The following is a 72,089-nucleotide window of genomic DNA, read 5'->3' on the forward strand; positions in this document are numbered from 1 at the left end:
GAAGGATTAGATTCTGGAAGCTCATGAAGGTTTAGATTCTGGGGCTTTGGTGGACTTTCTGGGGTTTATGTTTTGGTTTGTGATTATGAAGTTTCTCTTGTTTTGCTTTTTTCAAAATACACACAAATCAGTAACTTGATTTTCATAGTTCTCACAAAGGAAAAGAGTATGTTCATGCATATTGAGGCAGCATTTAAATTATCTTGGTATTTTCCACAAATTAGACTAAACAACATAAAAAGATACAATGAACACTGTAACAACACTTTCAAGGGATTTGTTTATTTTTGGTTTACAAACAAAGGCACCCAATATTTCTGTTTATGTCTTATAAAAGCTCACAGATTTAGCATTTGTTTCCAAACATCTGTTCCTATAGCAGAGAAAAACATTACAGGAAAATGTCATTTTTTTTTCCTGGTCCCCAATTTAAATACCAGTAACAGTTTGGTGATAATGTTGTTTCAGTCTGTTCCTCTTCCTATTAACCAGCTGATAACCCTCCTGTAACTTGCTAGTCAAAACACTGAGTCTGCCTTCGTGGACCAAAATATAGTTCCAGTATATTCCTGACCAACATCCTTTATGTGCAATCACTGGTGTGAAGAACTGCAGGAGGACAGGGCTCCCATATGGAAAAAATCCAATAGTTCCAGGTAGAATTTCACAGACTGACCACAGGAAGTGACAAAACCAGCAGAAAAAACGTGACATTGAATCTACTGTCAGTTCAATAGGATGACTGATGAATTGGTGCAAAATACCAATAGGGCACAGAACAGTCTCCAAAGAGGGAAAAAATGGATTTCTAAATTGGCAAATGCTTAGTGTAGAGGTTAAATAAGCTTAGGCTTAAAGTAATCCCTCTCTTTGTTATTTATCCAAAAGACTAAATTTCTAAGCAGTGTCTTGGACCAGAAGTAAAGGGTTCATTGGCTTCATAGTTCATCTCAGTGTTAACAAAACAAGGTTACAAGTATCATGTTATAATGTTCATATATTATGTTTATAGTTAGAAACAACCAAAATTGCTAAGTGGATTGTTTCACAGAATAACTTTCAGAGTATGATGAACTTATCTTTAGCAAACTTCAGCCACGTGCCAACATGGGACAAGGGGTGTCAGTGGACAGGAGGCCCCTCTGAATAAAGTCTAGAATTCAGGAATGCTTAAGCATCTTTTCAGGTCTAGTGAGATACTTGGGGAGGCAGCTAAAAATCTCATACACCTACTGTATCTGTTAAAGTGTAACATCTCCAAGCACAGAAGCCTTAATTGATTTCAGCCATAGTCAGAGGTCTCTCACACAAGGTGTGGTCCTAGACCATTTAGGCTTTTCATCACTAGCTTTATATATACACCAGGAATTTAAAAAAGGAATTACAGCTTAACTACTTACTACAGAATATTTAGCTTCAACAAGGAAGCCATTATCTTTTCAAAATGAGATATACACCTGCAGGAAAGGTGCTGTCTTTAAAGTAAGAGTTTTTAGAAGAATAGCAAAATAAGTTCTTTACAAATTTAATTCAATAGGACAAAAAACTACCAAGGGCAAGTAAAATGTAGTTCTTGTGTAATTAAGTCATTATTTGCCTTTCCAGGCAGATTCAAGAACAAATTCATCAGTACAAACTGATTTGAATGAACAAACACTGGGCAAGGGTGCTGGTCAGTGCATGAATTAGAGGAACACCACAGTGTTCTCAAATCTGTGCAACCAAAATTTAAAGGGATCTTCATGTATTGCCTTGGATTAAAGAAATAAGGATTCAATCTTTTCTTACAGCTTTCCATTTTTACAAATGTCTTCCCCACTGAAACAAAGTAACAGGCAGGAAAAAACCCAGATTTCTTCAGGTTTAAACCTAATAATTTAAGTTAAAAGATAGATGGAAGAACTGTTAACATCTCTTCATTTTGGAGCAAGGTGCATCTTACTCTGCTTGCCCAGTGAAATGAGGTTTTACTAGGACAGGGAGGAAAAGTGTGCTTGTGCATTGGTGTTGACCATGCATCAAATTTAACAGCTCAGAGATTTGGAAAAAAATATTAATTCTTGAAGTATTTGCTAACATTGCTTACAACCTAAAAACAAGTGTATCTCTTAATGAAAGTCTACAACTTGTCCCGCTACTATTACCAGCAATATAAATAGCAACCAAGCACAATAAATTCCTTTTCATTACATTTACCCTTTGAAGTCAGAAGTGCTGGCTCTGTGTTCTCAATTTAAAAAAAATCATTAAAAAGAAGACAGTCAATGACTTTATTTACCCCTCTCTAAGTAACACTTCCTTTTATCTGCTCAATGCAAGGATCAATTCTGCTTTCAGAGTAGCAAATTGTTCATGCTGACACAAATGCAAGTTGGGCACAGCCAGGTTCAAGCACAGAACCGAATCACAAAGTGCATTCTGAAGCCCAGATATACAAAAGGCCTTTCAGTAAATAAGGAAGGTTGGTTCATTTTTTAATTTCTTTTTTTCTTTTCAAGGAAAGGAGGCACGCTTGTTGATCCCTACTTTGAGGGGAAAGGAAGAAGTGGCAAAACCTAAAGACAAATTACAAACGTTCTCAATTATTTTATTTCAGGAGATCCAGAGTCATTTGTACACTTTTGCAACTTGCAAAACCCTTCGTAATTTAGAAGAATTTCAAATAAATAGGTCTACAGCAACTAGTATCTACTATGCCAATATTTATCTTGCTCAATGTGGAGTAAAACTTAAACAGAAAAAAAAATCATGTTAAGGCAGATTCCAATCAAACACGTTCCAAATTGCACAGTTATGTTGGTCAGTGGTCTAATATGTCTTCCCCAGGTCAGAGAGTTAAAGTTATCTAAATGCTTTTCTAAGCCAATTCAGTGTGGCACTTGCCCTTTTTATTTGCTCCTTTTCCAGGAAGATACACAGCTAACGTTACAAATACCATACCGCTTGTTTCTCACTTCAATTAAAAATGAAATTATGCTTCACGAAATGTGAGATGACTACATGTTACAGGGTTTGTGCAGTTAGACCACCATATGCATAGATGTCCTAATGCTAAATTCTCTTCCTCAGTATCTCATTGTGCTGGAGGCTCTGAAGTAGGAGAGGAACTTGTAACACAGACTAACCACAAAGTACCAGATGTTTCTTGCCATTTGTGACCTTGCGATGAAGATGCGCCAGATCAGGATCACGAGGATCGTGTTGAAGCCATAGCGAATGTTCCTTAACCTGGGGAGAAGCAAAAGCCATCACTAAGGGCCAACCTGCAAAGACTCTGAGGAAAAAAGAACACTCTAAAAATTAAACAAGTTGTATTCTACACCAGAAATTATCTGTTCATCTCAAGATACATTAGGAGTAATGACAGAAGTGAATAACAGAGAAGGCTTTTCACTGCTGAAAAGCAAAATGAAAAACCAAGGAGCAAAGCAACCCTGTTGCTCATCACATGTACTTCTGCTTTAGAGCTGCTTGATGGAAACCTCCTAAAGCCAACATCACAGTGGTAACACCTATAGAAGGCTGCCAGCCAAAAAATATTTAACACTCTCAACTTTCCTTTTCCTCACCATGTATTTAAAACTTCTTAAATACATAGAAGTAACTCTAACTGCCACTGATGACAATAACAAGAAAAAAAACCCAAAATGCCTCATTCCATCGTAAGAACTCATAAAATTTTCCAGATATTTCCACCCTCTTCACTGCAATTTCAAACTTCTTCCTTCTCAAGGAACTACATTTAAAGTACAGGATAAACTAAGTGACCTTTTAGAGCAACTGTGCTTTTTAGCAATCTTCTCGCATGTAGAGATGGAAACGTCAAGAAAAACAGCACCCAGAATTTGCTCAGATTTCTTAGAAACAGAGCAATCTCTTTGGCTCTGTAGATGATACAATTTATATTTTAAAGGCAGCTCTTTTTAGGGAAATCTTGCAAAAGCTTGAAATCTTTATCCTTTATCTTGTTTACAGGTAAGGCTGGGTTCCTTTACAAATCTTATTTGCAGAGAAAAACAGCTTAAATCTGTGTTACAAAAGCAATACTTCTCCACTTGAGGAACAAATCTACCCAGTGGTTCCCTAGAGAAAAATGTCCCCTGGGCTGCCAAATCTGGTTAATTCTAAGGCAGCAGACTGCAAGTTCAGATTAGAGTTAAGAACTAGATGGTAACAAAAGAGACCAAATTAATACCTCAGAGCAAATGTAAGTCAGAATCTAAACCTCTTGCTAAACAATCCACTTACAAACTTTAGAGCTGGGGGCAACCAGAGGCTGCTCTAATACAAGATTATTTCTTGAGTCATTTTCACGATGATCCTTTGCACAAAGAACAGCAGCTATGTGATCATTTCTATGCACTTTTTAATGGCATCTAAATAGAAATTTAATAAACCACCCAAACAAAACAACCCAGAAGGGACACTTGTTTAGCTATTTCCACAATTATCACAGATCCTATCTTTCAAAAGTCTACTTGTCATTTTAACATAGACCAAACCCCTCCACAGCTGCAAATCGTTGTCTTTGGAATGACAACAACCTGGAGTCACAAGTCACAACATGGATTGTTTCTCTTTGTGCTATCAGGCTTGCAGACATGATGTAGCATTGCAGAACAAGTTGATTTTTATTTCACTCTTGAAAAAGAGAAATCAAAGACTACAGCTGCCTTGATGAATCAGCCAAGAACAAAACAAGGGCAACTGTGCTAATAAAATTCCGGACGGTACCAATCCATCCAAATGGCAGGAATTAAGTCACAGAGAAAAGGCCAAAGGAGGTCATCCTAGAGCACCAACATCAAAGTGTCTGCTCTGAAGTGCAGTCTCTGCCTGTTTATTTACCTGCCTCAAAAGATCACATTCCCAGAACAACTATTGTTCTATTACACTTCCCAAAGAAGCCGTTCTAACCTGTGCAGCCATGTACCTTTGACCTTCCAAAAGATACTTGGGTAAAATCAAAAACCTGAATTACAGTATCCACACCGGTGATCCAAGACTGATACTGTAACTATAATTCTGGGAGCAACTCAGGAACAACAAATGCTTTAGAAAATGCTTCAGACCGCTGGACTGGAACAGAAGAATTGTGGAGAACCTAAACAGTTGCTATTAAGAACAATTAAGTCATGACATGGAAAAGCAAACCTATGCAGGGCATAGAGTATAAAAAATTATACTTATAAGAAAAAAAAAATTAAGATTATGCTTACTTATTTAAGTGTTTCCTAGCTGCAGGGAGGCCTGACATTTCTTCATTCAGCACGTATTTCTTCGTTCCCAGGCAGTAATTTTCCATATACTCTGCCCAGTGTAGTTGTCGAACATCAAAATTAAATGTCTGCATAAGAGAAAAGCTTTCACTGTTAGTTGCCTAAAAATTCACCCCTATATCATTTAAATGAAAATAAATGTCTTTATTCCAGATAAATCCAATTTGCCTTTGACACAAGAAGGTTATCCTATCCTTAATCCTAGAAAGAGTCCAGATTTAGGTTTCATTTCTGATTCAACCACCAGCTTGTGACACAATCCCTTGCAAATTTCAATCCCTTCATGCCTTATTTTCCCTCCTCAGCAGTAATACTCTTCTCTCCACTTCTCAGTTTTCCCATTTCAACTGTCTGTAAGGAATTCCATTTTAAAAATAGTTATTTCCTAGTATGTTATTTATTTTTAAGCAACAAAATTATTCTAATATGCTCTAAAATAAACACTGCTCTGTGCCAAGTTCACTGTTTGGTAAGCGCAGGGTGCTGTTAGCTGTGCTTAGAGTTGTACAGTTATACTTTAAATACTGTTATATTTTAAATATATTTAAATACAGTTATATTTTAAATATATTTTAAATACAGATTTAAATCTAAATGCCTTCTTTAGGAGAGAAGATCACTATGATGAATTTGATACACAAGTTTTTTACTGATGTATTGATTCCTTTGTCTCAAGATTCTACAGTAACAGTGTTTAAATCCTAACAAAATGCAGCAATTTGAAAATACTAACAGTTCAAATTGTCTGGCATTTTGGTTTTCAAGTTTTTCCTGAACTGAAGTTGCTAGGGGGAGGCAAGAGGACAGGAAGGGGTGGAAATACCATCCACACAAAAATCACCAAAAGTTATTTTATTTCCTACATTTAGGAATCTGGCAGCTTTTCTGGAATGTAACTACTGGAAAACACTTCAGTAGCAAAGACATCTCAAGAATGACAAAATTGTTCCAAATGCATAAGGGAATCTGAGCTTTTAGAACTGTAACTGGTAATTTTTATTCTGCTGAATACCAACCAACAAAGTCATAGCAGAAGGGAAGTTTAAATTCAATTGGAGCAGCTGAGCCATTGTTGGTGGAGGAGGTAGGGAAAATTTGGAGTAAAGTTAAACCTGGGAAGAAACAACTTTTCCTTCTTCCTCAACAAACTGTTATCCTTGTTTCACTTCTCCCTGCCCTTCTTCATCTCCTCTTGTCACTGATGTAGCTTTTCACACAGCCCTGGCACATCTGAAAGGATCTCCCAGGAACCTGCAGTGCTGAGCTCCTCCCAGGTCAGCTGCACATCACATCAGGTCCTTATTCTATCTTGAACAGCTGAGCTGCTGCCCCCCTCTCAGCCTCCATGGCCACAGCACACAGCCACTTGCCTTTTTGTCTTCAGGGGTGAGCTGGTTCATCAGCATGGTCATGTTCTCAGTGCTCCAGGTCCAAGAATTGCTGGTAAAGTACTCTAAAAACATCATGGACTTATGAAGACGTGTTATTGCCTTCATCATCCTGCAATCCGAGGCATGGAGTGGACACGTTACAGGGGTAGAGTAGTTAAACAAGTGAAATAGACAATAACATTTTTTACCCTCCAACCCCCTACCCCACCTCCAAAAATCCCATCTTGCCTAAAGCAAGATGTACCTAAAGCATATTATATTACATCAATAGGATATTTCTGCATAGTATTGAAGTGAACTTTGGCTGTCCAATCTCTGCATAAACCAGAAATTGTCACAGTCCTTTTTTCCCTAATCCTACTTCCCAGTGGAATTGTAAATTACCATTTTTTTCTTTTTTATTAGGGGGAACAATATGTTGTCTTCTGCTGGTAGCTCTTAGTTTGAGACAGGGAGATGGAACCCTTTTCCCTTCAGCACACTGGAATATTCAGCTGTACTCAAGAGTCTGACTTGACAGAAGTCTCAGAGGGCACAGAGCAGAATGTCTGTGCAGGACCTCCCCTTAAACAAGGGAGGAAGTTGCCCTGATCTTCCTGCACATTGTGCAAGACCACATCTCTGTAATGGAACAGAGGTTTTCATTATGGTTACCAAAAGATCAAGGCTTAAAACCACCAGCAGCAAAGGGCAGGAAAATATTTAAGGGCACAGACAGATCATAGCAGGTCATGTTCTATGCTGCTTCAAAATATGCAGAAATACCATCCATCATCCTTTATTATGCAGAGGAAGAAACTCTATAAAATCATCACTTGGAATACAGAGAAATTATGCTATAAGGATCAATTTGGGCAAGTTTCTCTTTGATCATACAATCCAAAGTGGGCCAAAAAAAAAAAAGTATGAGTCATCCAGCCTCTCAGACTCAAAGCTTCCACATTTGTGACAAGAAAATTGTTTCAAGTGTCTCAGTGCTAGAGATGGCCACTCAATTTTAATAAGTACTAACTACTACCACATAGCTTAATGCAATTAAATTCCTCCCTTGGGTGCTCAAGGTATTTCCATCTCACAGAAATGGAAAACTGCTTCCAGTTTGATCCTTATAGCAGGACACAGATCATTTCAAGCACAAAGGTAAGGGGGAGGCAAAGAAAGCAGAACCCACTACTAACAGGAAATTGTCTTCTGAAGGTAGATTTTGCCAAGAAAGATCACAGAAGCAGTAAAAACAAACTTATTTTTCTCTGAAAGCTGCAATGCATTGGAATGCATCTTGATGCACTCACACTTGTTGAAGGGATATAGTACATTGTCCCAGGAACTCTTCTAAAGAGAGTATCTTGCATTGCATTAGTGTCCCTTACTAGCAGCTGGCATCTCAGTATCTAAAATATTAAAATTTCCTCTTTTTCTTCTCACAGAATGGAGCAACACAAACTACAGAGACTACTGAAAAATGTAATCTCTAAAGCACAAAAATTACACCTTTTTTTTAAACCTCCTAGGAATATATTTACTAATTCAGAACTGACTTCAAATGTTAGACCAGCAGCTGATTTTATTACTAAGCACCTCTAGGAGCTTTCAAACACCTGCTTAGATTTTCACCAGTTGGGCAAGGTGACACCAGGGAGGACTGAGTTGAACTGGAGCTCCTCTGATGCAGAAATAATTGGAAATATAGACTCTGCATCCAAAACATATCCTGTACCACCAAGACTAAACTGAACCAAAAAAAAAGGGGATGTTATACCAAAAAATTAGGAAAATAACTCAAAACTTGGAAAGCAAAGATCTCACTGGTCAGATAAGCCAAAAAGACCTCAGAGCTAAAACGCCTGGATAAAATTAGTGCCAAACAGCATTTAAGCCTTTTTGCAGAGCTCTGTCCACTGACAGTCTGAAGATTATTTAACCTGACTTGCCCTTTTGAACCGTCCCAGTCTGTGTCCTTATGCTAAGCTGGACAAGCAGCTGAATTTTAGAGTGCTTTGACTGCTACAGTTTAAAAACCTCGTGCCTCTGCAAAATATTAACTGAGCAAATGAATATCTGATTAGAAAAGTGCATATTTTGAACTTGTTTCTGGACACTGACATTGGTTTTCATTCTTTTCTAAAAAAAAAAACCCAAACTAAATTGAAACTAATGCAAAGACTCTGCTGGGATTCTTTTTGCCTCTGCTCATGGATATGACATTAGAGCTTAGCTAAGCTGATTACAGAAAAAAAAAAGCTTAAAAGAGGGTTTTTTTCCCTCCCTCTCTCCAACTCAAATTGGATTTAGCAGCTGACCATAGAACCAGCTGATTCAACTCATCAAGGAAAAAATTGTTTTTCTTTGTAGGGTTAATTTCTTTCTCTACCAGCCCAAAGAATCCAGTTCTCCACATTATCTCAGCTGCTTGATAAATGACAAAGTTGGAAGAAGTGGACCAAGTTTCTCTGTGACACTTTGCTGGCTTGCACTAAATCAACAGGAAACTACACTTCTCTTTGAGGGGAAGAAAAAGCAGCCTGGTGACATTGAGAGATGTCAGTAATGAGTGTCCTTTAGTGGACACTGGTGTGGCTCTGGCAGACTAAGCTGTAATTTCAATGGCACCATACTCCTCCTGTGAATGGCAACACACACAACTCAAAACCCAGCACCAAGTCACACAATGGAACTTCATCCCTCAAGTTCTGAAGGTTAGTTATTCCAAAGACAGCCATTGGACACAAGTCATAAATACCAACACCAAATATAACCAGTCAGTACAAGACCAAGCATTGCCTCACACCTTCTTCATCAGCTGAAGACAGAAAAAAAACCAGCCCTGCTGACCATCTCACAGACCAGAGCAGCCAGTCTGGGTGACTTGCACCCAGATTCAAGGCAGAATTTTGCCTTCTAGGGCTTTTGCAGTCCTAACTGCCAAGACCAAGCACATTACAAGAGTTTGAGAAGCACATCACAGGAACTAAAAGTTTAAGCAAGTTAATTCAATTAACCATAAGTTAGGTGGGCTTGTTTCTATACCAGACAATTCAAAGTGACCTGGCTTAAGGCTGTAACTGCAATTTGAAGAAGTCTTCCACACAACCTATTGTCTCCAGGTTAAAACAGTCCTGTTGCCAAATACAGACTGATCCCTCAGTGGATCTACAGGCTGCCAGTCTGCAAGTCTCTGCAGAAGCATTACAGATAATTACTTTCTTTTAAAGACTCCTCTAAAAAACACAGAACAAGCTTTAAGATTGGTCTTTGTTCAGATTTTCACCTGGCTGTAAATTTTGAACTGTAAGACACACTACTGAATTCTCATCTTTCCAGCAGCTCTGTGGCTGCTTTAAGCACACAGTTTAAGCACTGTGAAGGTATAAAAATGTATTGATCTATTTAACATGATTTGCTTCCAATTAATTTCTGGTTTGTAAAACAGTAATTACATGAAAGGTGCTTCCAGTTTTAAGAAGCTTTAAATTGAAATGACAAGATGTAAAAGTCCTAATTTCATATCTCACTCCATATATCAGCCACGCCTTTCCTTTAGCTTTCTAAGAAGCAGTAACAAAAGAATTGCTGCAGAAATCTCTGAACTACAACTTTAAATATTTCATGTCACATGCTATTTTCTCGGAGCAACTGGGAAGATCTGCTTGGTGTGCACTTTTAAAGGCTTTAACATTTCAAATATACCAAACTGCTTTTAAAAAACACACAGTTCTGTCATGCTAAGCACTATGCAAAGCTACAGGAGCAAACTATGCTTGTATTTAAGATAACTAGACAACTAGTAAGCTCTGCTATGCAACTAGGTATGTATGGCAAGCTACCAACAACACTACCTTTAAACTTCAATGCTAAGGTTTATCACCACTAGTTACATAATTACACAGTGCTAGAGCATTATTTAGTATAAAATATTAAATCTTCATTATGCCAGGCCTTTTTGTACATATTCTTTCTATACAAATTTGGAAGAAATACTACATAGGTTATTTCTTCCTTCCCTTTCCTTACCTTTTAATACTATCAGAGAATCGTTAAATTCAAGAACCTTCAACTAGATGCAAAAACAGCAAAAATATTTCCATTTTATCAAAAACATTGCTTCTACAAGTGAGGTGCAAAAAAATTTCTAGCTTCTTCCTTTTCTTCTACTTGATAAAATTTTTCACTCAATTGCAGTACAATATCCTGATGGTATGACAAGAGTGCAGTTAAACCTGCACAGTGATTTCACTACTTATTTTTCTTGTAGAGACTTCAGTGTACCCAGCACAGAGGACAAGCACCAACCCATGTAAAGGCAGGTTAGCAAAGTATTTGTATTTTCTTGTGCTCAATTTATTACATTTTTACTACACTGTTGTTCTGCTAAATCATAGTGGAAAAGGTCACATTTTTAATTATGCCAGCCCTTCTTCACTCAGACCAGTGTTATATTGAGTTTAAGAATATCTAATAATGTTTCCAAGTCTTTAGAAGTTTGAGTACATGCTACCTGGTAATTAATAACATTCTATCAGCTGACAGAATAACCACAGCAACAGCAGTACACCCCTCCAGCCCATCAGTTAAAGCAGCTTCAAAGTACTAGAAAAAAGTACAAGAGTAAAGATCTGTCTCAAAATTCTTGTATTATTTATTGAACACTAGTTTGTTCCATTAGGATTTAACACTGCACATCTTCCTTGCATCTAGGTATTCATTTGCTTTTACTGCTTCTCTTGCAGGCTCCCTTTTTTAAATGCTTTAAAATAGGAGAGAGGAGTGCTGTCTAATGAAAGCTGCACTCCTGTAAGTGGGGTGTGTAGTCAGCTTAAAAGCTGTGACTGAACCATAGCTCGGTGTAGCTCAATCTGCCATCTTTTCTCCAAACTGGAATCTTGTGCATCATAGGAAACCCATCCAATCACTGTTATAGTAAGCCAAGTAGGAATACTCATATCAGTAAACATCTCTTTTTTATTCTGTAAAGTATTAATGTCACCAATTGCACCAGTAGTGATGAAAGTCCTACATTTCATCTTTAGACATCAAGTAAGAACTCCAGAAAAAGCAAAAACAAGATTGAACATTCAATTCATATGTTAGAATATAAAACCTAAGCTAAATATTCTAAACTGCATGATTATTCACAGCCTCATTTTACTCCCACTGGTCAAATACTCAGCAGACCAGCTGCCTTTCAGAGCCTGACAAGATTCTGGCAGCACTCCTTCCCAGCCAGGCAGAAGACAGGACGTTGGCATTTATAGCATAACTATTTTAATGAGGGATGAAGTTTTCATATCTGTCAGGGAATTTCTATCAATTTTTATTAAAAATAACTTTAAAAATGCAAGAGATCCTGGAAGCTAGGATGTTTTATATACAATACCTTCTTTAGAGTTGAAAGTCTTTAAACTTTTTAATGTGGGAAGATTATTATACAGACACAGCTGACTGCCACTGCTGCTGCTTTAGGTATTACACTGTTGCAGCTGAGAGGTTTTCCCATACAAACCATTTACACAGCTCCTTTCTACTCATCCAGTGCTGTTACAGAGCTTTTATCCTCCTTGTAAGACAGACCTAGACTACAGGACAACAAATGAATATCATTTGTGTCAATACACTGTCACCACAGTGGAGGTTTTATAGTCTGAAGGCAAATGCTTGTGAAAATGTAACACAAGCAGAGTTAAGGCCAAGTGGCTTGGCAAATCTGACATAAAGTGAAGTGGTACCTTATATACCTTCTACATGATTTAGTTTAGCCTATCATTTTCACCACTTTTGTTAGCCAAATACTAGCCTAAATATTATAAACTGAATGGAATGTTGAGATGATACAAACCAACATACCAGGTCAATTTGTATTATCTACAGGAATAATCTGCAATTAAAAGATCAGTCCCCCATTCCATTTTCAGTTTATAAAAGCAACAACAAGCCACCTCCTAGAGTTTAATGACTGACTAGGATTCTGATCCAAGACATCCCCTGGACAGCATTGTTAGGCCAGTCATTAAACTCTTCAAAATGCAGCCACTGGGTTCTTATTACTTAGTTAGTAAACCTAGATAGTGCCCAGGCCATGTCTTCTTTACAAGTCTCCACCACCTTATGGGCAAGATATTTTTAGCCCTGTCCCTCTTACCATGCTTTCCGACCTGTCAACATGAGCCAAACATCAAAGAAGAAAACTATTAAAAAGGTCTCTGCCCACCGGCAGTAAAACAAGAGGGGGTTGTAGGAGAGCTTAAAGTCAGGTGCTGTTGCTACTTTTTCTATTGGATATTTCTCGAAACTCCTACTCATGATGCTTTCTGTAGGAAAAAATAAGGATCAACATATTTTTAGTATTTATTATCCAAGAACAAACATCACTTCTATATTCTCTTGACTACTCAAACCCCCAAACTATCCAACATCTATCTCATTTTTGCTAGAAAGGTCAAAGTCACTTTGAATTGCAGGACCTGTTCTCAGGAAAAAAGGTTGAGTTTTAGTCACAAAACATTCAGGGGAAAAAAAATTACCAAAAAAGTTAAAATCAACATACAACACAGTGTAAGCATAGCTAAGTTTAAAAGTCAGAGGAACAAACAAGGCAGAGCCAGTCACCATTACCTTGGGCTTCTTCCAGTAATCCTGAGGTAGGTATCATACAGGAATGCTGGGGCCTTATGGCTTACAGCAATCCAGTAATGATATAAAAGGTGATTGGAAGTTAGATTTACATTGGGCCGTCTGAAGGCCTGTTCGAGAGGGTTCCTCTTGAAAGTGGAAATTACATGGTATTCTGAGAAAGAAAAGTTGCACAACAGCTTCGATAATCACCATGTAAAATGTAATGCTTTTCAAAGTACATTACAGGGTACAGCATCAACAGCAGGGTCTAATTCAAACAACCACCCTAACTCTTCTACAATGCACAGCTATAAGCTTTTAGCTTAAAATACTGTTGAACTGTTTCTCATTATAATCAAGAGGTGGCTTATGCCTTCATATTTCACTGTAGCTTCTCTCTTTCTGTTCCCTACCTTAGAAGTCGGTGGTTTCAAACACTGACAACAATTTCAGTTTATAAAGCAAGTAAAGCTATTTAAATAGTCATCTATATTTCATGAAGAGGGTTCTTCTGATCACTTGTGTAAAGAATTTTAGAACAGATTGAGGACTCTGCAGTCATCTGAAGCGATTTGAAATGACATTTTCATCCAATTTAGCCAAATTTGGGCATTAAGAAAAAAGCAATTAGGGTGGGACTCCATGAGGAAGTCTTGATAACATCTGTAAATTCAGTACATAACAGATATTACAGGATCAGGGTCTTTAAAAGTTATGTGGAAATTCACCTCTCCTTTAAATCTCCTCTTATAACTTTATGCTGTTGTTTATAGACAGCACTTAAATACTTTGATTCACTTGGGATCTAAGTGAAGTCAGCAATTCTCCAAGTTTAATTGAAGCAATAACGTTTGCAACTACAAATCCACGTAAAATGGGCAAAAGTAAAATAGATTTAAGTATTGAGGTTAGCTGGAAGAAAAAAATAATCTGAGTCTCAGAACTCAATTTCTAAGAAAACTGAAAACTAATAAATGGTTTTACTATGCCAAACAGCTTGCATTGTTCTTTACAACATTAAATATTACAAAGCTGTTGGCCTGTGGGTTACATCTTATGATATCTTAGAGTAGTCATACTTCCTTAAAACAAGTAGTCATATTTCCTTAAAGGCTACTCTTCCCTGTACATGAATTGTTCAAGTGTCATGCAACAATCTGAATATTAAAAAAACCACCTCAACCAACAATCAGTTTAAGCCAAACACAAAGAGCTACACAAGGGCAAAACTATTACCACACCTCTCAATTATGCAGATGTACAAAACATTTAATTGTGGGCTGCTTATTCGTATGTTTTTTCATATGTATTTATTGATGTTGGCATTACAGCCAGCATCACTACTGCTCCTCTGAGCAACACTTCTCTCCACACACTACCTACACCCTATGGATTAGGTCATGGCAGCAGCAAACAGAAAAATCAGTTCTCTCATTGTTTAAGTTAATAATGGAATAAGAGTAACAAAGAAAAATACCAATAAGAACTAAATGAAATTGAGGTAATGCTGCAGGGGGAAAGGGGGAAGAATTAACAGTGGAAGCTAATGAGAAAGCACAGTTCACTGCAAAATTGAGAGATATGGCTAAAATACCAGTTTCAAAAATAAAAATGCATTATAGTTTACTGATTATAACCTGTTTGATTTTCTTTTTGTATTAAGGCTAATGAGAAAAAAGAAACATGGCATACCAACTTCACTCCAGTGGAAAGGATTGGTGCCACCTGTTGTACAGTTATACACCATGACTTTTCTTGGTCTGGGGAAAAAAGAGATAAAGGAGCAAGTTAGAAGAAAAGCAGCCTTTTGAAAACAGAAACAGAACAGATTCCTAAAGTTATGCTTCCCCTCAACAGCATCATTTATATAAACCAGAAAGCATCAGTCTCATGGTAGATTTTTTGCTTTAGCATCTTTCAGTATTTTTCTCCTTCTTTAATTATCTTTTTCTTTTATTTCAGAGAAGGCATCACCTACACTACTGCAGGTTGTATTGATTACAGACAAGACCCTGGAGAGAATTTCCAGACATATCTTCATAATATCAGTAGGTGATGTCCTCCTCTGGCATAAGCAAGTTACCCTTTGAGAGACTAAGCCGTCGGAACCTTAGATTCCTTTGTCCTGAGGGAATAGCAGGACACTGATGAGGATTTCAATACAAGACTGGTTTACAAAATACACAATATCATTTCCAAATATTCAGTACTCTCTTTTGTCACCATTTATACCTATTAATTGCAGAATACCAGGCTGCAGCAAGTGTGGTATTGACAACAACATCTATTGGGACAAGATCTGCTAACGCATCGTTGGAAGCTCTCATCGTTCGAAGAATTCCCTTTCCTGCCTTGAAGAACAAACAACAAAGAGAGACAGAAGACCCAGTAGTGAAACATACGAAGCTTTTCTGCCTTCCAAAAGGAGGGGGAAAATTAAGTATATTCATTACTTACAGCAATGAAGATACCACTAGGTCCATTGAAGTTATCAATCCAGCCCTATTAGGAAGGGGGAGAGGGTAAGGATTTAGTTAGAGCATACTGAAGTCAGCAGCTTCAAGTGAAAATCTGAGCAGTTTCTACATGTTTCTACAAAGGGTGGAGGAAAAGGAGACCAAAGAGGAGAAAGATCTTTAATTCCATGTTGCTAAATAAAGTTTTTCAATAGCAAACTGGTGATGTAACAAGTTCCTATGACTCAGACAAGAGATCTACACATAGGACACCATGGCTGTTCAGAGAGAGATGTTTATCTACTTCTTAGTGAATGAACTGCAATTGTCCATAAAAATACTTTTATGTTCAAAGTATTCAAGTTTACAAGTATTTTTAGACTAGCAACTCAGGCGTTTTTCGTTTTTCAACCAAAATACATTCTTGCTCAGCTTTGATGACAGTATTTAGACTCTATATACTGTTACCAGTCATCCAGAAGCAACCAAGACACAACTTCATGGTCCAAGAGATTTTCCTCTACAAAGTTCACTGGATAAAGAGGTTCCCAGTGTGTACTACAGTCTACAGCAAGATGGTCGGGTGACAGCTCAGGGACTTACAGGAAAAGGCTCCTTCCAGCTGGCACCAATGATGGACGGCCTTACAATGGCAATGTTTAAATTTGCACCTTCCTGCTGCACCACGGATTCAGCTAAGGCTTTCGTGTATGTGTAGGTATTAGGTCTTTTACCTAACAGTTTAGGAGTAATATCATTCACTAGGTCATCATCCATCCACCTAAAGAAACAAAACAAGAAGTAAGTGTAAATTACTGCATGCTGCTTCACTAGGGAGGTGGGCTGTGAAATGGTGAAGTTACTATGACTATTTTTTTCTCATTTAAAGAAAAAGAGACACACACCTAAACAAAAACAAGTTTCTCAGAAAAATGAAGGATTGCATGTTCAGTGTCCATCAAAAGAAGCACACTGGCATTTATTTTTTGCCCTGGAAATTCATTTGTAACACACCAACTACAGAGCAAGCAGTACACACATTTACAATGATCCAAATTCTGCCAACCAAATTCTCAAAGATGGAATGCAGACATAGCAAATTAATCTTTGGAACACAGATTTATCTACTCACTCTATCTCACTGCATTATCTACAAAGTGATATCACCAAGGGAGTCCCAGCTGCATTACCAGCATCCCCTCCACCTTTGTGGTGGTGAGCAATCATACACCACCCCTGAAGCAAGCTGGTCACAGTGTTTCTCCCTTTAAATTAATCAAATCTTGCCATTTCATCTTGCTTCCCAGTTCCTATCAAAAACATAATAACCTGAAGTCACAGCACACAAATAAGCTGTGCCCCTGCAACTATTGCTACTTTGGTGATCTTCACTGCAAAACAGGACTTGAATTTTATTTGCTTTGGTCTCTTAGTCACAGAAATTGAATTTATTGTTTTTCACCAATGTCATGTTAGAAAGTAGACACACATCAGACTCCTTTCATTATACGAACAGGGTAGGAAGAGGGGTAATGAAGGCTAGAGATCACTCTTTTATAACTTCACAAAAGCCTCCCCTCAGGAGTTCTAAAGTACACACAGCTGTCTTAGCCCACACCAAACAGTGTAAGTTACATTTGTCTCTTCACAAGTTAGATATTCAAAAACATGACTGTTTTGCAATCCCTCATTTTCTAAGTGTATTTAAAGTCAATGTTTTAAGAAAGGGCTGGCTCAATGTGCATTCTAGGTGGTAGCTCACTTGGTTTTAATGTTAGCATTCTTCCACCTAAAATAACAAGTTAAAGTAGGTATTTTAATTTTTAATTAGTTCTTTTCTGTTTCATATTTCTCTTCCAAGAGGTGATATTTTGTACAACAGGTAAGAAGGAAGAGACTGATGCAGAGTTACATTACACTTATCCCACATCATCGTCTGTTTCAGCTACTAAGTAAGGCCTCAGGACAGTTAATATACACACAAAAAAACCCCAAATGAGTCATTTTTCCAACCCATAATGCCCAATCCAAGACTTAAAGCTACAGAAAACAGATTTTTAATGCCTGGGCTCTGAGCATACCTAACAGAACCACTTCTACAATACGTAATATTATTTGATCATCTCAGTCTCCTCTTGCAATGGCATTTAGGTGGATGTAATAGAGGCAGCTGTTCAAGGCACCTCAGTTTTATCTTTTCCTTCACAATGCTGGTACCAGCACAAGTTATCAGCATCTCCCGATTCAGCCAATCACTCAGCTGAAAGACTGGCACTCTCAGCACAGAGGGGGCACCATGAGTACATGTGAGCATCCATCTCAGTACCCCTCCACACCCAGCTCAGCTTAAAGAAACCATAAACCTTAACCCACGTCCCTTACAGAGAAGGGGAGTGTCAGACATGCTGCCACACCCATGGGACAGCATAAGATAACTCTTCATCTTTACAGCTCCTAACCATTTTTTGATACTTCAATAGCAAGAAGAAAAAGGATACAGATTATCCAAGTAAATTCATAAAATGTAACACATACTCAAGGGAATCGATCAGTTTCTTGGGGTCCACAGGAGGTGGGTACACGACTTCCTCGATCTGTTTCCGATTGCAATACGCATAGGCAGTGGAAACGTGCGTGAACACCTCCAGATTCTTCATTCGGCGTGCCAAGGACAGGAGCTGTTGTGTGGCAACCACATTTAACTGCACAGCATCTCTGTTGATTCAACAGAAATGTCATTAGTAGAAAGCAAGACAAAAACAAACAAAAAGAAATTCATTCCTAAATTACTCAGTGCTGGGTATATAAAGTATCCCCGAATTCTCCAACCAACCCCAAAAAAGCAGCATTAAGACTGCCCTAATTTTCTGCTTAGAATAATATACCACAGTCCTAATCTAGAACACCTCTCAATGTTCAGAATAATGCTCCTTGTACCCTTTTCTTATCAGCATCCTTTGATTTCCTCAATATAAATCCCAATTGTACATTTTTGAAAAAACATAAAGGAACATTATGCAACAACACCAGGCTACCATAAGATGCACCTCTGAATTTCCAAGTTCAAGTTCAGAGAGGTCAACAACTTGGAGGTTTAGTGGGCCAGTAAATTGGAGACTGGCATCTTCTTGTAGGATAGCAAAAGGCTCCATGCAGGATGGAAGGAAGGGGGAAAAAAAAGGAACCCACCAAGAACCACCCCTCCACTCCAGCTGCACTGCTGCTCATTCCTATGTTTAAGGACACCAGAGCAGAGTAGGTGTATCTCTACAGCTGCCAGCAGATAACAGCTTGCTGACCAACTCCTATAATTATTTTATAGTTTACATCTTCTCTCCAGCCTACAGACTTGCTGTGGGCACCAGCTTCCTTGTACACAGTGTACTATCAAGTTTCAAGAGTACAGCTAAGCAACACTTCAACGTCTTTGCAACAAAAGTGTTACATTAACAACAACAATCAAATCGGTATTCCCCCAAACAATCACTAAGTTCCAGAATGCTTTATCTCACATTATTACTGAAATGGGGGACAGGAAAGGGGAGCATTATCCCAAAGCAATTAACATCAATGGCAACTAATTAGTTTGCTACCTCTTTCAACAAGTCAAAGGAGCTCATAATCCCAGCTGTGTGCACCACTTTTTCCACCTCTTGTTTTCATCTCTCTCCCTGCATATCTACCTCTCCCCACTTCTCCCAAGGCCATTATTAATAAGGGACTTTTAAAAAACAGGAAGAAAAGCTGAGCTGTATTCTCCTGTTTTTCTTATCAGTTAAGAGGGAAAGCACTAGAACCTCCCACAAACAACTTTTCTCACAGAACTCTATCCTCTGAAAATGTGCATTCCCTTTCTAACAAGGCAGGCCAAAGGAATAGTTTGTGCTTACCTCTATACACCAGGAGGAAAACTGGCATTACTAGGGAGCACAGTAGATGTAGCTACAGGTTGTTTGTAGCCTTTCTACCCATATTTGCAACATTGGGCAGACACTTGATTCACCCCTCCCTTTGAGCGCCATTGGTTTATCAGACCAGGGTAAACACAATTTTAGACTCACCTTAGTGATTCATTGAATCTGACTGTAGCAGCACAATGAAATATAATATTAATGCATTCTATAAGTTCTTCCTTGATTGGTTTACTAAGATCCAGTTCAGGCTGTGAAAGTTCACTCACAACTACTATTATTTTTTCTTTGAAGTCTGGTTGCTCTTCTCTCAATCTGTCAAAGAGCTGTCAAAAATAACAGGACTATAAACTCAGTGAAGGTAAGAGAAACAATGCACTTAAGTGAAGAAAAATCCCACATTGTTTGTCTATGCCTCCTAACTTCTCGAGATCATCAGGAAGTTAGAACAGTGCATTAGCAATACCATAAGAACATGTTACAGACTTCTCATAAACTAATTTTTTTTTCAACATAAGGAAAGGGAACAGTCTACCCACTTCCCAAGCTTGATAATAGCTACTCAAACTCTTATATAAGTCATGTTGGACTTTAGGTTTAGAAATCTTGCATTAAGATTTACAAATTTCAAGTGATTTAAGAAATGCTACGCTCAAATTATGCCAGTCTTGCCAGCACATTAGAACATCTGATTAAGTTTTATCAAATTGGTGTTCAATTCCCCCTGAAAAAAAATCTCATCAAAATTATATTCCATCAAGAATTCTTCTCATAAATAGCTGGGTTCTAGCCAAGTGGCTTAACACATGGATCAAAATTCTTGCCTCATCTTATTTACACTCATTAGTATGCAAGTTTTCCTGAGCCACACAGTAGTGTGGCAATAAAACACCCTTGAAAGTTGCAGATGAGCAGACCCTTCTTTACTGTCTAGGGGCCAATATCTTACAACTGATTCAACACCAGTCAATTATATTGTATTAAAATCGTGGCAGTACTTTCTTTTTCCTGCCCAAGCATGTGGTTATACCAAATAAAAATAATCAAAGACATTTCCTTACAGAAAGATGCTAATTAATTTTAACCTGTGAATTAAGTCACCTAAAGGTGCAGTTTCACAACACTTTAGGCAATATAAGTTTGCATTTATAGCACAGAGACTGGTCTCTAATTTCTTTATTCCTGTTGCTTCTCCAATACTGGCAAGAGCAAGAAGCCCCAGAGCTGTCTGACCTAAAAAAGGTACAGCTCTTTTTTTAGAGATGTTTTTTCAGCCCAAACGTGACCTAATGCAGCTCATCGTGTGGCCACCTGAAGTAGCAGTGCTAACTCTAGAGTGAGAACATGGTACATCTCCACTTTGAGGCTTGACTGGACTTTGCAAACATGAAGCTTCACTTTAATAGGACAAAGTTGCTAAGACAGCATTTAAAGCCTTTGCAACTGTTATGGGTACAACAAACAGTTCTTACCTGAGGGCAGAAACTTTGTGTGATTTTGAAAAATAAGCCTACTATGTTTTTGGTAGGAATGATGGCACCTTCCTCCAGGGAGCTGAAGCAACTGCCTGTTAACCACATTAATGTGTGATATTGCCTTATAACAGAAAAGCAGTACCATGGATGAGCTCTTCAAGAGCCAGTTTTTATTTTTCATACCTCCATCACACCTGTTACATCCATTTTCATATCCATAGTCATGCACTATTCCCACACAACCCTTTCTAGCACTGACACCAGGACTAAGGAGAAGAAATACCTAGACTGCATGCAATACATATGGCAAATCAGCACAGGAATTAGATATCTGACGTCCAAAGAAAGTAGAAACCTCAACACTGTTTTGCTATTTGTAGCTCAGCTTATTTCACATTTATTTTATTTATTACCACATTCACCCATTTAGACTTCAAACTCTTCAAGAAACAGAACATTGAAAGATCTCCAGCGCACTCAATGAGTCCATCTAAATTGTGAAGAATTACTGGCAGTGCCCTTGCAACTGGACAGCTTAAGACAATAGATCTTATTAAAATTTTCATAGCCTTTTTGGAAGAATCTTGATGACATCAAAGCCATTGAAACAATGGACTTTCAATCTTGTCTAATCATTTGATAAAGACAGAATAAACATCTGGCCCTATTCTACATCTCTGCATAGATGAGCAACTCCATTCCTGCATGTTCCTGCCTCAAGCAGTAACTCTGCTTAGCAGGACTTCTGCTGTGAACCTGCTCCAGCAATAAGTGCTCACCAAGACTCAAATCACATCATATTTTTATCTCAATGGAAGATGGAACAGACTACAAGCAGACTTTGACTCAAATCTAAAAGCCTTTTACAACAGCTTTCCTAAAAGCCATACTGAGCCTTACAGCTTACCAAAGTTTAAGTCAGTCCACACTAGTGCTACTTCTCTCTCTGCCCAAATACTCCCCACCTTTCTTTGGGTAATAGTGTATACAAAAAGTGGATTGAGAAATTTTTCCTTTTGCATCTCAGGGCTTAGTCTGGAGATGTTTTCTTTGTTTCAGGGCAGCGACAAACTGAAGGTTTTATGTAGAGAGAACATGCAACTGAATTTTAAGATAGAAGCCCACTTAACTCATTCTGTTTTATGACATTGCACAAGACTACAGGAAGATGCTTTTTGAGCAACAAGATACAGTTTTTTTGACTGGTTACAGAAAATAATTAACTAGGGAACAGCCATCCTCATATCTGCTATAATCCCAGCTAGTCAGAGTTGTAGAAATCCACTGCTGTACTTTAAACAACTTACCCCTAGTTGCATACATAGCTTCTTATTGATTCCCCTTTAGCACCTTCTAAGGACAAAATTTGTACAGACTACATTGTATCTCAATGAAAAAATTAAACTGCTGACATCTGTGTTTCATAAGAGAAAAGCCTAGATAGAAATAAACAAACTCTGCTTTAGCAAAGTTCATGCTAGAAATCTCTCCTCATCCTGCTCATCCTTCCCATCATGAACAGGACACTCTCTAAGGAGAAAGATGGGCAACAGAGATGGATAATTCTACACTTAGCCTAGCTCACCAAAATATCAAGGTAATGAGTCTCTTCAGGAGCAAAGTATTTGACCCAGCTTGCACAGAAAATCGTTTAGAGAGCCACTTCGATAATTCCACAGCACAGACCTTCAGTGCCTTTCTAGCTGCCACAGGCTGACAAATCTGCTAAGCAAAACATTTCCATTTACAAATGTAAGTTCCTGTTGAGATGACACATTCTTATTTACTGCTAGATCCAGTAGCACATTCCAGAAAAAAAGAGAAGGCACAAGGTGAAAAAGTGACTTGCTTGAAATCTTTACGAGTCTCAATCTGTCTTACAACTCCCAGTCCACTACCTCTTACACTTGATTTTATATTCTCTTAACAAGCTCTGACACAGATTTTTACTTCTCATTTCTGCATTACAGCTGAACATCCTCCTCCTGAATTAAACACAGGATAATTTTCAACTACTGGCTTTGCTAGAGACCAACATCTTGAGGCAGTTACAGAAGCACTGCCAAGTCTTACATTTTGTATTTCTGTTAGAACAACAACAACAAAAAATTAACAATAACATTTTGCTTTAGACAGACTGAAGTTGTTCTCAAAATGAAATGAGAGCATCATAATGAAGGACAAAAATGAACTTTGTGAGCATATGACACATACCTTAGAGCTGGTAATTTCTTCTATTCGTGCTTCAGCTGTCTGCTTTGCTTTTTTTCTTACCAGCACATACACTGCCTTCACTTTAGGACAGGATCTGAGCAGCTTTTCCAAAAGCACTTTTCCCACAAAGCCTGTAGCTCCTGTCAGGAGGATGTTTTTTCCTTCATAGTATTCAGGAATGGAAACCATTGTGACCTTCACAAAAGATAAAATCAAAAAGTAAGTTAAAGAACTTACAGAGTCCAGATTTGCTGAAGATTGAATAATCATATCTGTGCTGTTTATACCTGAAAGGAATGCTTAACAGATTTTTTTTTTACCGATAACCAGTACTTGAAGTTGCCTTTTTTCACATTCTGAAAGATTCCCACAGGGTCACTACAGTCATTCCAGATCTTGTAAACTGCTCCTGTTAACAGTGTTTTAAAGACTGAGACATCCACTCAGCCAGGAAAATAGCCCAACTTCAGTCAATTTTTGCCTCTGTGTGCACAGTCCTTTACCACTCCAAGGGGCTGCTCCATGGGAACTAGAGGTTGCATCATTAAAATGTAATCACAAATGGATTCTTCAAACCCACTGAGAGAAGACAGGGAGCCAAGCATGCCAAATGCTGGCCCTGGAATTTTGACAGTGCCAGCAGAGCCCCCTGTCACTGATAGGATGAGCCTCCCTACCAATTAAACTAAACCAGAGAGAAGGCTGAGTTAGTTGTTTGGAATGGGATCTGATAGTTTTACACTGATTACAAAAAACCCATACAGATCCACAGATAAGAGTTTTCCAACTGCTTCATCCATTAAGTCATTTGGGAGGAAAAAAACCAAACAATAAAGTCATTAGAATTCTCAACAAACTAAGATGTAACCACAAATACACCTCCTAATAAAATGAAGAGTAAGGGATTATTACTCAAATTCAGCACAAAGCTAGAAAGTGCTTTAGGTTTTGCTTCAGTTAGTAAGTTAACCTTGAGAACCATGATTCTTTTCCCCTCCCTTTATCAGCCTCTTGGAAATGATGTCATTCTTGCTAAAAGAAACTCTTTCTGAGGACAAATGTGGTATGTCTCACAATAAAGTGAGAACATGGCCTTTAGGATCCCAAGGACTCAATCACAGTGCCTCATCCAGAGCTGCCACTTTTAAGTCAGCTACAGCAACATCTTACTGTGACCCTTAACCAGTTTACTTTCACTAGATAAGATGGTAGTATTATGGATACACTTCCACCACATTTTACCAGTCTTTCTGATTAGACTCATCAAAATCCTGAGCTGATGTAGTGAATGTCTAATTATAGTCCTCTACAGCAGTTCCATGCAAACTGCTACAACCAAAACACTCCCAGAAAGGGACTACAGAGAGTCACAGAATGTTCTGAGCTGGAAGGGACCCACAAGAATCATCCAGTTCTCAAGTGAATGGCCAATAAGAGGATTGACCCCACAGCCTTGGTGTTATCAGCATCATGCTCTGACCAACTGAGCCCATCGCAGGGATAGAGTCCATAAAACTATGGAACTAAAAAAAAAAAAACACAGAACTGAGAATCTTTAAACACAGATGGAATGCTTCTTAGGCAAATAAGGATTACAACACTGAATACCTTAACAGGGTGAGAACCTTTCTTCACCTGCCACCCAGGAATAAAGGTGCAACTTCCAAATACACTCAGTTCTTTCAAGACAGCAAGATACTGCAAGCAGGTTCTTACCAGGGAATGCACAGAATGTATGTTAGGAGTGAACAGCTAATTTGTCCTTTTTGCCTGCAAAGTAAGTAAATATTTTTGGAACACCTATTTGTCAGGTACCCACCAGATCAAAGCAATTGTGCTCTGTTTTTCATGCGCTTGTATCTCAATAGTCTCTGAACAAGTTCCAAATGATTACTTGCTAGAAATGAGTTACTACCTACACAAGTCCTGGTTTCACAAGTCTGGGTACCAAGTGCTATGTCAGATACTCCAAATCCTTCTTTTGACTCCCTTCTTTGAGAAGTGAAGCATCTAACGGCAGATAGTAGGATACAGCAGCAAGTTTAGAGCAGAACAAGCACTACTATTTCCACTGACCACAGTACATCACCTGGAATTGTTTCTTTGAAGGTCAAAAGAGAAAGCTATTTATATTAAAACACTTCCACCACACAATCAAGAGACTCTAATGCAAATCTGAAAGCACAGCTCCTGCCATAAGGCATGGAGTGCAAGACACAGCATGCTTATGAGTCATTTTTCCCTGTTCAGTTAAGGTACAGGCCTGTTGTCTTTACCACGGCTCAAAGTTACAGTTAATGCTCTTCAGGTATGTCTTCCTCATAACTTTTGTTTTCCTGGTCTTTGTGTACACCATTCACTTCCTCCTAAAGATCTGCATGATTGCTCCCATATATAGGACAGGATTTCAGTTCCCTCAAAGAGGGAGGGCAAAACTCATGCAATCATTACTGCAGCAATTTTGTCACTAAGAATCAGTTTTGTCATGGTTCCTACATACCCTTCATACTAATTTACCTAACTAGCCATAACTTCTATTTTTTACACTTTGAGACCCTATGACAGTATCTAATACTATCCATTCACCTGTCCTTCCTCAAAGCAAGGTTTAATCCTGCCTCTGACACAATGCCACAACCTCAGCCTGCAAACCTGCTTACATGGGCAGAGTCTTTGGCTACATCTACACAGAACCTTGGACAATACCCAGTACATGGCTATGGTCCAACATCTGTTTCTGAAAGCTAGGAAAGCAATGAAAAGTTATGCTGTCAATGGAAATACCTGTGTTACTGTAGTTCAGCTTTTTCGTGACTGCAAAATCTGACAATATTTAGGCTCAGGTGATGTAAAGAAAACTGGCACAAAACAGATCAAAGTTTCCTGCCTCCGTCATTTCTGATCATATTCCTTTATCTAAGAGGCTGAAATCAGAATACCAGACCTACAAAACATCAACATCCAGAGCTATGATGAACCATAATGATGAAATGGGTTCAATTAAAAAACCAGGACTATCCACGAATACTCACATTCACACTTGGGAGACAGCAACACTTATATATTTGCAGGCTAATTTTATTTTTTTTTTTAAGGATTGAGAAATATTTTCTTTAAGAAACTCTCAATCCCATTTCTCTTTACCCTGTTCTCCAGCAACCAGACTTTGGTAGACCTTATTCATAGCAACTTCTCACACTGAGACTATCTTCTACTTCCATTACTCTGGAAGATTCCAGCTAGAAAACTTAATTGGTGACTTTTCCATTGCTGTCAACATTACAGCAACAAACATGGGGATTGTGAGGGAACTGCCTAAAAGCACCAAATTGGAATTAAAGGGTAAAAACCATGCATGGAATCTAGGTGTGAATGATCCAAGTCTGAATCCAGCCGCCTATGCTTTGCTATGTTAGAAAGAAGGGTTATCTCAAGCACAGGGAAAGGAAAGAATGTTCCCATTCTCCACCTACCTTTCCCTGCCTTCTCCAAGAATTAATGTCCACATGCCAGTTAGCACAGCACTGCTGGCAACTCCTCATCTCAAACTCAGAAGGTATAATATATTACTTTGTAAAGTTCTTTAAAGGAGCAAATTACTGAAGAATCACAGAATTGATTGGGTTGGAAGAACTATTTTATAATTCTGTTTTTAAATAAAACTGTCAATAAATACAGGAATAGTAGGAACGTAGTTCCTATCAGAAATTTAGTTTAGTCTCTAACACATAACAAGCTGGTGCAAGTGCAAAAAAAAAAAAAAAAAAATCAACCTTGCAAGACATCACAGCAAAACCAAATTTAACATGTTAAGGTTATTAAGTGTCAGCAATCACTTTATCTATCTAGTTTAAAGTACATCTTGTATGTTTACAATACCTGTTAACCAGCAATACATATTGTCACCAGTTATCCAATCATCTGTTAACACCTACTTCTTCAAACACACACAGAGAATTCCTACCAAACATAAAATTGTCTAATCCACACTGTGGGATATCTAAACCCCTGTATTATAAACACCTTTTTGAGCTAATAAGCAATAAAAGTCTAGAATAAAGAAATTTGACAGCTGAAAGGCTTAATAAGAGTCCTGTAAAGAATTCTCGCTCTAGAACAGAAATGCTCAAAATCCCCACATTGCCCAGAGGTATAAACAGCCTTTGCTAGAGGAATCTTACTTGAAGCTGCTACAGAGCAGCTGCTGCTGGGATCCTTCTGAATTCACCGGTTCAGGGCTAAGCTCACAGTGACACTGTGTAGATATGCTTGTGTGAAGGATGCTGTCCTCTGATAAGTGAAGAGTTCATAACCACTTCAGGAAAAAAAAAAGAAAAACCACCAGCAAACCAACACTCCAGGATCCTAGCCAACATTCCCCATCTTGCAAAAAATTCTCGTGCCCAAGGCTGAGCAAGTGCTTTTATGGAGCAAACAACAGCAGCTCTGTTTGCCTCCAGAGCTGCTGCAGCAATATTTAACACACAGCTTCAGAGGGCTCTGACTCTCAAAACAAGGACAATTCTGTTTTTAACAGGAAAATGATCAGCTCCCAGATTTGTCCAAACACAGATCAAGATGCTTTCCAAGTGCCAGGAAAGCCTGCTGCAGTTCCAGTGAATGTTTAAATGCTAAATCCAGCAGCCAGAGAGTGTGCATGTGTGTCCTTGTTAGAGATTAAATGCTCTGTCTTCTGGTTTATCACTGACAAACATTAGGTCAACAGCATGCTCCCTCCAAATTCAATCCTATCAAGATTATCACTCACAGGAAATGGAAAATGTGCATTTCCCAACCTCTCAAACATCAGCAACAAACCACAAAGTTCTGCAAAAACACAGCCCAAGAAATGAATTTGCCCCTTCCCTCTGACAGCTTGAACCCAGCACTAGCAGGAGTAAAAAGCAGAAGGTGGTAGAAGTATTTTCTTTAGGTATATTCAGAAGATGAAATTTGTCCAGACATCAAATCTGAGTGCACCAAGTGTGTTTAAATACCAGACACACTCCCCACTGCATCCACACCAGACAAAAATCATTACAGAAGTCCCTCATACAGAGCTCCAATTGCCACATTGCAAGGACACCATCACAAGCCAAAAAAAATAAACCTCTGGGAACTGGAGAGATTGGAGAGACTCGGCAACAAAGGAAGTAATATTTAACTCATCTAAACAAGGTTACTGCCAGAAAGACAAGTCTGGGTCATGTCATATTATATCATATCATCATGTCTCAGTTCGTCTGTGCCTTGTTTCCACAAAAGCAAATCAATGAATGCTATCAGCAGAATGCCCACATTTTCAAGCACCACAAGGGCCAACGACCTGCCCTATGTGGCCAATACCTAGCCAACATATCTCCAAAGGATACAGTCTGTTTGTCTTTGTGGTCCAAGGTTATAGCCATTGGGAAACCTTATCTGTGAAAGATACTGCTTTAAAAGATGAGTAGAGACTGTAAACTGCTTTGGGTGCAAGTTAACCTTAAAGCATACCTATTCCAAACTTCCCAATCACATGGAAGATTTGGGATTCTTCCCTCTGCTAGCAGAAGGACAGATTTATCCATGTTTTAGATTTCACCAGCATTCTTATCTACTCTCTGCAAGTTCATTTTCTTTACTAGCTGTAAGCCAGGGACCAAGAAAATGTAACACACCTCCAGGAGCTGGAAAACATACTGGCAGGCCTGAAAGCCAATTAGAACAACTAAGTTTTGAAGAATTATCAAAATGGGCCCACTAATCCAACATCAACTAGCCAGTCTTTGGCTTGGCCCTGGTAATATGCCAGAGCTCAAGTGTCTCACTACACACCTTCCACACAATAATGGGGATGGATTCAGGGTAATACCGTGTTCTCTACACGTGAAATACAACAAAAAAAATCAATCTGAAGGACCAGGCCCACAACTGCAGCATGGATAAATGCCACCAGAAGTCCCAAAACTCTATGGCAAACTTGTGGCTGACACTCATTGATTTAAGAGAATTTCTGAAAAATAACAAGGCATTTCAAACTAGTTGAACATCTTCAGGATTGAAGACTAGAAAGAAACTTCCCAAGTACCAATGAAAAGATTTGTCCTCTTTAAATCATTTATCTAATGAAACACAATACCGGTTCCAGTAACCAATCTAGTTAGGTCAAAGTTTACATAGCTGAGTGTATAGCTCTGCGTACAAAAATAAAGTAGACCTGCTTTTCAAACAGTTCTCCTCACTATTCTTAACCACTGAAATATGCTAGATACTGAAAGCATGCCCTAGAGTGCGTGCTCCTCAAGCTACATTCCTCCTGGATATATCACTACCTCTGGCAGCACATGCATTCAAGGTAAGGAGCATTGTTAAATTGAATTAGGTGAGACTTAGCTAATACTGCATATGATCTCTTTAACAGCACTACAGCACATCAATATCAAAATTCACATTGATACCAGACACAGAAGTAGTTCTGTCACTTTCTTTTAGATGACAATGACAAAACCCAAGTACAGTATTCGCTCAGTATTACACTATTACTTTGGGAAGATGGTGAATTGGGACCACCCAATAACTTACTAGCAGAATTCAGCCCAACTCATCAACTACTTCAGCAAAGACTTCACCCTTGTGAAGTAACATACTCTGAAGTGAGGGCTGTGCTCACAGTCATGGAGTATTTAACCTCTTTTAATCCTTTACTCTTATGGAGCAGAACCTGATTTCAATGTGGGCCACTGTTGAGTTGATCTCAGCAGCGGCAGAACTCTGTCATTAGAACTATTCAATGCCTGTGGTTACAGAGATATTTCTTAAGCATGTGTTCACACAGCTTCCTTCAGCCAAAGTTCTGATTTTACTACAAATTTCCACTTACTTGTGCCTCTACTCAGAGGGACTTTGTACCAGATGACCTTGTAATTACTTCTTAGTAAGTAATCTGTTCACAAAGTACATACTAGGGAAGTCCCTTGCTTTGCTGTAAATATCTTTCTTTTACAGACAGTCCCTCCTCCAAAAATCAACTGGAACAGAGTAGCAAAGTAGGAGGCTTTTACAATCTCTTTATAATTAGGTTATAAGTTGACATTTTTCTAAATTGTTTACTGTTTGAGCCTAATCATCAAGTGCACAGTGAAGAGGGGAAAAAAAGGTCTCTTTTGGCATAGTTAAATTCATTTCTCAAAATTGCATGGAAGGCACAGCTCAGGTCAGAAATTAAGCTATTCCAGGAAAGTATATCCCACATAAGAACATTAACTGTACTCCATCACCAATTAACGTGAAAACATGTTTAACACACATGCAGGGAGAATTTTAAACAAGTTCTAAGAAATCAAGAGGCAGGCAGATTCAAGATTTGGTGAACAGAAGCTGAGTTCCAGATCGTTTTATCTAATTTAATTGGAAAACTGCATTAGAATCTCATTTGCACTTTTGGTTATGAAAAGGATTACAAGATAAAGCCTCACTGTTTATCAGGGTAGTTGCATAAATCATGGCTCTGACTTTGCATATATCATTACTCTTGAGTTAACCCCTAAAGGAGACCAGAACCTGTCTGAAGGACACATCTACAACACAATGGGCAGAGCAGCACTCACAGCTGACTCTCCATCACTCAGTTGTTACTCACTGCCTTAGGAAAACAGGCCAAAAGCATCACTTCAGCCTTCAGAGGAACCTGCTGATATCCAGCCCTGGTTATCACTAGGGAAAGCTTTAGCAGCAGGATTATGCTGCAGTTACTACTGTGATACTCATTTTGCTGGGAGGGGAAAGCCAAAAATCAAGTAAATAGAAGGGGGTGGGGGAACACACAACATTTAAGTGCTCATCAGTTTGTGAAGTTTCAGTGATAAGAGACTTTCAGTCTCTACTTTAAGTTTCAGGGTTAACTCCTTAATCTTGGTAATTAAAACCCAGATCCACCTTTTTATATATTGATCAGACAAGACAAAGATAACTACCCATAACTGCACCTGCAATTATGTTCTGTTCAAACTTATTATTCACAAAGCAATTACAATTGGAATACTTAATCAAGAATAAAAAACCCAGCTCTTATTCTTCTCATGTTTTAAATTACACAGAAAGCCTGAATCATGTTTTACAATAGACATTACATGATGAATTTAAAGTCCTGGGAATCAACACTTCCAGATTCCTCCCATACTTTCCCAAATCTCTCACAGTTAAACAGTATTTTCTCTTCTACTATTTTCCTGCAGAAATTCACAATAATTCTTTTGAAACCTAAAAATTACTCATTTATCTGACAAGTGCTCTACCAAGACATATTTGAAACATAATCACCTTCTAAAGAAAAAACACTAGTTTATCCTTTCTTCCAATACATGTGGAACAAACAACAGCCAAAAAAATAAAAGCCCATTTCCACGATTTTCTTACCTTTAAAAGTGACTTAAACAGACACTCAAAGCAAGTTGTACCGAGAGATTGCCTGTCTTCCAAACAGGATGCTGGCAGCCTCCCTCCTCCTCCTCCTGCTCAGGATGGCAGATACTGATCCTGTGTAGTGCCAAGAGCTCCAACCTTAACTCCTATTTATGCTAATGGATGTCCTGTCCTATCAATTAAGCCTCTTGCACAAGGAGCTCTACAAATTTACAAACATCAGGCTGAACAATGGCACAGAAAGGTGTGAGGTCCTGTGCACACACAGATACCAACACCAACATCTGCTAAAAGCATGGCCTTTGTCACCACAGCGAGGGCACAAAGTGACAGGTACATCCCTGGGGTCCCCACTGCTGGAGAGAGCTCAACAGAAAAACAGTGCTCACTACAAAACACTCAGAAGACAAAAAAAAAAAAAAAAAAAAAAAGGGAATACCTAGTTTATTCTGATAAGACAGGATTTGTTACTACAGTTTGCAGCTTCCTAACTGTGCAAGCGTCGAAGCTAAACAGATTTTTTACTGCAAGGCTTGGAATCAGCAACAGGGAGAAACACCATGGAGGTGCACGATGGTACTAACCATGCCCAGGCACTGGATGTTTACATAATGCAAGTGCTCCACACCTACCAAACTAGCCAAGCACAATTCTTGCTGATACTGGCTCCTTTTCAGAATTTTTAGCTTTCCACTCAGCAGCTCTGCTTCCTGCAGACAAGCAACAAGCAAACTACACGGAACATCCTCAAACACTGAATATTTTGTGACAAAAACCAAACAGACACAATTTCCGGCTGAAGAAGCCAACCACGCCTGAAGTCACTGCAACAATTCATGTCTTCAACAACATCCAGGACCTTCTTCACTCAGGCACTCACTTAAACCTTCCAAACGGCTGTATAACCATTTTAGTTTGTTGCGCATCCCCTTCCTAGCACCGGAAACAACAACCCTTGTGAGGAACTGGGAGCTCCTCCAAGAGCTAGAACTCAGAAACAGGAAGATGACAGTGAACCCTTCACTTTGTAGCAGCCAGGAGGAGATTCAGTCTGGCCTTTCAGGAGCTAAGAGCTATGGATGGTTACAGTTTTGCTTCGATGTTAAATTCTACCGACAAGTATCAGCTGCTATAGACAATTACGATGTGGACAGGCTGAGTTATTCCAGAACTATGAGAAAAAAACATTTATCCTTTCCAAAACCTACAGAACAACTCCCCTAACGTGCTTGCATTGTTAAAATTGTGTCTAGTAAAGCTTCACTATACCTACGGTCCAGCAATAAAGACCAAGTACTTGCAGTAAAAAATTTAGACATCTAGATTTGTCATTACTTTATAGCTCTGCAACAGGTAGAGGTAAAAAAAAAACATTAAAACATAACCCATAAAATTAATCTTTCCTATCCAAATATAGGTTTTTGATGGGGAAATGGCTGAATTTTAAGGCACCAATATATGAGCGGAGGGTGAAAAACAGGGTACAGAAGCTGAAGGGTGAAGATCCTAGAAATCTGCCATATACCTAGTACATAATTTCCAAATTGCTGAAATAATGGTATCTCCTTTAAGAAGCACAGACATGATACACAAATTTGGGATCAAGAAATTCTAGCCTGCTCCAGTACAGATGGATGTCACAGATAGTAAAACTCCTACATGCTCCATTCCTTAATTATCACTGAAAGAGTTATTAAAATATTAAAAAAAAAAAAAGCTCCAGCTGCTGAAGCCTTGAAGTAGGTTAAATGAAATTACAGGTTTCTATTTTCATGGGAATCAAGCTGGTTTCGATTACAAGCTCGCTACCAACCACTGTATCCCTGCACTCAGCCACACATTAAACTTCACTCAGGGAAGTGCTTTGGAGGACCCAGCGGCTCCCGCTCCAAGGAGGACCGGGAGCCTCCCGCAGGGCGCGGGCGGAGGAAGGGCTCGGCTGTTCCCGATGGAGCGCGCCCGGCGCACGGACCCGCGGGGCCGGGGCTGCGGGCACGGCCCATCCCGGCTCTCCCCGCACACGCCCGCTGCTCTGAGAGCCAGAGGAACTCGTGGCCTTCCCTGCGAGCCCGTTCCGTGCGCCGGCCCCGCGGCACGGGCTGTGCCCGAGGGGAGCCGCCGGGCGCTGCGGCCGCGGCCAGCGGGAGCGCCGGGCAGGAAGGGCCGGGGCGCCGCCGCAGGCCCGCCCAGCGCTGGAGGGATGGTGGTACCCAGGCCCGGGCCCTGCGGCGGGCGGAGCGGGGGGCTTTCGGCCTCGCCCACACTCCCCGCTTCGCTGAGCATCGACCGCGGCCGCCGCGCTCCGCCGGCCCGGCCGCCACCACGATGCGCCCTGGAGCCCCCGGCGCCCCCCATCCATCCATCCATCCATCCATCCATCCGTCCGTCCGTCCATCCGTCCATCCATCCATCCCCTCCCTCCCTCCCTCCCGGAAAGGCGCGGCCGCCCCTCCCCCAAGACCCCCGTCCCGGTCCGCGGGCGGGGTCGGTGCGGCCGGGCGCGGGTGCCGGTACCTGCTGCGGGCGGTGGCGGTGGCGGCGCGGCCCCGGCGCTGCCCGGCCCCAGCTGTGCCCGCCCGCCGCTCGCCGCCCCGAGGGGTCCCGCACGGCGGCTCCGCACGGCCGCTCCCGTTGGCCGCTGCGCGCGCGCGCCCCCGCGCGCCCATTGGCCGCTGGCGCCGCCGCTCGCGGGACGGGGAGGGCGCGGATTGGCGGGCGCCCGGCGGCCCCGCCCCCAGCGGCGCCGCGCGCGGGGGGCCGCGCGCTCCCCCCTCACACCCGCACGCACCCCCACACACCGAGGGTCACGCACACGCAGAGAGACACACAGACGCACACCGAGGGTCACACACACAGACAGACACACACAAACACACACCGAGGGTCACACACACACAGACACAGTGCACACACAGACACATAGACACGCACACGGAGGGTCACGCACACACGGACACACAGACACACCGCCGCCCCGGCCCGCGGTCTGAGGGGCAGAGCGGCTGCTCCGTGAGGGGCCGGCCGTGTCCCCGTGTGTCCCCGCAGTGTCCCTGGCTGTCCCTGTCCCAAACGCTGCCATCAGAAACCAGCGCGGGTCCAAACCCGGCTCCAAAGCTCCAGCCCCGGCTGAGGCTCTGGGAAAAGCGAGCCCGGCCCTCAGAGCACGGAGCCACCGGGCCGCAGCAGCGGCACCGCGGCACTCGGGGCAGCCTGAGCCCGCGGGCCAATGGCCGAGAATCGAGGAACCATGGAGTAGTGGAACCAGCAAGGCTGGAAGAGACCTCTGAGAACACCAAGCCCAGCCACCAAGCCCGCACTGCCGCTGCAGCCCCCAAAGTGGTGAGCTCAATTTTGAGATTATCAGATTGCTATTGATAGGCGCTGTATTTGTGTGCAAAAGTCACTGCACTCCACTTGCCTCACTGTCTGTTACCAAACAGTGCAACGTGATGTCCTGGTGCTGTGCTGCCATGATGCCATGCCCTGCCACCATATGCCATTGGTTTCACAACTAAATATTGCATAGATGGACATGCATCAGCTGAACAAAAAAAAAAAAAAAAAAAGAGGCATTTAAAATTAGGAAACACCCTATATAGACTTGTGCAACCTGTACTATCCAGAGTACTGTACAAATAAGGTATTATATGAGAATTGTTGTAAGCACAGTCTTGCCTTATGCAAGGGCAGGTTGGTTTTTCAGAATGATTTGAGGGCCATGAGAACGGGAGCTCTGCTCACATCCTCCACAGCAGCCCAGTGATTATTTTATACTTATTTTTAGATATGTATTCACATGATTTTTTCACTCTGGAGTAGTTACACCTGGTACCTAGGTACTTCTTGACAGAGTATTTAGAATCACATAACTGTAAACTCCTCATCATAACTGTCTAGTGGACAGTTTTTCACAGACTGTCCCTTGGAAAACGCCTGCCCACTGAAGCTGGGACATCATCCAATCATTCAGCCATAGGAAAACTAACTCAGGCAGACAAAGATTGGAGTCTGAATCTCCCACAGTCCTGATGAGAAGTTTTACCATTTTGTCGTACCCTGCTACACACCAAGGGTTCCTTTTTTGTTGTATGGAAACCCTCACATGTGGTAGGCAGCCCTACACTGTGGGATGAGGCTTTTCCATTTCAGATTACCAAGAAAAGATGAATCCATTGCAGCATAGGCACTGAATTGCAGTCAGTGCACATGAACTCTTAAGAAAAAATTAAAAAAAACCTCTAGCTGGAATATGCAAATTAAAGTTTCTCAGATTACTACAGCAGTTAAATTTAGGTACATTTTACAGAAGTCACTCAGTAAAATGTGTCTGTGACCCCAAAAGAAAGCCATGGGGAATATCACAGCAATATTTCAGTGTGGGAACAACGGTGTCATTTGTCCAGTCTGGTTTTTGAAAACAGCTAAAAAATGGTGATGGTTTAAACTTTGTCTCTAATAAATAGCATATCCTCTGATCATTGTAGTCCATTTATAAATTATAATGCAGTGACAGTGGATTAACTGATGCTCTCAGTATAAATTATTATTAATAATGATAAAAAAAAAAATCAGATTTTTTTTCAAGATTACTCTTTTAAAGTCACAATTAATTTATCTCTCCTAAATTATTTATCATCAGGAAAATGTCACAGTGACATCGTATCATGATGCATTTGCATTTTAATTTAGTAACATATGGTTACTTCTCAAAGAACCCACCAAACTGGTTATTCAAGGTAGCATTGTGAATTTTTCATTGCAGGAAAGAGAAGATATCAACACCAATGTGGCCTAGTCTGGGAACACTGAATAAATTATTTAAAAAAAAACCCAACCCAACCCTATTTGAAACTCTATTACCCAGCGCAGAAATAGCGTGACACAAGGTTGTGGGAATCCACAGGTAAATAACTGCAAGTGCTTGCAAGGCAAAATCTTGGTTTGTTACCCATGAGAGTGAGACAAACCCCTAAATGCTCACTATCAGGGGAACATAAGAGATTTGGATTGTATCTTTAAATTGATCCACTTCTCTAAGCAGTGCTAGCAAGTTACTTAATTCACAGGAACCTTTTGGAGCTTTGCAGACTGCTTCATTATATCTCTCCAATTTTAAGCAAGGCCAAGAATTGTAACAATTTTGTGTCCTTTACTGACAGCTCATATTAATGTTTAATTTCCACCCCCTGCCTGGACAAGGCTCCCGAATCTCCTTCCTTGGACACTGACAGAGGTTCGAGAGGATGAGCTCCAGACACAAACCAAGTAACAGCCGGACTTAGAGCCGCGCTACAGGGCACAGTGTTCATATGGAAACTTTGTTTCTCTGTGCATAACTTCACTTTTTACAAATATATACACCAAGTGTCTATATATACACTGTATACCTCAGGAACAAAGCTGCTTTTATGCAAACTGCAGTCGTGTTTCTTTGTTTCAGTCATCTGCAGACGCACCATGAAGTGTTTTGCATAAACCAAGGCACACGTTTACCCCAACTTAGCTACTTGTGAAGGCCATAGGCATGCTCACTTCAATTCCTTGCTAAAAGCAACCCATTTAATTAAAAGATTAGCCATGAGAAATGTCACTTTCTGTGCTGCCAGGAGAAAGGGCACAGGCATGTTCTGTTCAGCGAGCTTAGACTCCTGTAATATTTCATTTGTGCTCACGCTGGAAGGGGCTAACAGCCGCATGGAAAGAAGGGGTTTATAAAGGATGCATTTGTGATGCAATGAGCATTAACAGCTCTTGTCCCCAAACTGCACAGTAATATAGGCTGGAATTTGCAAACTTAGTGCTGTATAGGATGCAGTGAGAAAGGAACATCCTACAGGAGCTCAGAACCTGCTTCAGTATGAGCAGTAACTAACACAGGTAAAGCTTGTTTGTTTTCTAATTTGAGGCACTATGGTTCAAAGATAAGGGTCTGACCAAAACTAGTTAAACCAGTTTAGGAAAAGTGCAGGAACTTATTTTTAGCTGTGGACTAAAGCTAGTTGGTGCATTTAAAGATATCTTTGGATTCAAAAGAGGGCAAACACCTCATGAGAGAAAATTTGTGATTTTACTCTCCAAAGAGTCAATATAGTTTTTTGTCAAGTGCCTCTTTTGTCTTTTACTAATGAAATAACTGATTGAGGATATTTATTTAGTGATCTGAGTGGGTTTTAAATTCTACCCTGAATATACTGCTTGTTAGATATCAGTGTACAAACAGGATGGGTAACAAATATATTGTTTGCAATTGAATGCATTCTGCTACCTTTTCTATGCTTTCCATCATAATGTGCTAATTCTTTGAGGTTTGGGAACAGCTGTTAGGATTATGATGTATATTCAGTAAAAATTACTGACTCAGAATGGAATGGACCTCTGCAGATTGTCTAGCCCACCCTCTCTGCCCACCTGGAGCAGGTTCATCAGAGCCATGTCCAGCTGGGCACTGAGCATCCAAGGACAGAAACTCTACACTCACTCTGGGCAGCCTGTGCCAGTGTTTGACCTCCTTTGCAATTATAAAAGAAAGGGTTTTCTTTTGTTTAAGTGGAAATTCTGTATTTCCTATCACTGGACACTACCAATAAAAGTGTGTCTGCTGTCCCCTGCCCAGGGATTTACCCACACAGCTCACAGCCAGTGTGCTGGCCCCCTGCATCCCCAGGGCCTTTCCACAAAGCTGCTCTCCACCACTCCATTCCCAGTCTGTACTGGTGCATTGGGGTTTTCCTCCCCAGTGCAGGGCTTTGCATTTCTTTTGTTGAACTTTACAAGTTTCCTGTTGGCTGATGGTTATCTTTTCCTGCATGACTAAACACAAACATAATTTCTACTTTTGCGTCCTTGCCACGTCACTTACAAGCAGCAGAAATACCTGCCACGAGATCTGAATATGAAACTTCATTTCATTATTCTTATTTTGAAAAAAAACTAATTAAAACACCTCTTAACTGTACTGACCACTGTGCCATGCCCTGCCAGTTTAATATGAATGATATTTATGTTTGATATTTCCTCCTTTCTTTTTCATTGCCTTTTGGCATATCAATACACTTAATTATAGTTTAGTACACTGAGTATATTGATAAATGTGTGGGTGATAGAAACAGTTGCTAGGAAAGGCTGACATCCATCAGGAGTGCTGCAGGGGGAAGGGATCCTTGAGAGGAATGATGGAGGTTTAGTTATAACTTGATGATGTGAGGCTTGGCTCATTAATGCACTAAACAAATGGGGCTCTCTGGGTCATATGACTAAAACAAAACAGTTTATAAAGAAAAACTTTTGTACAGAATAGACTTCTTGAAAGAACCTTCAGAGGTATTGAAGATGCAAAAGTTACTGGTCAATTATTTTCAGCAGACTGGCTGAAAAAAAATAGCCAGGTATCTCTGTGAGGAGCAGAGGATTAAAGGGAGCTGAATGGGCTCGTGGTGCTCAGCTGTCCCAGGCACGGGCTCACAGAAGTGCCTTTGTAAAATGACCGTGGGTGATCTTTTACACAGCTGTGCTTTGCTGCCTCTAACCTCCTTTTAATTGTCCTTCAGCTTGCAGACTGAATGAGTTTGCCAATACACACCTTTGTTTCCCTGCCAGCACTTGCCTTTTTAGCCAACAAACCACTCCTGCAGTGATACATTTGTAGGGAGAAATCTTACCCCATTTCAGCTTTCATTCTACAGGGCTAGAAGAACCACGATCTGCAAGTTTTCTCTTGTGTAGAGAATCTCTTATCTGTTCCATGTGCGCATCTTAGCATATTTTTCAGATTAAATTTGTAATTTTGTAAAATATTCCAGGTAAAGTTTCACTGAGATCTTACATGGCAAAAAATATTTTCATATCTCTACTGAAATCAGATCTCTTGATGGCAACTTGGGCTTATATTTTTTTTTTGGCATAGCTGCCTCATGCCAGCAGTTCACAAAAAGTGTGATTTTGAAGAGTATATTTTGGGTTTCTCTTCTGTCATGTCAAACTGAGGTTCTAGCACATAGTGATGCTATTTGTTCCCAAACACAAAACTGCACATTTGTATATAAATGAAATTTCTTCTCATTTCTAGCAATCTAGGCTACAGGCTCGTTTAGTATTAATTCTAATTGGTAGTCATTAATTATTTGTGTTACAAGTGTTTCTTCACTTTATCAGTGAATTTTCATTATCATGTATCCAACACTAACATTACTTGTAGCTATTTCCTTTTATGTCAGCTCATTTCACACTTCACTTTGCCTCTTTTTTCTATTAGTTTTCCACATCAAAATGTTGGAAGCTCCTTTTTTCTTATGCTTTGTAACTACATAATATACCCCAAGTTCTGATACTTCTGAATTCATGGTCAGCTCTCCCTTCTATTTCTGTTTTAGTTACCCTTTTCTTACACATGCTGTGTGATTTATCCTCAAGATTACACACAATCGCACCTGGCTCCCAAAAACAGGGGTGATCATTTCTCCCCCTGGGTAACTACATAAACTTTACAAGCTTGTTATTGCTCATAATGATTGCGTCACAATTTTTCCTGTTGTTCTATTAAACACTTTAATAATATACTTTCATATAAGCAGAACATCCCACCTCAATGGTGTTTTCGCCAAAGACTTTCTCTTGAGCTGTCTGACTTTGTAGGTTCAGACTTATTAATGTATTTCTCATGTTTGCTCTGTTCAAAGGAAGCCATTTCATGCTTTCACCTGTGAAGCAATCCCTTCTTCAGAACATAATCACTGTTTCAAAAGTTTGCACTTTGTTGGTGGTTATTGTACTGTTTATCCTTTTGGTGATGTTGCATTACACTCATTGTGACTTCATGTGACAGGGGCAGAGCAGAAGCCTGAAGCAATCAGGGATGAGGGCCCTCCTCACCAAAGGAAGGTGCACAAGAGACAACAGGGCACTGTTCTGTTGCCTGGGGTCTCCATCCCCATAGTGACTGTGCTCTCAAGGATGAGTAGCAGTACTGGAAGAATTGGGACAGAGTTATGTGGGCCTTGATCGGATGAGAGGGATGGGTGAAGCCAGGTTCTGAAGATGATGATCCACGTCACAGTGATAAGTTACCTTCATGCCTTTGGAGAGCAGAGAATTGGGTTCACTTATTTTTAGTAGCCTGCATTGAATGAAAAGTGGATGAAGACAAACTGCTGCTTGTTCTGCTGAGCCCAGGGACAGACTGGGTGAGGCCTTTGAGTGCAGACAAGGTGTATTGTGACTGCTGGCCACCGATTTGCTCATGAATTGCCACTGCCTGTGCCAACCCTGCCCGCTGGGATAGCTCAGAGAGCTGTTCCTTTGTCATCAGGAACGTTACTTCTCCACAGCCCTGAACTAATTGCTGCTTCTAATTGCCCCATGCTTTCCATCCTGGAGTAATTTCAAAAAGTGTTACACTTATTTTGGTTTTACTCAGGTGATCCAAGGAGCTGCTGATCCTGGTTGTAGTGAGGAGAAAGTTAAATCTCTTGCAGAGTTTTCTGTGTTTTTCTGTTTTCTGAACTTGGAAAGATAGCTCAAGATGGCAAAAGCAAGTAGATAAAAAGCCAAGAAAGAAAAGTAATTAAAAAAAGAGAGGGGGAAAGGCAACAGAAAGTAGGGCAGGGAAGGATTTCAAACACAAAGATGTGTAGGTGGATGAGGAACAGCTGAAGACTGGCCATCAACAGCAAATGGAGTTGTAAAAACATTTGAAATAATTTGTGATGTGCCTTTGACTTTTTGGACTGTGGAGACAGAGAAGGTGTTTAGAAAACCCACCAGACATGGAAATGGAGAACCATGTAAACTTTACTTTATTTTGAGTGTGAATCCTTGAATGGATAAGGAAAAAATACATCTCTCATAGCTGCACTGTCAATACTCAATTGATGTAGTTATCTACAGAACAAAGTTTTGTTATTCTTCATCAAGGTTTCCAGGCTGCCATAGCACAAACAGCCTGTAAGAAACAGCCTCAGACTCATGGCAAATTGCAGCTTCAAAGGTGAAAAACAACAAGATCCCTGCTGAAGACACCTGGTTGTGTGTTAACCATGTGTTAACATGTTGAAGTATGGAAAAATGCAAATCCTACCTTAGGAAACTACACCATGACAAAACAAGTGTTGTGCTAAGTGATTCCTATTGCGCCTGTGGAGAGGTTACTCTGCCAGCATCTCTGGCCAAGGCCTGGAAACTGTTCCTAAAAATCTGCAGCAGATATAGCAGCACAAAGTCTGGTGTATGCTTACCTTCTGGCTCTTAGGCACAGTCCCAGGACCCATTCTGAGATTTATTCTTTATTTACTTTATTTATTATCTAAAATCTCATGTGAGCCATTGAGTGATATAACCTGGGATGTGATTTGAAATTTTAAATGAGTAAATTAGTTGTAGCAGCAGGAGAAAGACTATGCTCAGAAACTCTGGATCTTCATCTAAGTAACTTATTTAACTTAAAGAGACCCACAAGTCAGCAAGAGCAAAACAAAATAGTGAAGGCCCACAAACAGGATTAGTACCTGTAATTAACCCATATGTGGCATTTTACTTTATGCCATTGGTTGTACAGAGCAGGGACCACACATGGTTTAAGATGCTACTGCAGTTCCAATAAATATTTGATATTGATTTGGAGCCATCAACCTTAGTGCCATTTGCAGTTTCCAGAAAATTTATTGATGACGTGTGAGTAGCACTGGAAGACAGAATTTGGGTATCAAGGCGAGCAACACCCTGCCTTTGTTTCTTACACTCTGCTTCCTTAAGCATTTGCTGTTGGCCACACTTAGGGTAGCATTGAGAAAAGAAAATATTGGCTCATTTGCCAGTCATTATCTTCACTAATATCACTGAGCAGATCTACAAATGTTGAGCAATGTACTCTCTTTATGTGGCATGGTTGCAAGATGCCACTGATGTCAAGACACCCCAGATAAGATTAATATCTCATCAACCAATGAACTGTATGAATTCCAACACTGAAAAAGGCTTTGTCCAGATAGCTTACACTCAGCTGAACCACTATTAGAGAACTGCTTAAATTCACCTTAGAATTATCCCTGCTAGAACAGAAAATAATATTCTTGGCCACATAGTAAATTTAAACTCCGCCAAGTGCACTGTTGTAACACTCACTGCCATGAAATTATTTAAGACACTTGAATTTACTCTCTGTGATTTAATAGCAGCTGTAATGTCACTACAGTATTGCTGCAACCTCCAATGGGGCTTGACAACTAAGGCAGAGCAATCAGCTCTTCAGGGTTGCAAGGATACAGCGTTCTGGGGCACAATTTAAGGACATATTGGACACCTGTCAGGTGGCTTTTGGTCCCAGCATTCAGTCCTAATCAGACAGCAGGGTGTTCAGAAATCCCAAACACTGTAACAAACCCACAGTAGCTGTGGCACTTCCCAGAGGGGTCAAATCTAACGTGCTTTCACTGCAGCTATCGCCTGCAAATGCTCAACAACCCAGCAAACTCCATGCACTGGAGTTAGAAAAAACACCTGGCTTGCCCATGAAGAATATGGAGAGGTTGTGTACTGCAGCCTGAGTGTGTCAGGCTTGGTGTTTAAGCACCAATTCAGTGGTTATGTACAGCATCCAAAGACCTCTCACCTAAAATATCATCACAAATGCAATAGTCCTTACTCCAACAGAAGGACTCAGCAGTAACTCTGAGCTGTGATCTCATTTTGGAGCAGCCTAAATATCCAGTAATCTGGTGATTAAGGTGCCAACAGGGGTGTTGACAGGCCTGATTTCAGTCCTCAGTCGAGATGATGAGTGGCTTTAGGGCTAATTCTTTGTCCCATTGTCCATGTAAGTGACCTTGACAGCAGGCTGCCATGCACCCAGAGTGCCAGTCTTCTGGAACCTCTTACTGCACTGTTTGGCTCTATATAAAAAATTCTTCAGAGCAGGGATGTGGATGAGAAGACAGAATGTGGACTAGAAAACACTTCTCCCCTTCTAACTAGGATTCCCCTAGGGGAGAAAACCAATCCCACTCTCCTAAGGAGAGCAGCACCTTTCTGCTCTTTGGGGTGTCGATTACATTTATCTCTGTTCTTGGCAGGACCAGCCGGTGGGAATAAAGTTGAATGCATTGCTTAGAAAGGCAGGGCTTGCAATCAGGACCTGAGGCAGGCAGAGGCCTGAAAGGCGACACTTCTGTAAACCTCATTCAGATCGATTTGGTGAGCTTTGAGGCTCAGCAGCAGAAGAAATCAAATTGGGCATTTCTTCTGTGAAACACTTTAATAGCTGCTCTTATTCGACAGAGGGTCAGGATCTCTGGTCTTTGGCCATACTGGATTTTTTTTTCTTTTTCTTTATTGCTGCTTAACTCAGGACATTTTTTCCCCCAAAACTCTTATGGCATAAAACATTATTTTGTACTTGAGTTTTTTCTGTCAAACCCTGGTTTCCATGGCATGATATTGGCTGCATTTAGCTTAACTATTTCCGTTAGTTAAACATCTTCATGTTTCTTGGAGTTGCATAGAAATGAAAGCTATAGCACTTGGATTCACTGACTTTACCTGAAGGGCAGCAGTCCATTTTGCAGATAGAATGTGAAATAAATCAAGTCTGCATGTTGTCTTAAAAAGGCTGAAGCTTTTCTTGCATTTCCTCCATGTCTCATTCCTATTTCTTCATTCCCTTATCTTCTCTTTGTCTTACTAAACTGGGTGCTACAACCTTTTGGAATCTTAATTCTTAAAATCACAGAGAAAATTTAGTTGGAAGGGACCTCATCTGGTCTGAGCCCCCCCAAAAAAAGCAGAAGCAACCCCAAGCTTTGACCAACTTCAAAAAATTTGTTTTCTGTGGCTGCAAACCCCCCTCCTTCTGCTGCTCTGATTTACACTGATCCCATCTATTGTTTCTGTAAATGCTAATGCATGAGAAAGGAGCTGCAGTTGTTTGGACATTAACTTGACACACTGCAAGCACAGAGCCCAAATGTTTAGTTTTGTTCTTTGCCTCGGTGTGTAGGTGGTGAGTTCTGGTGAGCTTCTGTGAGCACAGGCTCGTGTACAACCACACCACTGTGGCCTCTGGAATTTCTAAGCCCTATGTTACAATGCAGGTAAGAGCATGCAGCACTAACTTAGGACAAAATATATGATAGAGACATTGAAATGAATACTCAATCCGAGTGTTACAAAACAAGAAAGCTCAGAAAAATAGAGAAACAAACTATGTCAGGATAGAGCACCACAGTTCTGGGTGTCAGTGGTGACACCAGGCAGAAATCAGGGAAGTGGCAGTAAAGACACTTCAGGGTTTGCGACCTCTGGTTAAGTTCCATGGTGAAGCATGAAATGCCTCTGTCTGCTACATCACTGATGGGAGGAAGAAAAGGCTACAGACAGTTCTCAAAGCATGACAGCAGCACTGACCTGGTGGCTTTGTTGCCAGGGTCAAATGCTTGTCAGAGTTAGGGCACCATCAGCCAGCTGTGTGGGGAGCCACAGGCACAGCAATGTCTGCTCCTTCCCCTTAGGAATGCCACTAAACAGAACCGTGCCTCCAGTCTGAGGCCCAGGCAGAGCTGTGCTCTTCTCGCTCTCTCTCTCAGAGCCCTTTGCCCACTCCAGGACTGTCCCTGTCCCTGGGGTGCCTGCTCAGGGCCTGGCTGCACCTGCAGCAGGCAGCTCACAGAGACCCCCGGGCAGGCTCCAGCAGGGGAAAGGCTCAGGGGAGAGCAGAGCAGAGCAGAGCAGCCTAACCTGCAATATGTTCTAGACCACCTGGCAAGCTGAAGAAGCCTCATCTCTCATCACCCAGCTAATTAGTTTGAGTGCAGTGCCATGAGGATGCAGCGACACCGACTCCAGTCCCAGGGTTAGCACAGCTGGCTGGGCTATCTGATAGCTCAGACTCTGCAGCACACACAGGCAGGTACCTTCTAAGGAATGCTGGCCTAATTCTCTCTCCTCACAGTTTTTGACTCAAGGAGCACCTTTTTTTCTGGAAGTCTGAAAAAACCAATTTTGTCTGTCTTTTAATTGTAAATGCTGCAGCAGAAACAATCAAGAGTTGAAAGCCTGTGGCCAGACAATGGTTTCTATTCAATATGACAGAATCTAGAAAAAAAATCAGGTAACGAGAGTTTAGTCATACTGGGGGTAAGGAACAGTGCTAGGCTTTCCCCACTGGTCAAGCTGCTGGAGAGTTTGGCTGCTCTTCAGTATTCCCATCCATGTGTAGATGGATAGTCTGGGAATGCCTTTGGGCTCACTAGCAGAGGTGTGAGACTGCAGCTCTCTTTAGCTTCTCTGTCTGTGCAGTCAGTGGGCAGGAGCTCTGAGCTCCACCACAGTGCACATCTTCAAGACATCTGGAACAGTGAACAGCACATCTTCAAGACATCTGGAACAGTGAACAGTCTCCTTGGCTTTCCCCTCATGTGTTTTTTAACATTTTCATTCCTATATATCTGTTTTTCTAAATGTTTTGACTAATTTTGTTGTCCAGAACAGTTATGAAAGCCTACTTCTAGTCTCATGTACCCAAGATTGTAGAAAGATATAAAGAGAAAACCTGTGTTTATTCTTCTTTCCTTATTTAAACATGTGAGACCATCTTTTCAACATGATAGAGCTTATTTTTACCCCTGCTATAATGCAAAACACAGTGAGTTTCTGTTAGATGACTTCAGCTTCATCAGGCTGAAAAATGTTTGTGCATTGGTTAGGGTTTTTCTTCATTTTGGCTTTCACCTATCATAAGCAACGTACAGTTTTACCCATCTTCTCTTTCATGGAGCTCTTTAATCTTCTTTTGGGACAACTTGCAGTTGCTCTTTATCCCACCCATACTGGGACAGTATTTCTTCATGAGTGCTCCGTGTTGCCATCCAGTCAAACGTGCCACTGCTTGTTGTTATTGTTATTTTTTGGGCAGGCTAATCTTGTTTATAATTTATGTTTAGGGACACAGCTTATCTCTTCATCAAATGCATTTGGTTTTGAAGTTCTGCAAGGGTTTACCCTGTTGCAGGGCATTCATTTTAGAAGGACTGCCTTGCTGGGCTTGGCTGTATTCACATTTTTGGTGCAAAAGAGTTTTATGCTGCAGGCTGCTGTGTTTGATTAGTGCAGCCTTGCCCCTTAGTACCAAGTCAGCCTCACTTGGCAGTGTTTCCCAGGTTACCCAAATGACCAACCCTCACAACTTTATTTACTCCAGTCTCTGGAATAATCCCACCACACCCATCAGCATCCTCTGTCCTTTCCTGAGCTGCCACCCTCAGATTCTCTGGGATGTTATGTTATTCCAGAGCTGTTTCTGTCTGAATTTCATAGATTCTTGCATACTAGAGGCTGATTATTGCAGAGCTTTCTCCACAATACTGTGTTGTTTATAAACCCACTTCATTTGCAGGTCCTGAACCCTTTCTGATTGTGGTTTCCTCATGATGGGCAATATGGTGCTTCTGAGATTCAGGGCCTGTCCTTTCTACCCCCTCTTTCTACTGCCTAGGCAGTGGTGGAAGACTTGGTTTTGGATGCAATTTAAAGTTATAAAATCCCAGCTGAATGCTGAAGAGTTCATATTTCAAGTAATAAAATATTCATTTGTTCCCACTGACATTTTAAAATGCATTAGAGAAGCATTTATGCTGATTCCCCCATTTGTTAAAACTTGTGTCTAGAAAACTCCCATCTGGATCATATTTACTCTGATTTCTTCTTTTAAAACTTTGACAGTGATGGCTCACCTGAGTCAAATGAAAATGCTGTGTTTTGAAACTGATTGTGATAGTGAAAATTTGATTTGAGATGTAAAATTGTTGTTGGAATTCTCCAGATGACTGCTGATGTTAAATAAAGCACTACTGCCTTGAAACAGAGAATCTTGTTCTTTGAGTGTGACAGATGCCTCAGAAAGTTGTTACTTGGCACACTCTGGTAAATATTAAACAGATAATTTTGGGTGGAACCAGTAATTTTGTTGATAGAAATATCTCACAAAATACAGAATTCATCACTGTAGAGTGGAGCTCTCTAGAAGGAAAACATTTCTTTAGTAATTCTTAACAAACAAAAGAAAAAGCTCAATAAAATAGCTGATCTAATTTTCTTGTAAAATCCATTAGGATTTTAATCCTTTAGGAAAATGTCATGGGTCAGGATGTATTTTCTTGCTAATGGTTTTGTGATGGAATCAGCACAGCACACTCTGAGGGAAATACAGAGAAGTTGTTTTATAGGTGTGAGAAAGAAAACTTAGAGAGAAATTCTCAGTGTTGCCAGGTACAGAAGGAAGGTGAACAGATGTAACTTCGCCACAGAGTGCTCTGGGGAGAACAATTGATACAGGAAGTTCTAAACAATAACAGAGACCACAGAGCTGCTGGAACTTGGGGGGTTTTTAGGTATTTCTAGTTGTTCTATGAGGATAAGGCAGTCTTTCGTTCACAGAATGTTTCCTCCATGTTTAAGCCTTCTGTGAGGGAAGAAGTGACAATGTTAGGGAGGACTCAGATCCTTGTTTTCCTGGCAGGCTTGAAATGTTAGAAAATAAGAGTAAGCCGATTATTTCTGCCAGGAAGAAAAAGATAAATATCAAAACTGAGTCAGAAAGGATCCTATATGACACATCCAAAGCTGTGTTGCAGAGTCTGAACTAAAGGTAACCCAAGAGCCAACTGCATATTTGGAGCTTCACTAAGATTTGCTCACAGTGTGCTAGAACTCAGCTCTTTGCTTTCTGATGCCTGCAAGCCTATTTTCCTAATAAGAGCTGCAGACATAATTTCATAACTTGGAGGCTGATGGCATGTGACTTTTAGGTTCCCAAGACACATGAAGTGAAATCAGGCTCAGAATGAGCAGTTTTGCTCGCAGATCCCTTTCTGCTGTGCCATGGCACTGGCTGATACAAACAAGGCCACAGTCACAGATGTGTGTGTGTTTATGTACAATCCCACTTGCCATCTCTGCTCATTCAATAGTAAAGAGTGAATACTCACTGGAAGACAAGTGGAAAAGCATTAAATTCCTTTAGTGACCATGCTGGTTTGCTCACATTGAAGGAATGGGCGGGACTCCTCAAGGCTGAGACAGGATCACAGGTTGAGGAGTGTACTTCATTGCAATGGCCAGCACATACCTGCTTTCAAATCTTTATCCTTTCTGGTAGATTTGGGTCCTTGGACTCAACAACATGAGGTTCATATTTCAGTTTTACTGGTAGTGAAGCTGAGGTAAAGAAAATTTCACCGCTGAAGACTAAGCAGCCTGGGAAGAATAAGATTCAGGCTGCTAAACTCACGACTGCTGCTCTTCTTTCTAAGCCAAACTGAATCTGACTCTGTCCTACATACATATAAAAATATTATAGCATTAGGTTTACCTAAAGGCTTTAGGTTTACCTAAAGGCTTTGGCAAATGGAGCCATGAATCCTGAAAAGCTGAAAACATGGAAAGGCTGCAGCTGAAAGTCCTACAGCCTTGAAGAGAAGTTGTATTTAGAAGAAAGAAATAAGTGTAGCACACTTATTCAAGAACTGTAGTAGTTTAAGGACTCTTTAGTGGAGATAGTGGGGACTTGAGTTGGTTCTGCTCTGTGGGATCAAAACTGACCTTGTGTCCTCTCACACAAGACATGTATTTTTTGTTTGCCTCAGTCTGAAAGGTGACTCTTTTTGAAAACATTTATTGTCTCCCAGCAAACAGTGACAGTGCTGGGCAGGTTTTGTCCAGAGAGCAGAAAAGTAGCTGAAATGTCAGTTTTCTTTAATTCATTTTGCTCCATCCAATTTATTGTGGACAAGAAGTTGTATACTTAATAAAGCCATCCACATAAGGGAATATCATGTCATATTTGTGATGAGCCACCCACAAGCAGAGCAAAGTGTATGTGTGAGATTGTTACTGATGAAAAATTCAATGTTTATAACAGTCAAGGATGCTCTGTGCTATGTACTGACCCTAGAAAACAGAATCCACTGAAATGGATGCACCAGTATTTGTCAGAGTCATGCTAAACTAAGGTTATGCTTCTCAGGGAAACAATGAAGCTCATTCTTAGAAAGGAGGGAAGAAATGCCATTCAATTCACAAAGCTGACTCAGAAAATGACTGTGCATGCCATAAATCATGTTCATACAACTCTTGACGTGGTTTACAGGCCTCAACTCCTTCATTCCCACTGCCTTCAAACCACCTCATTAGCCTAACAGCAGTTAACCACCAGAAACTGCCCCTGGCAGCACCAACCACAGTGCCCTGACCTAGAGAAAGGCGCACACTTTGCACAATGTGATCCCTCAAGGCAAGGAGCTGGAGGAGCAGCTCCAGCTGAGCTTTGCTCATTAATGCTTTGTGCCTGTGCGTGGCAGAGGTGCACAGACCCTGTGGTTGCTGCACCTTAAACCTGCAAGGCACTAATCCCCCTGCCTGTGTGAGCTCTGGGCTTGCTCCACACCTGTGCCAAAGGGAGGGGATGGATTACAGCTCTGTACCTGTCAGTGTAGGGAGAGAGTGCAAGGGCAGCTGCTGAGTCTTCCTTCTCCTGGCATTTCACTCTCACCTCTGCTCCCTTTCTCCTGCTCTCTCCCTCTTCACAATGTCTGCAGATGAGTGGTATCTGCCACCTCAGTTTTACATGTGCAGAAAGCTATTGAACCATTTCTGAAAGAGAAATAAAATTTCTGTTATTGAGGATAATGCAATACATTGCATGCTAAAGACATTCTGGTTTAAAAAAATCTAATCTGTACCCCTTATTCCTAGTGAAGTTTTATTTAAAAAAATTAGGTAATGAGATCTGTAATTCTACAGATAAGACTACATGAGGAGTGGAAATGTTTCAATAGACCTGTACCTTCCATTTGATTTGTCTTTTCAAACAAAGAATTCAGGATAGTAGCTGCTCCAACATCAAAGTCACCACTGAATATTAATATTGGAGCATGGATTTTCACAATTCTGTGTGCACCAATTTCCTGATGTGTTTGAATTCTGAAAGATGAAAAAATTTGATGTCATGATTTAAGATGTCTTTTATCTTTGCAAGAAGCATAAAATTTTTTCTTGTGCCAGAACTTTGTCTGGAGCTTTGCTGGGAATGCTTTTACAATTCTACTATGTTGAGGTGATTTAGTGTTTTGAATTATTTCAGGCAGAAGAGGTTGAACTTGATGATCTTGATCCAGCTCAGGATATCCTACAATGATTCCACGATTTTCTGTAAAGCGATTGATTTGAAAAGTGGTTAGTGGGGCAGATACTGGAGAACAGAAGTTAAATTATTCCTAAGGCCAGGTCACACAGCAAAAAAATTCAATCCTAGAGCCATAAGGAACAAATATTCTTGAGCATTCTCTCTGTACAGCTTTATTCACCAGCAGTGTCATGTGGACTAAGAAGAGTAGCTCATGAGCCTGGATTTCTCACAAAGGAAATAACACTTCATACAGTATTTTCTAGAATCTCTCACAATCTCCAAGTTTCATCTTTCTTTTCTTTATTAACCAGGGTTAGCACAGACTGGAGACTCTGTTGCTTTTGTTTAATGCATGTGTGTATTAAAGGTAAAGGGCACAGTAAATGCCAGCTTTGTATAATTTACAGCTCTGATCTTGTGCTGCCTGAAAACAAATACACTCTTTTTGTGTGGGAACAGTGACAGCCACATCCTGCCTTCCTCATGAGCAATTGGGCGTTCCATTTTACCTAGAACTTGAACAGCTGGTATGAACAGAGGCTTAAAATCCAGGAAAAGAAGCAAGGGAATAAAGACTGGTGTGTCTCAATAGGACTTAGTTTAATGAGAGCCTAGAAGGAAAGGAACCAGATGAAATCTGCAAGGAAAGGAACCAGAGGAGCCCTGCATAGTTGTCTCTACAGGGCTGAGAGGGCAAAAAAAAGAAAAAGTTTAGGATGGGTATTAAGTAACTACAAAAAGTAGGCAAAACTACTTACACTGTAAAAGTCAATTTCAATTTCAGAGTCATCAGCAAGACAGTGCTGGCCTCCAAAATGTTCCTCTGTTTCATTGTTAACCAAAATGCTCCTGTGTGTGTCACAGCTACACATGGCAGAGGAATTAGGGAGCAAATGGTGGGACTGAGAGAGCTTCTTACTGGTGAAGGGCACCTGGAAAGGAATGTGCATGAGTAAGGTGACTTGCTTGTTGAAAATAGAAAAGGGTCCAGAAGAATTCACATCATTTGTAAATGATGTAAAAACTTGCCCCTGCTCAAACACAATGGACATGGTGAGAAATCTCTGAGACACTTAAATCACCTCTACTTTCGGCATAGTGCTTGCATCATGTGGAGGACAATGTTGAGTAGAAATATGTACAAACCACACAGGCAACAGTGGGCTTTGTCCTTACAGTAAAACATTGAGCTTCACTGCTAAATCCCTTTGCCTTTGTTTTCCAGTTTGTAATGCTGGATGATCACCCCTTTGGAATTATGTTATTTAACCATAAAGGTATTATTTGACAAATGCTTTAAATTTTTTTTTACTTTTTACCTTTTCTATGAAGTACTGTGTGGCTTTAGTGCTGATTTTCCTAGAATTAAAATCCCTTCCCCAAGCCATCTGGGGGACATCAGTGATCTGAAACTACCACATGGCACACTCATATGCATTCCAGCAAGTTTTTTTCCTTGCTCTTTTGAAAACGTTGACAATTTTGACTTTGAGAGAAATGTTTAGCCATTATTAATTAATTTTGAGAGGTGTGATAAAAAGCTGTTTCATCTCAATGTGAGAGCACCATCTAGAGGCAAATGACATAAACTATAGCATAAACACATACCAATCCCTTAGGTAATTATTTTTCCTTCAGAATTCTAGGGACTTTCAGAAATATTCCCAAATTGACAAACACTCTCAAGCAATTACAGTCCTGTTTAAGATTTTCAATTATCCAGTTACCTACAGCTATCCAGCCAGAGAAAGGGTAATTTCAGCTTGGTAGGTTCATCCACACCAGGTAGAAACGCCTGGCATCAAGAAGAACATCCGAAGAGGTCTTTTTTTTTAAGCTGCCAGGTCATGGTGAAGCTCATGCCACAAGGCCTTCACCATGCTTCTTTTATTAAGTAGCTGGATTATTTAATTAAGCTTTTTTGCTTTTTCAGCTTCACCTAGCCGTGCAGAGATGCCTTAGATATACATTTTATGGCATTACAGTCTGCTTTATAAATTCAGTGTTCCCACTGACACTGATACAGCAATTCTCGGTGGTTTTGAAGATTCCTTTAAATAAGGAGGACGAATTATTGAGCCTCTTGTTTCCATCCTCTGGGATGTCAGTATCTGCTTTTCTGCCATCACAAAGTAATGTAGTAATCCTAAGGTAGGAAAGGTCTTAATATGGTTATTAAAATACTTACACTTTTTACTTCTAGTGCTTCGTAAGTGTTTGCTAAGAAGGAAGAGATCTAAGTGGTCATAGATTTCTTTTTCTTTTAGGTTTTGTGCCTGGAAATCCTGTGACCTGCACACAGCACCTGCAGAGGATTGAAGATGTAGCTCAATATGTGGCTAAACTAGATTTAACTTCTTGTGCTAGGAACAAACATCACCTGACAAAACGTCAAACATGCATTTGTGCCCATTCCTTGTAGTTCCAACAGAGAACAAAATTACCTTCAAATGTTGCAGGAGATTTAAGCCTTTTCTGGGATGGCAGTTGAAATTTACTTGAAGGATAATTCCAGGTTTGAAGGATAACTTCAGGTCTCAGGATACCAGAAGATGACGGAAACCAAGGATCTCCAGGACAAGACATTGGAAGGGACTATTTCAAGAGCATGCAGTGACAGAACAATGGGGGAGGTGGCTTCAAACTGAAAGAGAGTAGGTTTAGATTAGATATTACAAAGAAATTCCTTGCTGGGAGGGTGGGAGGCACTGGCACAGGCTACCCAGGGAAGGTGGCACTGCCTCATCCCTGGAAATGTTCAAGGCCAGGCTGGATGGGGCTCTGAGCAGCCTGGTTTAGTGGAAGGTGGAACTGGATGATCTTTAAGGTTCATTCCAACCCAGGAGACTCTGTGATTTTCTAAGGATCAGATTTTATCCTTGAGGATATATGTGGCTCTCCACAGGGAAACCAACAAAAAAGTTTGCCATGGTTTAACCCCAGCTGGCAGCCCAGCCCCACACAGCTCCTTGCTCACTCCCATGCCTGTGGGACTGGGGGGAAAGTCAGAAGGGCAAAAGCTACAAAGATCAAGGGCTGAGATAAGGACAGATTAATGGGGAAAGGAACAGCCATGTGCACAAGCAAAGCAAAACAGGGAATTAATTCCCTGCTTCCCATGGACAGGCAGGAATTCAGCCTTCTCCAGGAGTTCAAGACTCTGTCAGAGTACAGGTGACTCGGGAAGGACAAACACCATCACTGCAAATGTCCTCCTTTTCCTTACTCTTCCCCCCACTTTATACACTGACCATGATTCCACATGTCTGGAATGGCCCTGTGGTCAGTGGGGTCCCCTGCCCTGGCTGTGTCCCCTCCCACCCTCCCAGGCACCCCCAGCTCCCTCACCAGTGGGGCTCAGAGAAAGCAGAGAAGGCCTTGGCTCTGTGCAACAACAACAACAAAAACATCTCTGTGTGATCAACCCTGTGTTCAGCACAAATCCAAACACAGCCCCACAGCAGCCACTGCAAAGAAAATTAATTCTACTCTAGCTGAAACAAGCATGAAGATATGCAACTAAAATTTTATTCTTATTGGGAAACAAAAAACTGTCAGGGTATTTGTTTTCTGCATGCCTTGGGCTTTAGGGGATGGTTTTTATACTGGAACTAAGGAGGAACTAAGAAGAAAGTGGGAAAATTAACATAGATCAGTGGCTCTCAAGTCTTCTACATTGGATCAAATTATACAGCTCAAATCGTAAGAAAGTGGAGAAAAAAGCATTTTCAAAAGTTTGTTAATTGCATGCTTTAAAAGTATTAAAAATTATGTTTTCACAAAAACCATGTGACAATTCTGAATTAAGAAGTTTGGCACAGTCTGTTTCAGACCGACCAGATCATTGGAGATTGCTGATTTCTGAGTTTAAGACTTCGCTACTGCATCAGGATCCTGATGTAAGTGCTATTGTGTAAGGTACTGTGTGAATCACTACCACTGCATCTTGCTTCTTACATCTGATTTCTCTCAAATACTTACACAATTTTTCATATAGGCCCAGTTTCTGCTGGTTTTTTTCTGTCCAGGAATCTGTCAGTCTTTGCTCTGCAGCTGATTAGAAATACTCCTATGCCTATTTGTGGTAGTGACTCAGCTGGGAGGAGAAATCAACAGGAAGGTGGTAACATCCTAAAGCATTCTTTCTAAATCTGTAGGAGTTCACCTGTCAACCCTTCAATTGAACAAGAGATTAGCCACATCACAATCCAGATTGAGCCTTTGTGCAACCACAAAAATCATTGGCTCCATCAGGATTCCTGCAGGGTGAATTTGGCCCAGTTTCTCTTTGTTGTCACGGTGACTGTGGAAAGGTTCTGTCACACGTGGGCTGCACCAAAGGCAGCAAGGGCAGCAGGCTGAGTGAGGTGACCCCACCTGCAGGGCTGCATCCAGCTCTGGGGTCCCAGCACTGCAGGGGCATGCACCTGCTGGAGCCAGCCCAGACAGAGGCCTCCAAGGCTGTCAGAGAGATGGAGCATCTCTCCTGTGAGGAAAGGCTGAGACAATCGGGCTTGTTCAGTCTGGAGAAGAGAAGGCTTTGGGGGGATCTCCTTGCAACCTGCCAGTACCTGAAGGGAACCTGCAAGAAAGATGGGGAAAGAGTATTTACAGGACACAGGGAATGGCTTCAAACTGAAAAAGGGCAGGTTTTGATTGGGTATTAGGAAGAAATTCCTTCCTGTGAGGGTGGTGAGGCACTGGCACAGGTTGCCCAGAGAAGCAGGTGCTGCCCCATCCTTGGAAGTGCTCAGGGACAGGTTGGATGGGGCACAGAGCAACCTGTGATAGTAGAAAGTGTCACTGTCCTTGGCTAGGCTCTTGGATTAGAGACCTTTAAAAGTCCCTTCCAACCCAATCCGTACTATGATTCTATAATTCTATATTCTGTATTATTTGAGCAAATTGTTCAGATTTTTTTTTTTTTTAGGAATAGGGTTTTGGGCTGTTTTGTTCTCACAAATGTGAGAGATTTGTTTCTCAACATGAATAAGGAACCCAACATTACTAGTTTCAGTAGCAGAAGCAAACCCATTCATTGTGCACCTGTTGGTCCCCCGGCCCCAGAAGAGGGCAGTGGTAATAGAAAAATATCTTTCTAATGTATTCAAGAATTGAAGAATATCCATGTAAAGCTGATAAGCAATTTCCCCTCAAGATTCTTACCATTCTTCCTCATTTCTCCAGCAAGTAAACCCCTGTCCTTGTTAGTAGTACATGGGATTCTTGTGACTGTTATTGTGGATGTCATCAAAAGAAACAGTCATCGAAAAGAAGGTCCCTAGGCCAAACATCAGTTAAACCTCAAGTTTCAGAACTTATATCTATAAGAGTTAGAGGAAGTTTCTTAGAAACCCATGGCCTCCCTAAAATGTCACCAGCTCCTCAGGGACACAATTTACAGGCTTTTTATTAAATTTAAACTTGTGTGGATTTGAACAATGTGAGTCCATTGATGACATCAATACACTCACATGAGATATCAGGATTTAATAAAATCTTCCTTTGCTGAGGCTGAGCTTCCTGCTGTGCACGCCTGCCTCTACAGCATTTAAAGAACTGTCTTTACTAGGGAATGCCAGCTTGCCTCTCAAAACAGAAAGCTGGGAGCTGGGGAATTTGATCTGTAGGCCAGATTCTCCTCCTGAGATCACTGGCACAGAGAACATTTCCCAGCAAGAGCGTTTGGCTTGTGGGAGCAGTGGAACCTCACACAAGAGTCTGTTTAAAACTGTACCAACAAAAAACCCCAGCACCCTGGCAGTTTGGTTTCAAGAACCACCCTGGAAAATTTGGTCCGTTGAATTTACGCTGAAGGAAGCCAATGCCACTGAACTCTTGGAAGCCTTGTCACAGTTGTTTTGGGTCAGCAAACTTAATTATTCAACATTCCAGGCACCGTGTGCATACACTGAGCAAAGAGAGAAGCATTACTACGGGCTGCTTCTCCTTGTTGCGTGTGTGATTCGGTGTGATAAATTCAAGCTACACCTCCTCCTGCATAATCTTTTGTACTTTTGTTTTGTTTTTCTAGTTCTGAAACAGATATCTGGAAAAATCAATTAGATGTACAGATGTAATGATAGGATGAGGCAAGAAAAGTGCATGGTAGGCAAAAAATGACCTTCGTGCTACCTCCACCTCAGCAGATCCACCCTTGATTGCAAATATTCGTGACTAATGGCATCATTTTAATTATAATGGAACACTTGTTGTTGAGATGCTGCAAATATATCAGATTTTCAAAAGTTTTTCTGTTCAAATGTTTTGCCAGTGGCTGAAACTCCTTCAGCTGCAATAGTTTTCTATGAGACTTGCCGAAGCCAACTTACAGCCAAAGTAATATATGATAAAAATCCTAAATAGGTAAAACATATTGGTGGGAAAGCTGTTTAAATGCACAAGTGTTCTTTACATAAATAATTTCACATAAAATTTTTTCTATGTCTGGATTCCTTTTCTGATGAAAACAGAAAGTGAGGGAACAAAATCCCTGTGGGAAACTCATGCACGGGTGCATGATATCTCTTGACATGTGATATTTTTAGGAATACATGAATTTCTAAATCAGGTCATACTCAAGGTCCATCTTCTCTGTCTACCACTTATTAGCATGTTCAAATAATTCTGAGAGATGAGTGAGGCAGGAACTCCTTTGTTTATGTTGGTTATTCTTGCAGTGGTTTCCATTTTAATTATTCAGGCAACCAATGTACCTAAATAAATCTTAGTGTTGTATAATACGCCAGATTACCCAAAGAGCCTTTTTCAAAGAGAGATGCAACCTGCTCACTGTCCCCTGGAACAGAGGCTATTTCTATTCAATGTTTTGCTTAGTTGTCATGGTTTGACACTGGCACAATGCCAGTGCCCCATGAAAATATACTTCCCTGGTGTTTGCTGTGAGATGTGACCAGGAAATAAGCAAAGCAGGCCTCTACCTTAGAAAAAAAAAGTTTATTAACTAAACTACAAAAGGAAAAAAAACCACACACACACACGCACACACACACCTGGAAAATGAAAACTCCACAAAAAGCATTTCCTCCTCCCCCCACCACATTTCCAATACATCTTCCAAATTTCAAGTCTCCATCCATCACCCTGTAAATACTCAATTCCAGTCCATCAAGAGGAGAGGAGTCCTTCTTGGGGCCATGGTGACCTCTTCCTTGCATGCCCAGCGCTCCCACCACTGGACATGGAACAGAGCTGCTTCAAGGGTTATCCTTTTAAGGGTGCTTTGACCAGTTCCAAAAAAAGCACAGTTGTCTCTCACTCTCGGGACCTCTTGTCCCCCCCATACTTGTCTACCCCCTGGGGCCGGGGGGTCTCCAACACTGAACCCTCTCAGTTCTGAGCCATCGCCTCCCCCCTGCATGCAGCCTCTGTGTCGTGAGGAAGCACGGTTCTGTCCATGGCTGTACCAAAAAGAGTCCAGCAACCAGCTACTCCATCATCTCTTTCCGGCCTCATCTTTACTCTCCCAGCCTCACTCACTGCTCCGACTGTCATTCTCTTGCCCATTTCCTCTTTATCGTCCACTCCATCTCCCCTCCGGGAAAGGTCCAAATGCTCTGTGAGGTCTTCATTGTCCAGAAAGGGGTTAACAAACTTCTGCACACGGCCAGGCTCCTTCCCTGCTGCACTCCCCCCTTCCCCCTCCTTCCTCACAGGCCGATATCACTTCAAGGCCACAGGCTCGTACCAGCTTTCTCTCTCTCATCTTCTAGCTGCGGGGAGGGGGCTGCCCAAATCTTCTCGGGGCCTCTCTCCCTCTGTCTCTCCTGGGTGGGGGCTGCCCAACGCCTCCTGGTGCCCCCACCACCCATCCATCTTGAGGGGTCAGGCCTACCTCTGCCGGGCCGCAGGTTTCCCCTGCCTCGCCCAGCTCGAAGCCAGGCAGGGGAGGCCTTGCCTCTTTGCTGGCCGGAAATCAAAGAGGGAGCCCAAGGGAGTGCTCTGCTTCTAACCCCTGTGTTCTCAGAGGCGCATCCACCCTCAGTAGCCAAGCCTGGTGTCAATTTAAAATCTGAACACCTATTGGCCTCTGGCCACTCCATTCCCAGAAAACATGCTTCCTGTAAACCCACGACATTAGTGTGAACAAAACTAAATACTGAAGATGCTCTACCTACCTTACATAACTTGTTTCTTTCCCTAGTTACTGCATCACTTGGCTTATAATTGTGGCATTTGAAATGCCTAATTCAGTTTCCTTTGTACAGCTAAAACTTTATTATTTTCAATCAACCTCATTCTATATATCTTTAAACATGATATTTGCTTTGTTTTCCCCCTTACTTTTTGTTTTTCATTGCAAGCTGCTATGTAACTACCTCAGCCTAGAATCCTTTAAAAAACACAACAATTGCTTCAGAGACATGGTGGAAACTGTGATCTGAGTTGTTTGCATGTCTTTCACAAGGTTTTTCCCTTCACTTCAAGAAGGATGAGCCCAGAAACTACAGGTCAAACATTTTCAGTGTTCCTGTACAATCACAGCTTGGGCTGGACTAGTGCAAGATATTCACCTTGCCATAGTAATGGCTGGGCAAGGACTGGCAAGAGACATCACTGCTGCTTGAAGTATGGGAGATTCTGATTAAGGAAAAAAGTGTTTCACTCAAAGGTAATTACCAGGTTGCCCAGAGAGCTTCCAGGATTTTTTTCTTTGCAGATTTTCAAGACCCAACTGAATAAAGCATGCTGGTTCTTGTTGTCATCTTATTGCAAAGCTCCCATACCTTCTTGGTGACTACTCAAGGGCAGCTCCTCACAGCACTGACTCCTCCCTCACAGCACAGCCAACAAACTCCAGCTCCCTCCTCACCCAGCTAACCCACTCCTTTATAGCACTCATCCTCACTGGACACAGCTGTGGCCTGTTAAGGGCAGGCCTGCTCCTAATCTTTGGTGATTGGTCCAAAAAAACAGCTGCAGCTCCTCAGGGGTGAGACTGCCTTCTGCACTATCTTTATTTTCTTACATTCCATCCCCCCACAGGTTCTGAATTAATTGTCAACCCTGTTTTGAGCAGGCACTTGTGCTACAGGACATGTGAGTATTTAAGTGTTTCTGGAAACATGAGATAGTTTAAAGCCTCCTCTTTTAAAGATGCTACATAGACTGTGGTCTCTTCTGAACGCTGATAAATTTTAAATGCCCTTTGCATTTTTTTCATGGTTTATACTAAAAAAAAAATAGAAATGTGAGATATTTCTGTGGAAATGCAAAATATTGATGTGATATCGTCACCTAGTTAGTCTAATGCTATTTACAATGCAGGCACAGAAGCTGAGCTAACACCTGTGTCTCACCATCACTGGAGGACTAGGATGCAAATAAATGCCTGTGACAAAGTAGTTATCATACTTGTGCAGTGAGATAATGCAGAGAAATGTTTTATTACATGGAGGTGTGATTGGCACCAGAAATAACAGCTGTCAGTGAGAGACTCTCCAGAAATCCAAAAAAATTGCAATCATTCCAATCAGTGTTCGTAGTTTTGCAAAGAGCTTTTTTATCAGGCTTCAAAAGAGCAGAGTTATAAACCAAGCAGAACAATATCTATTCATATTTCTTCAGAAATATGGAATTTAGTGTGCCAGAGGGCTAATTATAAATTAGGAATAAAAATGCCAGAGAAAACCCCAGCAGAGAGGGATAAAATAATGAAGGCTAATGAAAAGAAAATAAGCGTGTCTGGAGAGCACAAAACATTGACACACTTAAAGAGAAAACCTAGTAACACCCACAAAGCTTAAAAATCCAGCCAAAATTTTTTGTGTAAATCCTCTGTGAAGATCAATACAGGGAAGACAAGATGAGGTTGCAGCCCTGGCAGAGTGGGAAATCTGTGCTGCGGCAGGTGTCAGATCCCTTGTGCCAAAGCTGATGCATGTTACATAGCAGAGCAGCAATAGACTGGCAGCCCCCTGGCTGAAATGCCACTTCTCCCACCAAATCAGGTCAATTTTGGTCTCCACAACTTTCCATGATGCCATGGAAAGGTACCACCACCCACAGGAGTGATGTACTGTCAGACAAGCCTGAGCTGGCACTGGTGCCACCTTGGGTCTGGGAAGCATCTTGCGTATTGTGGAATTTCAGGAGCCTGACAGCCATTTAAGCTTAGGCAGGTTCCAAGGAAAAAGCTGTGGTGGAAGCTATGTTGTGGTAGTTTTGTGTTCCCTTTGGCATGCCTTTTGCAGCTGCAGGGTGCCTGGAGCTCTGGGCTTTCTGGTTTCCAAACCCTAAGCCTAGCTGGAACTGTAACCCTAGGCACTAAGCAGTGCCTTAGGCTAAGGCTGGTTCCAAGGAAAAAGCTGTGGTGGAAGCCATGTTGTGGCATTTTTGTGTTTCCATTGGGAGGCCTTTTGCAGATGCAGTGTGCCTGGAGCTCTGGGCTTTGTGGTTTCAAAACCCTAACCCTAGCTGGAACCCTTGGTGTAACTTTAGCCCTAGGCAGTAAACACTGCCTTTGGCTAATGCTAAGCTAAGAATGTCCTAAGAAACCTTCAAGAATCCCCTATATATCCTTAGAAGTTGTAGAAAAGTCCTGAAAAAAACCTGCTCAGCATCCAAGTCCCACCTGTTTCTCTCTAACCCTCAGATGTCTTCCCTACCTTTTTGCCATGGATCTTGTCCTCTGAGAGTTCTGTCATTGTCCTAGTGTGAGGGCTGCTGTCGTGTCCCACTGGGAGGGCTCCGCTCTGGTCTCGCTCTTAGGGTTGCTGTGTTGTGCTGCTGTTGGGGGAAAAGGCTGTTGTTAGGGGGGCTGCTTAGGCTGAGGTTAGGGCTGGGCTGGGGGGTGGTGCATCTGTACCCTAACTTGCCCCCTAAGCTGTACCCTGTAGCCTTGATCTCCACTGGACCATCCAGCCCTTAAAGCCCTCTCCCTTTACCCCTCAGGCTCTGTCTGTCACCCGCAAGGCCCCTCAGCTCCTGTGTGTCACCCTTAATCCCTCTCTCTGCTCCTCAGCCCCCAGCTTCTCAGTGCCACCCTCCAGCTGCCCCTGCCACCCTCAGCATCTCTGTGTGTCACCCACTGTCCCCTCTCCCTGTTCATCCCTCAGCTCCCAGCCTCTGCCACCCTCAAGTCCCCACAGTACCCCTCAGCCTCTGTCATGCCCTGAAAGGACCCTAAAAAAACCCTATCAATTCCCAAAAAAAAAACCACTAGTTGTCAAAGTCTCCTAAATACCTCACAAAAATTTAAAAATAGCCTCAGAATACACTGAAAATACCCTACTTTTAAAAAGCCCCTAAAACACTCCTAAAAATCCCCAAAGAACCTTAAAAAAACTCTAAATAGTGCTAAAAGAGCTCTGAGAATATCCCTAAAATCTTTAAAAAGCCCTGAAAAGACCCCAAAAAAGCCTAAAAAATTCCCTCAAAAACTCTAGAAATAACCTACTCCTAAAAAAGTTCTCCATATACCCTCAATAGTCCCAAAAAAGCCCTAAAAACTTTTTAGTCCTAAAAAAGCCCCAATTATTACAATTCCAATTAGTAATAAAACAGCCCTTAAAACACCATAAAAATATTTTAAAAGCCCAGAAAAAGCCCTAAGAGTATCCTAAACACTCCCAGAGAATTCCTAAGAAATGCCTATTAAAAAATCCCCTAAAATATCCTTAAAAATCCCTGAAAAAAAAAACTAAAAAAACCCCTAAAACACCGTTCAAAGCTTCCCTGTAACTCTGTGGCCTCCAAACATCATCTCTACCTATTAATCGGTGTAACTGCCTGCATATGCTGGGAGGGTTCCAGGGCTGTCCCACCAAGAGATTTGCATCTGTACCATAACCCTACCTGGTACCATGTCTCCTTTGCACCCCGAACCCTCAGAGTCAGCTCCCCACCTATCAAGCCCCCCCGTCTTTACCCCTCAGCCCGCAATGTCTGTGTGTCTCCCAAAGACCATGTCAGGCCTTCCACACACTGCCGCAGGGAGCACCTGGTGGGCAGTCCAGGAAGTGAGGGATAAGGCAGGGGCGACCTGGATTTCAGAACAGCAGATGGCCAGCCACTCAGGACCAGGGGACCCTGAAAACAAACGCCAGCCCATTTCCCTGGGAAACAGAACTCACCAACCCAGATCCCGGATGGCAGATTGCAGGAGCCACTTGGCACTGTCAAACCAGCCTGAGTTGCCACTGCTGCCAGCTTGGGTCTGGGAACCATCCTGCGTATCACAGAATTTCAGGAGCCAGCCGGCCACTCCCGGCCAGAGCCCCCAAGTAAAACCTTGAGACCATTACCTGGGAAAGAAAACCCACCAGTCCTGGTTCTTTATGGCAGATTGCAGGAGACACTTGGCACTGTCAAACCAGCCCGAGTTGCCACTGCTGCCAGCTTGGGTCTGGGAAACATCCTGCGTATCACAGAATTTCAGGAGCCAGCAGCCAATCTGGCCACAGGCCCCCAAGAAAAACCTCAGCCCTTTCCCCTGGTAAAGAAAACTCACCAGCCCTGGTTCTTGATGGCAGATTGCAGGAGCCACTTGGCACTGTCAAACCAGCCTGAGTTGCCACCGGTACCACCTTGGGTCTGGGAACCATCCTGCATATCATGGAATTTCAGGAGCCAGCCGGCCACTCCCGGCAACTGGCTCCCAAACAAAAACCACAGCCCTTTACCCTGGCAAGGAAAACTCACCAGTCCTGGTTCTTGATGGCAGATTGCAAGAGACACTTGGCACTGTCAAACCAGCCCGAGTTGGCACTGGTGCCAGCTTGGGTCTGGGAGGCATCCTGCGTATCGCGGAATTTCAGGAGCCAGCCGGCCACTTCCATGCACAGGCCCCTAAACACAAACCTCAGCCCTTTTCCCTGGGAAACAAAACTCACCAGCCCCGGTTGCTGTTGGCAGATTGCAGGAGCCAGTTGGCAGTATCAAACCAGCCCGAGTTGGCAAATCTCCATCTGTCTGAGGCAGCATCAGCAGGAAATTTTGCATGGAAGCTTGCCAGATAAAATAGCCATATCATCTGCCCATAATTTTAGAGAGTTCCTCAAAAATAGGTTAAAAATTATTTTATCAATTTATTTTAGCTGTGTCCTAAATTAGGGATGGGCCAAGTCTTGTGTCTTTGTCTCACAGAAAGGTGGTTCATGTGTCCTTTAATATCATATGTGCAAACATTTCCAATCTGCATTCTGCCTTATCAGAAGGCTAGTTAATTACTTTATTATACTATATTACATTACATCTATACTGAATCTGCCAAGTACTCAATCCTGCACACACTGCACACAACTCATGACTGTCACCCAACAGTCCTGACACACACACACTTGGCCCTGACAGGCCAAGGAAACAAAACACCATCACTTTGGGTAAACTATCTCCTCGTTGCATTCTACTTTGGCACAAACACAGGCACAGCAAATGAGATAAGAATTGGTTTTCCTTCCTCTGAGGTTCAGAGAATGTGAATCCCAGAAATATTCTTGGGAAGAATTGTGCCTTGCTTTTCTCTGTGAAGAGAAATGTGGTGACAGGTGCACCCTTGCCTCCAGGGCAAAGAATCACGGAATGCTTTGGGTGGGAAGGGACCTTGAAGGTTTATCTTTGATTTATCCAACACTTCAACAGGCAAGAGGGGGCTCATCTGCTTCAGAGCTGCTTGCTTTTCTCACACTTTTCACAAGCAAAGCCTGAAGCAAACCCTCCCAAGTCGCCCTGTCGACCAGGGGACCCCTCAGCACTCGGTGACGCTGAGGGGCTGCTGGCAAAACCTCAAACTTTTACTCACACAGGGACGAGGCCGTGCACTCGACTGTAACCCAGATTCACTTTTTCCGACAGTAGCCTTGAACTTCCCCTGTTCTCCCTGCAGGCCTTTTTGCAAGCACATCAATTAACAGACTACACAAGTTTCACCAGCAGACTTCAGCTAAATCCAAAATTGGTTTCTACCCCAAGTAAAATTTCCAACCCCCTATCTCACCTGCGATGTTTGGAATTTTAGGAGGTGGCAGCCCACTCGAGATCAAAGGTCCCGGGCAGGGTGCAGGGCCACAGACACAAATGCCATCCCTTTTCCATGGGAAACAAAACTCATCACCCAGTTTCCTTACATCAGTTTGCCAAAGAGGTTTGGCCCTCCCAGGTCACTCAGAGTTCTCGTTGGCTGCAGACTCGGTCTGGGAGTTATGGAGTTATGCTTCCTCCTAACCCTTACCTCCTCACCCCAGCCCCCTACTGCTGCATCCCCTTCCCCGCCCCTAACCCTACTCTATTTTCCAGCCCGCCCTTGCTCCATCCCTCACTCCACCCTTAACCCGTCCCACCACACTCCCTGCTCCATCCATCACTTCACCCACCGCCCACCTGCGAGTCCCTTCCAGAGCAGGAGCCCGAACCCTTGGAGGACAGTGCAGCTCTCACAGCAGGACAACTCCCAAGTGAGACAGGCAGGGACAACGGTCTGCGGGCCGCAGGGTGTCACAAGGGGCTGTGGGCTGAGGGGAGGGGGCTGGAGGGTGACACAGAGGATGGGGGGAGCTGAGAGGCAGAAAGGGGCTTTAGGAGCAGCTGGGGGGCTCCATGGTGGCACAGAGATGCTGAGAGGCTGAGAGCGGGGAACTTGAGGGTGACAAGAGGAGGGTGAGGGGGAGCAGATGCCTTGAGGGGCAAAGTGGGGGCTGCTTGAGGGTGACAGGTGAACCAGCCCTCACACCACCCCTAACCTTACCCTAAAAACCACCCCTAACCAGGTGGAGAGCTGAGGGAGGAACAGGGAGGGGGACAGTGGGTGACACACAGAGATGCTGAGGGTGGCAGGGGCAGCCGTAGGGTGACACAGAGAAGCTGGGGGCTGAGGGGTTAAGGGTGACACACAGGAGCTGAGGGCTGGGGGGCAGAGGGACTGGTTGAGGGGTAAAGGGAGAGGCCTTGAGGGCCGTACAGTCCAGCGGAGATCAGGGGTACGGGGTACAGCCGTACCACCCCTCACCCCAGCCTTAACCTCAGCCCAACCAGCCCCCCTAAAAACAGCCTTTTCCCCCAACAGCAGCACAACACAGCAACCCTAACAGCAAGACCAGACAGCAACCCTCACACACCAGGACAATGAGAGAACCCTCAGAGGACAACAGACCCTGCAAAAAGGTAGGGACGACATCTGCGGGCTAGACAGCAAGAGATAGGGTTCGGAGACTGAGCATGTCTTTTTGAGTTTTTTTTCCAGGACTTTTAAAGGTAATTAGGGGATTTTGGAAGGGACTCTTCTGGGACTTTTTAGGGTATTGTTGGGGCTTTTTCAAAGCCATTTTATGATTCTTTAGTGTATTTTGAAGATTATGGTCAGGGTCAGAGGAAACACCCTCTGAAAAGGCAGAGTTTTAGGACTGCAGTGGAATGCTTTAGAAAGGGGCCAGCGGTGGCACAGTGGGTTGGGTCCCACACTGCCAGTCTGAAGGTTGCAAGTTTTAGACCCAGCTAAGTCATTGTGGTCAGGGTTAGGTGCTCTCAGCTTTGGTCTGGGAGAACTTCTGCACAGAAAAACTCACCCCCCGAGTTTCCTGATGCCAGTTTGCAGGAGGTGCTTGGCACTGCCAGGGCAGCCCGAGTTCTCAGTGGGGCAGCTTTGCTCCTGGGGAAATCCTGCGCTGGCCCTCTTCCCTGTAAAACCAAACTCACCCCTGCTGCATGTCGATGTCCTTTCGCAGGAGGCATGTGGCACTCCAAAGGCAGTGGGAGTTCTTGGCATCGACAGCTGCGGTCTGTGAGAAATTGCTCTCTGCAGTTTTGGAGGCCAAATTGCAGTTTTGGCCACGGGCACACAGAGAGGAAAGACTGTTCATTTCCTTAGAAAGGAAAGTCTGGCACCCCACGGTTTAAGGGGCAGATGAGAGGCTGTGTAGGGGAAGGAACTCCTCACAGGACCTTTCTTCACCTCAACCCCCACTCCAAGGTCTAGCAGCCCCCCATGTGACCAGCTGCTTTCAGAGGGTTACCCAGGCACACCTGCACAGGGAGCTGCTAGTCCAGAGGGGCTAACAGGGGTATCCCAAGTGTCCCTCCAGGGACTACGGTTGGAGCATCCAGCAGGGACTAGGGAGCACCGGACCCACCTGGGCACGGAGCATCACTTTGAGAAAATGCCAAGGGAAGAGCCCTTTTGCCAAGGGGCAGCATCAGAGCAGGCCAGGCAGCATGTGGAATTCCAGGAGAGGGCTTTCAACTTTCCCCTTTTACTGTGTCAGTCCCTCCCCAGAGCCTCCAGACCCTCCACAGCACTCCCAGAAAGGAGAGGGATTATTAGAAGAAAAAGGGTTTCAAAAAAAGGGAAAAAGCTTCCTTTTCCATTATTTTTTGTGTTCAAACTGAGAGGGACTCTGCTTCCCCTGCAATTTTAATGGTCTCAGTTGAAAGAATGAGACCTAACAGCCTTTTCTATGCTGTTAGGGGTGGTAATTGACAGGGAGTCCCCATTTTCTGTTATTTTCCAGTTTAAATAGATGGGGAAAACCTTGAAAATGTTTCTTATGGGTTTCAAATAAGGGTAGCTGCCCCCTTTTTGTTGTCCTGAGGCCTAAATTGAGGGACAAGCCCAGGTACCCCTCCATCTTAAGGGTTTGAACTGAAGGAAAATCCCTCTTTTTTCATCACTGGAGAGATTTAAAGTGAGGAAAACCCCTCTTTTCCCAATATTTAAGGAGACTAAATTAAAGGGCAGAAGCTATTTATTTGCTATTGTATAAGTTTCAGTAGAGGTAACTGCCCCATTTCCCTTTTGAAGGAGTTCATTGGAAGAAAGCTCTGCCCTTTTCAGCATTTTAAGGGTTTAAAACTACATTTCAGGGAGCTTCTTTCTGTGCCGTAGGACCAAGTATCTCAGAGAAGGATTAGCCTGCCATGCACTTAACCCTTACACTGCCTGGGAAGCTTTTATTTTTCTTATTTGTACTTATAATGGAGACAGCCCTAATTAGAGGTCCCAAGGAGACTTAGACTATTCATATCATTAGCATTCTTCTCCACCTGACTTAGTCACACATGAAGTACTACTTAGTAGCCACTAAGGAATAATTATGGAAGTTAACAGCAAATTACCCAATTTATCTAGTTACACGGCCTAAACAGAAAGTTTTATTTCTTACCAGTTTTCTGCCCTTTTGCTCCAAGTAATTGTTGCAAAAAAGAAAGCACTGTTATTTTTCTGAAGAGTTTTCTTCTATAACAAGCCCTTTACACCCCTTGAATTCAAGCCAGAGGAGCCAAACAGCTGCAGCTGCTCTCAGGGCTTTTATACCCGGTGGGATTTGCCCCCTCCCTTTTCCCGGGTGCCATGGGAAAGAGAGGCGGGCACAATCAGGGGTATATTAACCCCAGCCTTTGCTGAGGGGTTCATTCCTTGTCTGGGATGTGCTGGGATAAGAGCTCTCCTCTCATTTCAGTGAAGAGGCTCTTTCAGCTTATCTCAGCTTGTTTTCTGCAGGTGTTTCTGGCCATCTAAAGCAACAGAGGCTTTGAAGGTACTGTGAAGAAAATAGCCTAGAATATGGGGAGTATTTAAGTTCAGGATTTTGGGGTTTGTGTTTAGGGGTGGTAAAGTGCATTTGTAATTTCTGGTTTTGTTCTTATTTTATGTTGCATTTTTTTTAGGAGGAGTGCAGCTTCTGGAGACCCCAGGTTGTGTAAAGTGCAACGCTTTTTTCAGCAGATTCATCAAATCAGAAGAGGGATCTGCCCAGTGTCAAAGATGGTATTTGAGACTGAGGCTTCAGGTGAGTTAAGGATTTTGATTAGGAGAGGGAGGGTGAGCAGGTATCCAGTTAGGAGTTATTGTTGGGGGTGGGGGGGTGGTTTGCAGGCAGCAGGGTGAGAAAGGGTGTTTATTTGAGGGCCCCCCACCAAGACTTTTCAGAAGCATAGCAGAGGCATTCCCATGTCTTACAGCACACAAGGTCATCCACTGCACTCACAGGAATGCCATTTAACTTTGCCTTTCTCTAACTCAGGTGCAGCTCCTAAGAAAGGCCACAGCCCTGGAATCGGGATGAAGCTGAAGCCTGAAGGAGCCAGGCACACTCAGGAGAGGGCAAGTAGCTGACTTGCTGGGGTTTGGCCCACATAACTCTGTACTCATACTGTGGTTTTGGTTTTCTTTATTGTAGTTGACCAAGAGGCTCACAGGCCATCATGGGGCACTCCGAGGCAGACTCATTTCAGGTGCAATGTGGATTCACATCACAGATCATCCAAAAGTTAAGGGGGGCCACAGCCTGGAGATGGAAGAGTAGTGGGTTGGGAATTTTTGGGGCAGGTTTAAAAATTAGCAGAGGGAAAAGCAATCTTCTCCAAGGGGCCTCTTAGGACAGCTAAAGGGAGAAGCTCTGATTTTGATGGCAGCTCTCAGGCGGGCAGTGCAGAACAGTTCCGGTCCATGTGGTGTTGTCTGGTGTACTGTGTTACCTAGTGTGTCTTTGGGGTCCCTTTTCCCCTCGAGACCCTCACCACAACCCTAATGTGTCGTGTCTAATGTGCCCCTGTTTGTCACGTTTTGTGTCACGGGTGTCTGCGCACGTGTGCACCGGAGTTGTTCTGCCCTGCCGCACAGCCTGCTGCAATAGGACAAGTCCTGGGGACTTGCAGTTTGTGGGGTATCGCCAGGCTCTAGATGATATTCCTAGGTAGACACAAGATGTTTGGAGCTGTGAAGTTATCCTGCAGCCCTTTGAATTTTGTCCTTGCTTTCTTTCAGATGCAGAAGGATAAAATCCAGGGCAAAATCCATCCACCCATCCTGGGGGAGGAGGTTTCCCTGAGCAGGTCAGTCACCGTTTGTCTCTGCAGGGGGAGTGTGAAGTGTGATTCTGTTACAGCACTGTTGTTTTTCTTTTTAGGAAGTACAGCTGGATCTCAGCGGTCAAGGTGAGGTGGGCAAGGTGAGCATTGAGTAGCGTACAGAAGCAGTTCTTCTTGCTCAGGTTTCACTTTCTGGTGCAACTCTAAGCATCCATTCCTGTTTCTGCGCTTTAGGCAATCTGCTCCGAGTACACTGAGCCCCAGTCACCCACCAGCCGACGTGCCAGGTGTGCAGCTCTCCCAAGCCCTGCGGAACTGTCATGGGAGTTGGCGATGAAGCCTCTGCCTTTTCTGTTTAAAAGTTCCCGGGGTAGCCTGCGGCACCGGCCGAGGAGCTGCGGTGAGTCAGGAAAGTAGAAAGGAAGAGTGAGGGTACACTCAGGTTTCAGCCGTGCGAAATCATCTCATCTCCTCTTCAGCCAGGCACCCCCTGTTACGATGGCCTCGGTCTCTGAGCGTGCCTGAAGCGTGCAGCCCGAGCAGCAGGGCATTCCTAGGAGCTTGGTGAGTAGCAGACTTGTGGGGTTTTGGCTGATGGGCTGCCACGATCAGGCCCTGATGTTTGGTTTTCTTTAATCTAGCTGTCTAAGAGACCAGAGCCCAGTGCCAGCAGGAATTTCCCAGATGTCGAGGCGGCCTTTCTTCGCACCTGACCCGGACCAGCATCCCCAGATGTTGGAGAGATAAGTAGAGGGCCATGACCCACAGAGGGGAGGAAAGCAGGGTGCTGGTTTGGGACTTACTGGGAGGGGTTTTTGAGTCCACTTTGGAGGTGGGGGGTGTCCATGAAGCGGCCCCTTAGGCCCCATAAAAGCAAAGTCTGACTTGTGATCACAGTGCTGAGGTGCGCAGGGCAGAGCAGACCCGGTTTGTCTCGTGTCATTTGTCCCTTGTGCCTTCTGTGTGTTTGGATGTGTCCTGTCCTTTACCTTAGGCCTTTGAGGAGCCCATCAGAAACCCTGGCATCATTCTTAGCATCTGTGATCTCTGCATTCCTTGGCCTGGCACCCAGGCTATAGAACTGTTGACTCAGGAGCTCAGACAGGCATCAGAATCTCATCTCTCTTTGGAAGCATCCGGTCAGATGTCTTTTCAGGTCTTGTTCTGAGCTGTACAGGACAGCTATGCCCCGCCAGGATCCATTAAGGCGGATTAGGACTTGTAAGAATGTGAGGATAGGTAGAGTCTTCTGACCGTAGGATTCTCAGGCATCCATCTTTGCAGTTCTTGGAATAAATCATTCAGCCAGCATGTTCCTCCAGGGTTCTCTGAACCTCCTCAGCCCACCATCAGTTTCACCTCGGTCATCTCCTTTTGCATTCTCTCAGTCCTTGCAGCCATTTTCCTTGCCCTGAGATGTCTGTCTGTCTGTGTGTGTTGTGTCCCCATTGTCTGTCTCGTCCTGTCCTGTGTCACAGGTGGCAGCACACGTTGGTGTCCGAGCTGCTCTGCCCTGCCGCGTAGCCTGGTGCAATAGGAGAAGTCCCGGGGACTTGGAATTTGTAATGTGGGCTGTAGTTGGACTCTAGATGGGATTTGCAGATGGGCACAACATATCTGGAACTCTTAAGTTATCCTGCAGCCCTTTGACTTTGATCCTAACTTTCTTTCAGATGCAGAAGGATGAAATCCAGGGCAGAGCCCCCCATCCTGGGTGAGGGGATTCCCCTGAGCAGGTCAGTCACTGTTTGTCTCTGCAGAAGAAGCATAAATGGGGGCTGTTACAGCAGTGTTCTTTGTCTTTCTTTTTAGTAAGTCAAGGCAGAGAGCAGCAGTCAAGGCCGAGTGGGCAAGGTGAGCATTGAGTAGTGTACAGAAGCAGTTGTTATTGCTCAGGTCTCTGTTTCTGGTGCAGCTCTAAGCATCTCCTCTTGTTTTTTTTTTTTTTTATTTTAGGTGGTCCACTTGCCATCTATCCTGGCCGAGCATGCTCATGCCAGGTGGGCGCAAGCTTAAGGTATGGGTGTGGCATACTTGTCAGGTTGGGGAGGTTGTGTTTTCACAGTATCTCAGCACGCTTTTCTGCTTTGTGTCCTTGCAGGTGCTGTCGCTGTCCCAGGCATGCCAAGGAACAGAGGAGGGCAGGTGAGTCGGCGTTTAGGCAGGCTGACTCACAGGTGAGTGTGATGCAGCAGCGTGCTAAGTGTGTAGCTTTTCTTTTTGCAGGTCTCTTCTGGGCAGCCTCCGGAGTCAAATCAAGATTTGAGGTGAGCTGGGGCAGGGGTGTGGAGGAGTCCCGGGGATTACTGTTTTTGAGGGCAATAGTTACCTTTTCTGTTTTGTCTTGGGTACCCTGAGGAGGCTGGTAGCCAAAGGCTGGAAACGGCAGCACCGAAGCACACGTGGAGAACGTCTCAATGT

The 72,089-nt window shown here is 42.4% G+C and overlaps 1 protein-coding gene across 1 annotated transcript; it reads right to left on the reverse strand.

Annotated features, from left to right (window-relative positions):
* Positions 1–263: 263 nt before the first annotated feature.
* Positions 264–34,359, reverse strand: FAR1 (fatty acyl-CoA reductase 1). The gene is made up of 12 exons (XM_030948912.1): positions 34,253–34,359; positions 23,336–23,530; positions 19,797–19,972; positions 18,271–18,450; positions 16,339–16,516; positions 15,737–15,781; positions 15,512–15,630; positions 14,972–15,039; positions 13,280–13,451; positions 6,650–6,779; positions 5,220–5,347; positions 264–3,228 (listed from the first exon to the last, which is right to left on the reverse strand). Exons 2-12 carry the CDS (start codon positions 23,522–23,524, stop codon positions 3,066–3,068), a joined length of 1,548 nt encoding a protein of 515 aa, XP_030804772.1. The 5' UTR covers positions 23,525–23,530; positions 34,253–34,359; the 3' UTR covers positions 264–3,065.
* Between the last annotated feature and the right edge of the window lie 37,730 nt (positions 34,360–72,089).

Source organism: Camarhynchus parvulus, chromosome 5 (genome assembly GCF_901933205.1).
Source record: "Camarhynchus parvulus chromosome 5, STF_HiC, whole genome shotgun sequence".
Lineage (NCBI taxonomy): Eukaryota > Metazoa > Chordata > Aves > Passeriformes > Thraupidae > Camarhynchus > Camarhynchus parvulus.

Bases quoted from the DNA above. Each gene is read 5' to 3' on its own strand.
- FAR1 (XM_030948912.1), bottom strand. From the start codon at position 23,524: ATGGTTTCCATTCCTGAATACTATGAAGGAAAAAACATCCTCCTGACA. The intron at 15,631-15,736 runs GTAAGTAATGAA...TTGTTCTTCAAG, and splicing joins CTAGTGGTATCTTCATTGCT to GCAGGAAAGGGAATTCTTCG. The intron at 15,040-15,511 runs GTATAAATGGTG...TTTTTTCCCCAG, and splicing joins TGGTATTCTGCAATTAATAG to ACCAAGAAAAGTCATGGTGT.